The sequence below is a fragment of the Muntiacus reevesi genome, chromosome 8 (genome assembly GCF_963930625.1).
Source record: "Muntiacus reevesi chromosome 8, mMunRee1.1, whole genome shotgun sequence".
Lineage (NCBI taxonomy): Eukaryota > Metazoa > Chordata > Mammalia > Artiodactyla > Cervidae > Muntiacus > Muntiacus reevesi.
In genome coordinates this window covers 25,363,152-25,434,501 of record NC_089256.1, presented here as the reverse complement: position 1 = coordinate 25,434,501, position 71,350 = coordinate 25,363,152, and the positions used below count along the sequence as shown (strand labels likewise).

General features: G+C 48.8%; 1 protein-coding gene across 1 annotated transcript; it reads right to left on the bottom strand.

Moving 5' to 3' along the window:
• Positions 1 to 49,805: 49,805 nt before the first annotated feature.
• On the bottom strand, positions 49,806 to 70,972 carry COL6A1 (collagen type VI alpha 1 chain). The gene is made up of 35 exons (XM_065942315.1): positions 70,752 to 70,972; positions 70,166 to 70,295; positions 68,539 to 68,739; positions 67,484 to 67,643; positions 67,181 to 67,309; positions 67,059 to 67,079; positions 66,897 to 66,917; positions 66,772 to 66,816; positions 65,917 to 65,970; positions 65,338 to 65,382; positions 65,212 to 65,238; positions 65,016 to 65,042; positions 64,879 to 64,923; positions 64,528 to 64,581; positions 64,266 to 64,328; positions 63,438 to 63,500; positions 63,293 to 63,346; positions 63,174 to 63,209; positions 62,923 to 62,985; positions 62,249 to 62,311; positions 56,538 to 56,600; positions 55,770 to 55,832; positions 55,603 to 55,653; positions 55,447 to 55,482; positions 55,045 to 55,107; positions 54,782 to 54,847; positions 54,238 to 54,273; positions 53,685 to 53,721; positions 53,419 to 53,427; positions 53,062 to 53,195; positions 52,660 to 52,769; positions 52,335 to 52,518; positions 52,058 to 52,238; positions 51,313 to 51,342; positions 49,806 to 51,188 (listed from the first exon to the last, which is right to left on the bottom strand). Exons 1-35 carry the CDS (start codon positions 70,846 to 70,848, stop codon positions 50,566 to 50,568), a joined length of 3,084 nt encoding a protein of 1,027 aa, XP_065798387.1. The 5' UTR covers positions 70,849 to 70,972; the 3' UTR covers positions 49,806 to 50,565.
• Positions 70,973 to 71,350: the final 378 nt, after the last annotated feature.

Genomic DNA, 71,350 nt, shown 5'->3' with positions numbered 1-71,350 from the left:
TACTTGATTTGAACTTATTTTGCTCTTTTAAAATAGTTTCTTGGGGTGAAATTTTGGATTATTGTTTTGAGATCTTTCTTCTTTGCTAATATGTATGTTCAGTGTTATAAATTTCCCTCAAAGTGCTGCTTTAGCTGCACACCACAGATTATCATATATTTTCTTTCAATTAAATACAATATTTAATTTCCTTTGAGACTTTCTCTTTGTCCATAGATTATTTAGAAATGTGTTATTTAATTTTTGATAATTTGGAGATATTTCTTATCTTTCTGTTATTGATGTCTAATTTGATTCCTTTATTGCTAGAGGACATGCTTTGTATGATTCAATTATCTTAACTTTTAAAAGATTTTAATGACACTGGGTATCATTTATCTTGGTAAATATTTCATGTGCACTTGAAAAATATTTGTGTTTTGCTGTAGTTGCATGAAATATTTAATAAATGTCAGAGCCCACTGGTTACAGTGAAATTCAGTTCTTTACTTTTGCTGATTTTCTATCCTATTTGTTTTCAGAGAGAAGTGTTGAAATCTACAACTATAATTCTGCATTTATCTATTTCTCCTTCTACTTTTGTCTTCATAAACTTTGCTTCATGTATTTTGAAGCTGTTGTTAGGGATATATACATTTAGCACTGCTGCATCTTCTTGGTGAATTCACACTTTTATTATCAACTTCCCTTTTTATCTATGACTTTTTTTTTCTGAAGTTAATTTATGAATTTTTTCTCTGAAGTTCACTTCATTTGTTATCAATATAGGCACCCCATATTAAAATTTCTGTTTGTGTGGCTTGTCTTTTTCCTTCCCTTAACCACTAACCTATAAATATTATATGTGAAATGAGTTTCTTGTAATAGTATATAAGGGGGTGATTTTTAAAAATTCACCCTCAAAATCCCTAGCCCTTAATTTAGATCACTTACATTTAATGTAATCCTTGATCTGTTTGGGTTCAGTCCCATCACTTTATTATTTACTTTTTTCCCCCCTTTATAAATTTTTTCTGTTTCCCTGTCATTGACCTCATTTTGGCCCTTTGAGCATTCTTTAGTATTCTGTTTTATCTAGTGCATTGTTGATTATATATCTTTGTATATTTTTGGCATTTCCTGGCAATTACAGCATGCACACTTAAACTTTCATGGTCTACTTAGAATAAATAGTTTACCATTTTGAATATTTTGTTGAAATCCTACAGAGTATAGAATACAGATTCCTGTACTCTCCATCCTTTATGTTGCAGTTGCCTTATGTAATACATCAACATAGGCTGAAAATTCCATGAGATGATATTAACTTTTAATCATCAAACATATTTTAAAGAACTCAAATAGATAAGAAGAGTCTATTGCATTTCCCAAATATTTACCAATTTTTTTTTTTTGTTCTTCCTTCCTAGGTTTTCCCTTATGTCTGAAGAACTTATCTTTTTAGTTATTCTCTCAGTGTATATTTGCTGGTAGGGAATTATTTTAGTATTCCTTTATCTAAGAATGTCCTTATTTCAACTTCATTACTGAAGGTTATTTTTACTCCTCTCCTCTTGGGACCTGAGGGGTACCTTGTGGGGCAAGACTCAGCCCTGATGGAGCTCCCTCAGCCACAGGTGGCCTGTCTGGCCACAGTCTGTGGGCTCCTGTCCGTGGGCCACACTGCTGGGCTTCCCGACGGGCGGGGAGCACTAAGCCAGGTCCCTATCACCCTGCGAGGTCCGTGAACCGACCCTGGTCACGCCTTTCCCTGCTGTGTGCACTACTGTCCTGAGCTTGAAAAAGTGGAAGTGTTAGTTGCTCAGTCATGTCCGACTCTTTGTGACCCCATGGACTGTAGCCTACCAGGCTCCTCTGTCCATGGAATTCTCCAGGCAAGAATACTGGAGTGGGTTGCCCTTCCCTTCTCCAGGGGACCTTCCCAACCCAGGGACTGGACTGGGTCTCCCACATTGCAGGTGGATTCTTTACCATCTGAGCCACCAGGGAAACCCTCCTCAGCTGTACTGTCACTCTATTTTCTTTTAGCAAAATGCCTTTCATCCATACATCACATCCTGGGCAGAGTATCTTTGCAGACATTTTAAGTCAGGCCTCCTCGGCCTTGAGTCCCAGCTCCTCGCGACTGGCTAGAGTTTGGGTCCACTTTCAGCTCACCTGACGGTGGGTGGGGAGGATGCTCACCTGGAAGTTGTTGAAGGAGGGAATGTGTAACAAAGAAAGAAGTCTTTGCAGAGAAAATAATCATTGTACATTGACAACGGGAGTTGACTTCTTCACTCAAGGTCATCTTCCAGCTGGTGATTTTCTGGATGTCGTAGGTGTTCTGTTTGTGGGGAGTCGGGTCGCCTCTCTGGACCCTTTGGAGAACCCCCAAAACCTGTTTTTGGGGGCAGGGCAGGTACAGCCTCTGCACTCTCCCGGCCCATAAGAGGGAGGTGTCTGGGACTTGTTTAGCCGGCAGGAAGACCCTGTCCATCTCCCGTGGACAGAAGGCTGCTCTGCCCAGAGGCAGGGCTGCTGTCTGGGTTCGGGGTCCCGGTGCTGGCAGCGGGCTCTCCTCAGCTCTTCCCTGTGGATGGGCCCAGACTGGCTCTGGGCCTGACCCCTCATGGCCTTCCTGTGCTCTGTAAGGGCCTCCCCTCAGGGTGTGCGGCCCTCTCGGGACCGTGGGCTCCAGGGCCCGTGGCACCCCGCGGCCTCTCTCTGTACCCCGCACAACCCCCTCCTCTCTGGCTTCTTGCCCTGCTCTCTGCTCTTCATCCGAGTGACGCTCTTGTTTCCCTCTTCCTCTCCATCGGCCACCACAGTCCTCTCTACGGCCAGCCTCTTTCCTCCCAGGCAAACCACCGAAATCCTCAGAAAACCTCGGTCCCAGAGCTGAAACTTGGCTTCATTCCTTCGAGAAGCCACAGGCCAAGCGTGGGAGGACGGCCTGGGGCTCTTCGGGGCGAGATGGGAGCCATCTGGGGCCATGTCCAGGCCAAGAGCCTGTCTCCACCAAACCGCAGCTTTCCGCAGAAGTTGAAAGCTCGTAGGATGGTACCCGGGGTGGAGTGTGGTCTGGAAAACCAGAGGAGTGGGTGCCAGGACCTGGTTATCTGAGTTCCTTCCTTTAGGGGCCCTGGCCTTCCGTGCACGAGTACAGAGGCCAGAGCTGAGAGGCTACTGCAGAGCCAAGGAAAGCGCCCCTCTGCCCCACATTGGCTCATGGAGGGGGCTCTGCAGCTCGAAGAGGGAGGGCTGGTGGGGCTCTGGTGCTGGGGTCCCCAGTTCAGAGTGTTGGTGTCAGCAGTTCCAAGCAGGGGGCTTCCTAGGAGCTACCCCCAAGCATGTCCACCAGCTGCCCGCGTTCATCAGAACAAAACTCCAGCAGGCTCCTCTCCATCCCCGGGGTTCCCTTTGGGCATTATCCTCCACCCCTCCTGCTGCTGCTGCTGCTGCTGCTGCTGCTGCTAAGTCGCTTCAGTCGTGTCTGACTCTGTGTGACCCCATAGACGGCAGCCCTCCTACCTCGGCTCAAATCCTAGGTGTAGGATGACCACACCTGCTGAGTCCCTCCGGCACGCAGTGCTGCCGTCTGTCCTCGTGTGGTCTGGACCTTGCCTTTTCCTCTACCACTTCCGCTGCACAGGTCCTCCTGCCTCTGCATGCAGGAGGCCAGCTTCCTTCCACCAACAGACTTTCTCAAACCCACCTCCGCCACCTTGGAGCCCAGTCTCATCCAGCCCAGGGCAGAGCCATTGCCAGGCCACCTGCCCCTGGCTACGGTAGCAAAGCCCCCACAGGCCTCCTGTTCTGCCCCTGTATCACAGCGGGCGTTCCCACACTGCTGGGGTCCCCACTGTTTACAAACATGGACCACATGGTTGGTGCCTCGATCCGGGCCCTCACCTGGTGAGGCTGCACCCATCTGAGCGCTGGGGTCCTCACTGTCCCTCACAGGGACCGTTTCCTTGTGCTGAGAGGCTTCCTGTGATGTTGGATGTTTACATTGCCGCCAGAGTTTTAGTAAATATTTGTTTATTTATTTATTTATTTTTTTACCTTTCCCTCATACTTCTTTTTTTTTTCCATTTATTTTTATTAGTTGGAGGCTAATTACTTTACAATATTGTAGTGGTTTTTGCCATACATTGACGTGAATCAGCCATGGATTTACATGTGTTCCCCATCCTGATCCCTGCTCCTGCCTCCCTCCCCACCCCATCCCTCTGGGTCTTCCCAGTGCACCAGCCCTGAGCACTTGTCTCATGCATCCAACCTGGGCTGGTGATCTGTTTCACCCTTGATAATATACATGTTTCGATGCTGTTCTCTCAAAACATCCCACCCTCGCCTTCTCCCACAGAGTCCAAACGTTTTTTCTGTACATCTGTGCCTCTTTTTCTGTTTTGCATATAGGGTTATTGTTACCATCTTTTAAAATTCCATATATATGTGTTAGTATACTGTATTGGTCTTTACCTTTCTGACTTACTTCATTCTGTATAATGGGCTCCAGTTTCATCCATCTCATTAGAACTGATTCAAATGAATTCTTTTCAATGGCTGAGTAATATTCCACGGTGTATATGTACCACAGCTTCCTTATCCATTCGTCTGCTGATGGGCATCTAGGTTGCTTCCATGTCCTGGCTATTATAAACAGTGCTGCGATGAACATTGGGGTGCACGTGTTGAGTAAATGTTTACATTTCAGACAAATTCATGGGTAAATATTCCTAAAAAGAGTTATTGGCTTCCAGAGGAGTGGAATTTTGTAGATGTCTCTGCCTATTTTTAGATTGAGATCTAATTTCCAACAGGAAAAAGAGCACATTTGGAGCATACATCTCCATAAATATCCCATCATCACCCACACACCACTCCCCAGCTGAACCCCAGCTAACGCACCTCTTCTCAACACCTTTACCCCACCTCCAAGTAACCACTGTCTGATTTCCATCCTATACATTCATTTTGCCCAGAACTTGGTATAGCATGAGCTCTGGTGTCTGGTATCCATCACTCAGCACAGCATTTTGACTTTCACTCATTCTATGTGAGAACCAGCCGTTCACGCCTCTGTACTGCTCAGCATGCCCTGTGGAGTGTCTGTACCTGTTTATCTGCCCATCTGTCGACACCTTAATTTTAGGGAGACCTATTTAAGACCTCTGACCTCCCACAAAATAGACTTGTGTTCTTTTAAATTTTTGGTATTTTATGATTGCAACAATAAGAATCTAATATGGGGGTGTTGGGTTAACCAACAACTGTGTATTTGTCTGTTTCTCCTTCTAGTGTTTTGCTTTATGTGTTTTGCAGCTCTGCTGTTTGATACGTAAACACTTAGGATTGTGATGTCTTCTTGAGAGATGTACATTTCATCATAGAGTTCCTCTCCATTGGTTATTTTCTTTGGTCTGAAGTCTACTTTATCTGATATTCATGTTGTCACTCTTTCTTTTTGATTAATATTTGCATGATATATCTTAATCCATCTTTTTACTTTCAACCTGCCTATATCATCATATTTGTGGTTAATTTCTGTGGACATTATATGGAATAAGTAAAATTTCTCTATTTGCAATTGGTAGGATTTTGTTTGTAGAAAATTCTGAAGAAGCACAAGAAACTATTAGAATTAATAAATGAGTTTAGCAAGGTGACAAGATACAAAATTAATATAAAAATCAACTGCATTTCTATACATTAGAAATGCTCAATTTGAAATGAAGTTAAGAAAACAATTTCACTTGCAATAGCATCAAAAAGAATGAAATACTTGGAAGCAAATTTAACAAAAAAAGTGGACGGCTTATATACCAAAATTTACAAAATATTGGTGAAAGAAATGACACTATGCAAGTAAGTGGAAAGACCCCATGTACATGGACTGAAAGACATATATTGTTAAGAGGTCAACACTCCTGAAAGTGATTACACATTCATCAAAGTCCATATTAAAATCCCATCTGGTTTTTCTTTTAATGGAAATTGATGGGATGATCTTAAAGTTAATAGGGAAACTCAAATCATATGTATGATAAGGAACTCATATCCAGAGTGTATAAAGAACTCTTAAAACTCAGTAATGAAAAGACAAATAGCCCAACTAAAAAGTGGATTAAAGAACTTGAATAGACATTTCTCCAAAGAAGACATACAAATGGCTAATAGTACAGGAAAAAATCAACATTATCAGTCGAGGGAAATCTAAATCAAAACCTCCCAGAGATGCCATTTCACATCCACTAAGGGTAGAATAAAAGACATGGGTATTATTAAGTGTTGGAAGGATGTTGAGCAGCTGGAAGCTGCATAAACTGCTGGTGAAAGTGTTAAATGGTGTATCAGACCTTGGAAAACAGTTTTGCAGTTCTTCAAAAAGGTAAACACAGTGACCATATGACTTAGCAATTCTAGTCCTCGGATACACCTGAGAGAACTGAAAACAACATACACTCAAAAACTCGTGCACAAATATTCAGAACAGCATTACTCATAATAGCCCGCAAAGTGAAATAATCTATATGTCACTCAGTTGATGACTGGATAAACAAGAGGTGGTCCAGCCACCCAGTGGGATTTTACTCAGCCATAAGAAGGGATGAAGTACTGATTTATGCTACAACATGGATGAGTCATGAAAACATTAAACTAAGTCAATGACTCCATTCACATGACGTCACGTGCTATATGATTCCATGTACATGAAATGTCCGTAATAAGAAAATCCACACAGACGGAAAGTAGATTAATAGTTGCCAGGCCCTGGGGGTGGGGAGTGGGAATGACTGCTGATGGGTAGAGGGCTTCATTTTGGATGAAAATATCTGGGAATTAGATCATGGTAATGGCACCCCACTCCAGTACTCTTGCCTGAAAAATCCCATGGATAGAGGAGCCTGGCAGGCTGCAGTCCATGGGGTCGCTAAGAGTCAGACACAACTGAGCGACTTCACTTTCATTTTTCACTTTCATGCATTGGAGAAGGAAATGGCAACCCACTCCAGTATTCTTGCCTGGAGAATCTCAGGTACTGGGGAGCCTGGTGGGCTGCCATCTATGGGGTCGCACAGAGTCGGACACGACTGAAGTGACTTAGCAGTAGCAGTAGCAATGTGCCCATCTCTGTGAATATACCAAAAACCATTGAACTGTACACTTTAAAATGGTGAGTTTTATGGTATGTAAATTATATCTCAAAAAATTTTCTGTACTCTTAGTTTTAAAAACAAAAAGAAAGAAAAGTGAAAAAGAAATTGCACATGTCCCCTGAAATGTGAGTCTACAAAAAGTATAAAAAATAAATTATAAATTACCCATAAACCCACCCCATTGATAATCCTATCCACTTGTAATATTTTTCTGTGTAACTTTTCACAATATTTCCCATACATCTGCACATTCATGTATTGTTTTAAAAGTGGGATCCTCTGCAAGTACGTGTTTGTAACTTGCTTTTCCCCCATGTGTCAATGTAATACAAACCTTTTTCATCTCAATAAATATATATTGTTGTTTTAAAAAATAAAACAGTAGAGAGAGCACTGTCCAAAGACAAGGACTGCAGCTGGGAGAAGCCGTCCCTGCTGGCTTCTTACCATGACTGGCTTCAGTCTGCAGAGGGCAGGACAGACTTGTGAAGGACGTGGGGGCCACTGAGAGAGGTGGACCCTACTGGGGCCAAGCTGACAGCCCCTGGGGGTATCAACCAGGAGGGGAAGGGTATCCCTGGCCCCAGAGCAGGTTTGGGTGGGCTTCAAGATGTATGGAGGGCCTGGGGCTGAGCCCTGAGCTGCGGGTGGAATGGGAAGCTGCCTATTTACCTTTAGGAGTACTCTAGTGGGAGGGCAAAGTTCCGCATGCCTTCAATTTTCACTAATTGGGATGATTAAAATGTCATCAAAACAGAAAAAGAAACACTAGCTGTGGGACATGGCCCAACTGTGTTGTCGCTCTGCTTACATACAGGAGAAGGGCTTTGGAAGAATCATAGTTCAGGAGACTGAGAACCTAGATGTTTACAGGCTTCTGGGGCAGTTGCTGGCCAGTGGCTCCCACCTTGAACCCCACCTTGGATCCCATCTAGAGACCTGCCTCCTCCGAGCGGTCTGGGTTTTCCCCTAGGTGGACTTGCTAGCCCCACCGGGCACTTCATGCCCAGCTCAGTGAGGAGCTGGGGGCATGTCTCATGTAGGGGCTGGGCAGTCTTGGCCTATTGCTCACCTGTTTGTGGTCATGCACACGGTGCGGGTGTGTGTGCATGTGTGTGTGTATGTGTCCTTAAGACAGAGAGATGGGACAGAGAGAACCACTGAGGCAGAGTCGCTGGGGGAAGCGGTGATGCGCCTGCAGTGGGACCTGCTTGCCCTCAGGGTCACAGTGAGAGCAGGGACAGGCGGTCCCCACATGGGTCATCTGGGTCAACAATGAGCCATGGAACCCTTGCCCAGTCACACAACACAATAAATGCATCCTTGTTACTGGCCCGTTGGTGACCCTCAAGTCCTTGGAGGTATCTGAAGAATTGCAGCGATAGTGGCAGAAGAATTTGGGGTTTGGACTCGGAAGATGTTGGATCCAACTGCCCAGTCCTCTCCCCTGAAGTCCGTGGTCACCCAGCTGGTCATCCAGGGTCCCCACACCCGTGGGGTGGACATCTTGGTGAGGAAGAGCCTGCCACTGCCACTCTGTGCCTTGGCTTCTGTCCTCGGAGGGGGCAGTGCCAGCGCCCCCCTCCCCAGGGCTGTTGTCAGGCTGTGGATGGTTCAGACTGGCATTTGGAGGCTCTCATGCCCTTGTCTGCACGGTCATTGTTCTTCCGATGGCCCCTCCAGGCATCATCGAGTCCTGGAAATGCCCGGCTAGTGGGCCTCGGGCATCCACTCCTGTCTGTCCAGATTTGTCACTTTTTCCTGTCCCTGCCCTGTGTCCCTGATAGCTAGTGGTTTGGGGAAAGTCACAGCTTGCCCTGGAAGGACATCCTCTCCCCACCTGGGGATAGTGTGGGGGCCTGTTGCCTGCAGGGACAGAGACGGCACACTGCAGGCTCCTGAAGTCAGAGGCCCATGGGGAGGATGCTTTACTGCAGGAATGGATGCTGAGTCGTCTAGGAAAAGGATCTGCGCCCTCTGCTAAGGGCCCGTGTTTCCCAGCAAACCCTGGATCTGAGCCCACCAGCTGGGCCCGTGCTGCGGGTGACCCGCCAAGAGCCCGTGTTGGTCTGATCTGCGTCTGCACCTCTGAGGCCGATGGGGCGGCTTCCAGGAAGTCAGGAAGCCCTCATCGCCAGACACTCCATCTGGATGAGACTGTGAGGCCGGAGCAGGACACTCTGCTGGAATCTCGTGGGGGAGGCGTGGGGGTGGGGCACGCCTGGCTCCTGCTGGGAGCCCCCACCTTCCCTGCCCCGTGGGTCTCTGGTGGGTGATGAGGGACCCTGGATGGTGGCTGGTGGTGAGAAGGAGCTCCCCCATCCTGATGTCCCAAGTCCCCTCATTGCACCCCGGCTGGGACTTGGCAGCACTCTGCTTGGGGCCCCATTTCCTTTCTTCTAATTCAGAAGAAATGCTCCTGCAGATGTGTTCTTCTCAGCCTGTTTGTTTAGAGTCAGCTGACATGTTCCAGAGAAGCGATGATTCACAGAGGCCCAGGCTCCTCTCGAGGTGAGCAGGAGGAGGGGACCGGGGAGGCAGGCGGACACAGCCCTCAGCCCTGTAGAGCCCATCTCCCAGTGGGGGCCTCATGCAGGCAGGTGGGCGAGCATCTCCATCTCCCCTCCATGCCACGGGATGCCTTACATGGGCCCAACAGCCTGGAGCAGGGACACCTCTGCCCCCTGATGGGCATCAAGAGGCCAGTGCAGCAGCTCTGATGGTGGGTGGGCAAGCCCTGCTCCATCCTGCCCCTGGTTGACCTTGGTCATGTCCCTAGGTGTCCTCTGACACACAGCAGCAGGGCAAAGTCACAAAGTGACCCAAAGCCCTGCTCGAGTTATTATATCTTTCCCTCTGCAGCAGGAAACGCGACATGCTCAGGAGGACTTCCAAGTGAGCCTGACTTGGGCTGGGGCCCCAGACTTGCAATGAGCAAATGAGACATTAAAATGAAACCTCTGTTTCCAACTTCTAATGTTCTGTGGCTATTTGTATCCCAGCCTCTCTGACTGATGCAGACCCCAGACACCCCAGACTGCAAAGGATGACAGGGGCCTCTCTGTCATTGAAGCAGTTGCCAGAAAAGGCGCAAGGAACTGACTTTGGCTTGTGATTTTGTGCACCTTCCACTCTGTTTTCTGTTTCATGGGGTCAAAACGCATGGAGTGGTGCCCAGGCTGGCAGTTGCTTCTGCCTGAACCTCGCAGGCCATCTTCTCACTGCAGCTCCTGTGGCCACCTGCGTCATGAGCCCTACCGGCCTCAGCACAGCAGTGGACAGCGGCGCTGGGTCCTGCCGAGGCTGCAGCTCAACCTCCACATGACTCCATTTCCTCCTCCCTGAAACAGGGCTTAGAACAGTGGTGGCCGCCTCGGGTGCATGTGGGGTCATCTCAGCTGAGAAAACCCTGAGAACTGCAGTGCCCGGGAGCAAGCAGGCTCTCTGGAGGGTCAGTGTGCCTGCCGTTGTCACCGTGGCAGGCACCCAACAGGAACGTCGTGTGCCACTCACCTGAGCCACAGATGTCCATTCGGGAGCCAAATTCCAAATGTGTGTTTATTGCTCAGTCGTGTCGGACCCTTTGTGACCCCATGGACTGCAGCCCGCCAGGCTCCTCTACGCATGGGATTCTCCAGGCAAGGATACTGCAGTGGGTTGCCATTTCCTTCTGCAGATTCCAAAGGGTGTCTGTGAATTAGTTCACTGGGCCAGGGTGTGACCTTCAGCCACAGCCACTGGTTTTTTTTTTTTCACCAGTAATGAGTGTGGAGAGTGTCGTGTGGCACATATGGAAAAGTGCACTCATTGCGCACACCCAGCAGCCACTTCTGGGGAGGGGCACGCGTGCACTGCGTCCTGATGGGGAGCAGAGCACTGGGCCTCTGGCTGCCGTGTCCTGATTCCCAGCAGACCCGCGGGGCTATCTGGTCTTGAACTTTCTTTAAATAGAGTCTGGTTTCTGCTGTCAGCGTGGCATCTTTGAGACCCAGTCTCCATGCTTTGTGCTCTGTCACCCTACAGGTTTCCTGTGAATATGCCTCTATCTGGGCTTTCCAGCTGGCTCAGCGGTAAAGAATTCTCTTGCGAGCCAGAAGATGCAGGAGGCGCCACGGGTTTGAGCCCTGGGTCGGGAAGATTCCCCGAAGGAGGAAATGGCAACCCACTCCAGTATCCTTGCCTGGAGAATCCCATGGACAGAGGAGCTTGGCCCGGGCTACAGTCCCTAGGGTCACAAAGAGTCGGACACGACTGAAGTGACTGAACACACACATGTGCACCCACACCTCTGTCTGCTACCCTGTCTCAAACGGGCACCTGTGGCTCAGCTGAGTGGCATACTTGATGTTCCTGTTGGGTGTCTGCGAGAGTGGCTGGCTGGTCCTGGCAGACACAGGGCTGCTCTTCCCAAGAGCAGGCACTGGTCCCCACTGACTGTACTGCGTCCCTGCCGCCCACGCCCACAGGCAGGCAGCAGCTTTCCCCTGAGACCCTCCATGCAGCAGTGTGATTGCATTTAACAGTGACTTTGATGGAGCAGGGTGTGGGGTGAGAGGCGGGGACAGGCCCAGGACCAGCACGGCTTCTCTGGGCTGTTACCCTCCTCTGCCAGTAGGGCCCTTCTCCTTCCTTTCCGGAAGGAGAGCATTCCTGTGGCAGCAACCCTGAACTGGCCTTGAGGTTGATGCTTTGCCCAGGCAGATAGCCCCCCACAGAGCAAGAGCCTCCCCCCCGACCCGCCCCCACTGTGGGAGCCCTTAGGGAGAGTGGGCAGGCAGTTGCCCTTTCTCCATGTGGGGTGGTATCTGGCCAGGCGACCCCTGGTCCTTCCTCAACAGGGGCCTGTGAATTGGCTGGCTGGGCTGGAGCGTGACCTTCAACCCCACCCACCAGTTTTCCACCAGGAGGGAGCAGAGCCAGCCACTCCAGCACTCAGAAGGGGACCTGGGGTTCTGCCCTGGGATTTGCCTTCAGGTGCGCACGGCCCACTCTCTCACCTGCTCAGGTGATGCAGCTGCAGGTCTCCCAGGCTCCAGCTTCCCCGCCCCACACTCTCCCCAAACCAAGCTGGGTCCCTGCCGGGGCTGGAGCAGCCACATCTCCATGGGCAGAGGCTGGGTCCGCGCCTTCTTGTGAAAGAAGGGGTCGCTCTTCTCCTCAGGCAGAAGCTCTGAGCGGGAGAGGCCAGGGCACCTGGGGCAGTTCTGTTGGGCTGAGCAAAGTTCCCCCAGCCCACCCCACCCACCCCAAGCTGTGGAGAGGGTCTGCTATCCTGGCCAGGACCACATTCCCCATCTCCCACTCTCAAAGGAAGGCAAGGTGGGAGGTGGCATATGGTGGAGACAGGGGTGTGGCAGGGCATTGAAGGCACAGCCTGGAGCTAGGCACCTTGGCCGTCGGGTCTGCCACTGGGTCAGGTACTTTGAAATCGTTCTGGGCAGGAGCTGGAGTGAGCACAGGGCCTAAAGCTACTGGCTAAAGGGAGTGGACCGTGTTCCTCCCAGACTGAAGCCATGAGGAACAAGGACGGACCTCCTCCCGCCTCCTCTCCATCCTCCTTTCTCCGGAGACTCGGATCTTGGATGGGACCTCTGGCCACTGAGGGCTTCAGATTGTAGCCACGTCCCTCTTGGGCATCCAGCCTGCCTTCCTTTTCTGCAAACCTGCCCCACCTGTGTGCTGTCTGAGGTCATGGGATTTCTCATCCTCCACTTAAATAAGTTCCCTTTCCTCTGGCCACCTTCCTCCAAGGACTGTGCGCCCAGTCGAATCTCATCTCTCTAATGGTCCCACTCAGGAGACTGGTGCCCAGGCAATTGGTAGGATTCACTAGATGAAGATGTGCAGGGCCACAGGACTGGCCACCTCGAAGGTGCTCGGCCCTTAGAACCCAAGGATGTGATACGAGCAACTGCTGCTTTTCTTGGTATAACTAGGCCACTCCATGAGCAAATTCCAAATGGTAGTGGGAAAATGCCTAATAAATATAAAGAGGGCACAGAAAGGGACGCACAAATATTTTGAACTCAGGTGTGAAAAATAAGAAATCTAGAAATTACACCCATCTAGTTTTTGTTGAAATGATCTGAGATTTTACACGTAAATTTTAAAAACCAGTGATCCTAATAAATTTGAAGTTTAAACACATAACTTCTTTAAAAAATTTACTTAAATTAAATTTTATAACCAAGTAAACAGTGCATTATTAAATCCAACTCACCTCTTGCTAAATTTTTACTTCTCACCACTGTTTCTTTTTATGTCTTCCTTGTTCCTGAGTTTCTACTTTTTACTTATTTCTTTGTCAGATAAACCCAATCTCTAACTGTCCAACTGTGTATGTGTGTTTATTTTTATGTATGGTGTGAGTAAAGGATATTTTACATAAGATATTTCATATCTACTCTCCAAATATCTTAGTTTTTCTCTTGTACTTTTTCACTTCATGTTTTCTTCCATGTCCCAGGAAATTTTCTTGAGCCTTTCTTTGGAATGATCTGGTTTTCTGTAAAATCCAAACTGATATTCATTCTTTGCATTTAAAAAGTGGTGGAATATGTCAAACAGAATATAGAAGCAATGTTATCAACACCTATGGAGCTACCACTTAGGCTTATCCTAAGGTGGCATTTTGTCACATTTGCTTTCTTTAAAGAATAAAACATTGTGAATACAACCAAGCCTTCATGTACTCTTCCCTGATTCCAAAAGGCAATGACCTTTAAAGAAGAAATAATGGTCCTGTTTAACACTGTAAAACTCACTGATAGCACAACAGGAACTGATTAAAGAGGAATCCACACCATCCTGATAATAGGTACAAAAAGAGCACTTGATAGCATTTAAGAGTCACTCAGAATATCAGAGAGTAGGAAGAGAAGGAAATGTTCTTAACCTGAGGGAAGATATTTCCCCAAAATTCATAGCTAATATCGAACTCACTAGTGAAGCCAGAGCATTTCCATTGCAGTCAGGAGCAAGACAGGGGTGCCCAGCATGGAGGCTGTGTTCTCCAGGGGCCACAAGAAGGTCTCATCCCAGCTGCTTGCTAATGATAAGCAAACAGGTTAAGGACTCTGGTTACTCGGGAGCCGGAGAGGGCAGGGCTGCTCTGTCCTTCTTCATCCCTAGAAACAGCTTTTAAAATGGTGTTTTGTCTAATATTAATATAGACTTTTTGTTTAGTTAGTGTTAATCTAGTCTATATTTTTCTTTCTCTTTATTTTTATAGCCTGTCAGTGTGGTTCATTTCAGGTATGTCTCATGTAAGCAGCATTAATTGAGTATTATTTTATTTTCATTTAGTCCACTAATCTTTATCCTTTAAAATATGAGTTTAATCTATTTACAGTTACAGTAATTACTGACATATGTAAGCTTTTTTCCTACCGTCTTATTTTGGATTTTCTTTTTATTAGGACTTCTTTCCTCTTTCTTGACTTCTGACATTCCTCTGATAGTTCAGAAGCTAAAATTTATATTTCTATTCTTTCCAAGGCTACCTTAAATCTTTATTATACATTATATACTAGAAAATTTCTAAGAAACTAAAATTACTCAATATTTCTTTCCTTCTCCAGAACATGAAACCTTAGCATGCTTTAACTATTCATTGAACTCTTATTATTATTGTCTATTTTAGTTTTATCTTTTTTAAAAACTAAACTTTTCAAACAGTGGTTTACTATAGATGCCACTGCAAACCCTTTTTCTTATAACCTACGCCATTTCTTCAAATCCACTTTATCTTTGGATGAAGTATATTGTTTAACATTTCTTTTGGTGAGGACCTTTAGATAGAAGGTTTTTCATTTTTTGTTGTGGTTTCCTACGCTGATTAGCAAAACATGATGAAATGTGCTGTTGTATGTGCTCCCAGATTCTGCAGGTCAGTAATTCAGACAGAATTCAGCAGGAACAGCTTGTTCTGCTCCAGATGTCTGAGGCCTCTGTGACTTGAAATGCTGAGGGCAGGAATCAGCTGAAATCTTCACTCACACTCCTGGTCTTTGGGCTGGGGGGTCCCAAGGACAGGCCCAACTGGAAGTGTTGATGACAGCACCCAAGAACAGCCTCCTTACAAGACGGCCACTGCAAGGTGAAAGCCCATCTGGGGCTCAGAGCTCCGGGAGCCAGCATCCTGCTCCAGGGGACAGTGGCACCGCCTTTCATGAAGGTCCAGGCTCAGAGGTCCCGTCGTGTCCCTTCCACTGTGCTGTTAGTGGGTGGGGTCACAGGCTCACACAGATTCAGGAGAAAAGTCATAAACGGTCATCTCTGAAGGGAGAAGAGTAAAAGCTGCCACTATCTGTCTCCAGACAGAAGTTACTGTGTTCCTCCCCAGAGCAGACAGACACACTTCCTCCCCAAACTGCTTCATTCCCTCCTGCTCTCCGGCACACGTTCAAAGTTGAGGCTCTATTCCCTAATCAAGTCCAGGTGTGACCGAGACCCTCGGGTTCCTGGGGGAAAGCCCCAGGCTTATGGGAAAGGGACAAACTCTCTTCCCTGCACACTCAACACGCCAACGGGACCATCTCTGTTGATGCTCCTGGGCAAAAAGGAATAACACGGGGGCACACAGCAGTTCATGGTTCACAGGGGTCTCAAGTTCGGCTGGGCATCCATCTCATGCCAACTTGCTGATCCATGTCTCTTGAGAAATTCTCCTCCCTCTTCTCTGAGCCAGGATGGCCCCCAAGTCACCCTTGTCTTCCACAGGAAATGACCAGCATTTGCAGCTGGGTGTTCTTGGCCTGCTTCCTTTCTGTAGAAGTTCAGGAGCTTGAAGCCTTCTTTCAATTTTATACAACTCTGTTCCCTGTAGACTAGGCTGATACATTCTTTCATAAACAGTGTGGGAGTTCAACTTCTAAAGACCGTCTGATGGAAGCCACACCTAAACATAGGTCCTTCTGTGCCTTTGCAGGGATTCTACCCTCTTCTTTTATCCCGTCAATGGTGTGGTGCCAAGGAGCATGGGTCGCTCTTTGGGAGAGAACAAACTTTGGAGCTGGGCAGACTTGGGCAGGAATCCAGACTGCCACTGACAGCTGTGCTCTTGGGCAAACTGCTGCCATCTGAACCGTCTTCCTTAAAGGGCGTATGGATGTGTTTAGGGCCCAACAGCAGCTGGACAGGTAGCTGAGACCGGAGACGTGGGCGCTATAAACAACACTCCAAGTGCTACACCATCCAGAGCAGGAGATGGGATGAGGGGCGGGAGGAGAGAACCTTTCTTGTTCCTCATCCTCGGGGCATCCAAAGACCCGAGGGCACCCTGACTTCTCTGGGTATCACCAAGCAGATGGGGGTGCTGTTCTTGGCTACCAACTGGGAAGAAGATTTATGGAAGAAGGAGAGCCAGCTCCACTCCCTGGCTCACAAACTGAGTTTAATGAGGAACAAGTAATGTTCCTCAGAAGCCTCTGAGCAAGCTCTGGAGAAGGCAGAGCACGAGTGAGGTTTTGGCACTTGCTATGCTCTGGTCAGAGGCTGGTTCATTTTCTGCAACAATGGGGCCGTCTCCAGCTGGATTAAGGTCCCTGTGTGAATAAAGCGTGTTTACTTCATAATTGCTTAAAAGCAGGGTAATACACATGTGGATTTTAAAAACACTTTGAATTTATTTCACTGAAGGGCTCTGGGAAGACATAGTAATTGATGTAAAATACAACTCATTCTGTGATGCACATGTTTCAGGTGCCTGTTCTCCAGCATGCTGGTGTTGCAACCCACCTGAGGCTGCTGCCAACAGAGCTAAGAAAGCCGTGGGTCAGAGCAGAGGAAGAGACCCAATCTCTTCTTGTGAAAACCCCAGCAGGCCAGATAGTCTCCATCCAGCAGATTGCCCGGAAATGAAGATGTTTGTAAGAGATGCCAGATCTTGCCTCACGCTTTGAAAATGTTCCCTGAGCTCTGCGATAACCTCACTGGGGTCACATCTGGCTTGGAGGCCACGTGCCAAACACTCCATATTAAGGGCTGAATCTGCAAGTTCACAACAGGAAGGAAAAATACAAATACCCAATCTAGAGGGCGCTTCAGGACACGGGATTTGCTCATTGCAGCCTTGTTTATTGTATGGTATCATGACTGGTCTGTGCACGGCCAGCCCCTCACATCCACATGGGCATCGGGTGTTGTCAGCCTCACTTGGTCATGACGAATTACCCTTTCTTTGTGTATTGCTGTCTGGTTTACTAACATTTTGTTGATCTTTTTTCTTGTGCAGAAATGCGGATCTTTCCCAGTTGCATCTTTCCTTCCAGTTGACCCCTGGGAGTAGGAGGTAGGGGATGGAGCTCAACTTCCACAATCAAAGACCCATCAAATAATGTTCTCAGCATCTCTGGGAGTCATCACCTCTGCAAATTATGCCTCCAGTGTGTTAAAGCTGCTGAGTCAGATATATTTGTTATTGATTTCTAGCCAATTCCATATCCTATATTATCTCAATGCTATTACTTTTATTGACATTATTTTATATCTCAATTTTCATAGTCTATCTTGGAGTATATTCAATGTGAACTTGAAAATAACATGTAGTTTTCAAACATTAGGTATAGTTTTTAAATTTGTCAATTGTTATTTTTGCTCAGCTGCCCAGTTTTGTCTGACTCTTTGTGACCCCATGGACTGCAGTACGCCAGGACTCCCTGTCCCTCACCACCTCCTGGAGTTTGCCCAAGTTCATGTTCATTGCATCAGTGATGCCATCCAGTCATATCATCCTCTGATGCTCTCTTCTCTTTCTGCCCTCAGTCTTTCTCAGCATCAGGGGCTTTTCCAGTGAGTATTCCATTCACATCGGATGACCAAAATACTGGAGTTTCAGCTTCAGCATCAGTCCTTCCAGTGAATATTCAGGAAGATTGACTGTTTTGAACTTTTTGCTGTCCAAGGGACTTTCAGGAGTGTTATCCAGCACCACAGTTCAAAGGCACCAATTCTTTGGCATTCTTCCTTCTTTATGGTCCAGCTGTCACAACTGTACATGAACACTGGGAAGACCATAGCCTTGACTATGTGGACCTTTGTCGGCAGAGTAATATTTCTGCTTCTCAACACACTGTCTAGGTTTGTCATTGCTTTCCTGCCAAGAAGCAGTCATCTGATTTCTGATTTCATGGCTGCAGTCACCATCTGCAGTGATTTTGAAGAGGAAATCTGTCACTACTTCCACCTTTCACCCTTATACTTGCCATGCAGTAATGGGGACTGATACTATGCTCTTAGTTTTTTTTTTTTTTAGTCTTAAGCCAGCTCTTTCACTCTCCTCCTTTACCCTCAACAGCAAGCTCTTTAGTTCCTCTACGCTTTCTGCCATTAGAGAGGTATCATGAGATTATCTGAGGTTGTTGATGTTTCTCCTACCTATCTTGATTTAGCTTGTAACTCATCCAGTCCGGCGTATCTCATGATGTGCTCAGTGTATAGGTTAAACAAACAGGGTGACAGCAGACAGCCCTGTTGTACTCCTTTCTTGATCAACAACAACCAAGCAGTTGTTCCATACAGGGTTCTAACTGTTGCTTCTTGACCTGCATACAGGTGTCTCAGGAGACAGGTAAGATGGTCTGGTATTCCCATCTCTCTAAGAGCTTTCCACAGTTTGTCATGATCCACACAGTCAATGAAGTTAAGTTAACTGACAGTTGTTCAAGCTTTATATATCCTTACTAGTATTTTTTTGTCTAAGAGAAGAGAATTAAATCTCCAACAATAATAATGGGTTTATCTCCTCTTAGGTATAAATACATTTAGATTTGTTATATTTTCTTCATGAAATAATGCTTTTATCACTATAAAGTGCTTTTCTGTCACAACCAACACTTCCTGTCTTGAAATCTACTCTGGTTTTAATCAATACAGTCACTTCAGTTTTCTTTTTTTTTTTTTTTTTTAATATTATTTTATTAGTTGGAGGCCAATCACTTTACAACATTTCAGTGGGTTTTGTCATACATTGACATGAATCAGCCATATAGTTACATGTATTCCCCATCCCGATCCCCCCTCCCACCTCCCTCCCCACCCGACTCCTCAGGGTCCTCCCAGTGCACCAGGCCCGAGCACCTGACTCATGTATCCCACCTGGGCTGGTGGTCCGTTTCACCATAGATAATATACATGCTGTTCTTTCAAAACATCCCACCCTCACGTTCTCCCCCAGAGTTCAAAAGTCTGTTCTGTATTTCTGTGTCTCTTTTTCTGTTTTGCATATAGGGTTATCGCCACCATCTATCTAAATTCCGTATATATGTGTTAGTATACTGTAATGTTCTTTATCTTTCTGACTTACTTCACTCTGTATAATGGGCTCCAGTTTCATCCATCTCATTAGAACTGATTCAAATGAATTCTTTTTAACGGCTGAGTAATATTCCATGGTGTATATGTACCACAGCTTCCTTATCCATTCATCTGCTGATGGGCATCTAGGTTGCTTCCATGTCCTGGCTATTATAAACAGCAGTCACTTCAGTTTTCTTACATTTCATATTTTCATGGCATAACTTTGTCATTGCTTAAATTTGAACCTATTTATATCTCTATGACATCTTTGACAAACAACATATAATTAATTGGCTTTTACTTTTAAAAAATCTGGTTTACTAATCTCAACTTTCTAATTGGAGGATTTAGGCCATTTTCATTATTCTAATTATTGATAAGGTCCTGGTGGCTCAGACAGTAAAGAATCCACCTGCAATGCTAGAGACCTGGATTCGATCCTTGGGTTGGGAAGCTATCCTGGAGGAAGGCATGGCAACCCACTCCAGTGTTTTACCCGGGGAATCCCCATGGACAGAGGAGTCTGGCGGGCTCCATGGGGTTGCAAAGAGTCAGACACAACACACAAATGCGTTACACAATGTTGTGGAAAGCACAGCATTACTGCCTGGCTATTATTATTTATTTTTGTTCTCCTTTCCTACTTTTTTCTAAAGTAACTATTCTGATAAATTTTTCTATTCCACTCTTTCTCTTCTATTAGATTTTAACTATATATTATAAGTGGTTGTTTTATAAATTTCACATACACTTATCAGTCTGCCTTAAGTTAATATGTATCATTTCACTGTAATATAAAAACATAGCACAGACATTTCTCCAAAGAAGACATACAGATGGCTAACAAACACATGAAAAGATGCTCAACATCACTCATCATCAGAGAAATGCAAATCAAAACCACAATGAGGTACCATTACACGCCAGTCAGGATGGCTGCTATCCAAAAGTCTACAAGCAATAAATGCTGGAGAGGGTGTGGAGAAAAGGGAACCCTTTTACACTGTTGGTGGGAATGCAAACTAGTACAGCCACTATGGAAAACAGTGTGGAGATTTCTTAAAAAACTGGAAATAGAACTGCCATATGACCCAGCAATACCACTTCTGGGCATACACACTGAGGAATCCAGATCTGAAAGAGACACGTGCACCCCAATGTTCATCGCAGCACAGTTTATAATAGCCAGGACATGGAAGCAACCTAGATGCCCATCAGCAGATGAATGGATAAGGAAGCTGTGGTACATATACACCATGGAATATTACTCAGCCGTTAAAAAGAATTCATTTGAATCAGTTCTAATGAGATGGATGAAACTGGAGCCCATTATACAGAGTGAAGTAAGCCAGAAAGATAAAGAACATTACAGTATACTAACACATATATATGGAATTTAGATAGATGGTAACGATAACCCTATATGCAAAACAGAAAATGAGACACAGAAGTACAGAACAGACTTTTGAACTCTGGGGGAGAACGTGAGGGTGGGATGTTTTGAAAGAACAGCATGTATATTATCTATGGTGAAACAGAGCACCAGCCCAGGTGGGAGGCATGAGTCAAGTGCTCGGGCCTGGTGCACTGGGAGGACCCTGAGGAGTCGGGTGGAGAGGGAGGTGGGAGGGGGGATCGGGATGGGGAATATGTGTAACTCTATGGCTGATTCATGTCAATGTGTGACAAAACCCACTGAAATGTTGTGAAGTAATTAGCCTCCAACTAATAAAATAATATTTAAAAATAAATAAATAAATAAATGAATCTAGGATGAAAAAAAAATTTTTTTTAATTAAAAAAAAATAAAATAAAAACATAGCAACAATATATTTCTATTTATCCTCTTCTGATCTTGTACTATTTTTGTCTTATATTTTACTTCTAACTGAACTACAAAATTCACTATTGTTATCATTGTTTTTAACTAAATTTACTTTCAAAAAGTAAAAATTCAGAAAAATATTCTTTTATATATTTGCTTACATAGTTACTGTCAGTCAGTTTGGGCTGCTACAACAAAGTACCATGGATTAGGTGGCTTATAAACAATAGAAATATATTTCTCACAGTTCTGGAGGTTGGAAGTCCAAGATTAGGGTACCAGCAGGGCCATGTACTGCGGGGGTGGGGCGGCCCTTTCTGGGGCAAATGGCTGACCTCTCACCGTGTCCTCATGTCACAGAAGGGGCAGGCAGCTCTCTGCCAAGAGGACCCTAAACGCATTTATGAGGGCTCCACCCAAAGGTCTCACCTCTTCATATGGTCATATTAGGAGTTAGAACTTCAACATATGAATTTGCAGGGGGGACACATTCAGTGCATCAGTTACTCTTTGTGGTGTTCTTCATTTCTTCTGCAAACTTCATTCCCATGGTAGACATTCTTGGTTGTCACAACTGGGGTGTGGTGTTCTGCGTCACAGCAGAGAATTATTTGGCCCCAAATGTCAGCAGTGTTACAGTTGAGCACTTGCTGTAGATTCATGTTTATATTCAGTATCATTTCCCTTCAGTCCCCAAACCTACCTTTAGCATCTCTTGTAGTGGAGGTTCAATCACTATAGAGGTTTGTTTGTTGAGTTGTTTCAGGTTTTTTTTTTTGTTTGTTTGTTTATCTGAAAAATCTCTATCTTGCCTTCCTTTTTTGAAGGATAATTTTGCTAGTTAAAGAATTCTAGCTGAAGTTTTTTTTCTCAGCACTGTAAGCATGTTGCCCCATTGCCTTCTGCCTCCAAAAGTTTCCAATGAAACCAGCCATTTAAAAAAGTCATTGTTCTATGTAACGCATATTCTTTCTCTGCCAGATTTTTAGATGTTTTTCTTTATATTTGGCCTTCAGCAGTTTGTTAGATTTTTTCATAAGATTGGAATATTTTAGCCAAGAATTCTTCAAATATTTTTCTTCTATGATCTCTCTTTCCCTTTGTACTTGGATTCCAAAATGCTTATATCTCAGACTACTTGATATGGATCTTGCACTTCACAGATGTTTTATAAAACTTTTTTCTCTCTCTTGTCCAATTTGGATACTTTCCATTGATCTTTTTTCCCACATTTACTGATTCTGTCTTCTACATTATCCAGTCCATCCATTGATTGTTTTCTCTTCCAGTCTGTTTTTCAGCCCTCTTTTTTTTTTTTTTAATTTAGTTTTCCATTCACTTCCTAAAATATACCATCTGTTAGCTTAGATTGAAATAATTGTTTTGGTTTATTCTTATTCTAGTAGCTGAACCATCAATGATCTTTCCTAAAGAGTGCAATTTTTCTTAAATACAGGGCACATTTCCCTGCTTTTTGCATGTTTTACAGTTATTTTTAATCTGTACGTTGTGTAAAGAAGAAGAATAAAGGGTTAAGTACTTTTGTTTTGTTCTATTTGTTTACAATCCATTTCCTCTGAGTGCTGTAAAAGTGAGGTGCTAGTCTCTCAGCTTTCTCCAAGTGCCTAGCTGAGCTAGAGAAGTTGTGTCTTTCTTCAGATTGAGTTAACCTGTGAATTAGCCCAACCTCTAAATCTGAGCTACAGTCTTCTGAATCTTGTCAGAGTTTCTCCTGGGAAGGGTTGCTTGTAGTTTCAACGCCATTAAACAAAAGAAAGCATGGGACGTTTTGATTTCTCTGTGCTTAGCGACCCTTCCTCCAATGCCATCTTCATGGCAAAACTTGGAGTGGGGAAGAATTGTTCAGGTTGAGTCCTCTATCCTCGCCTTGTGACTCTTCTAGACTCCAGTTTGTGCCATCAGTCCGTATTGCCTTCCAAAGTCCAGCTCATAGCCCTCTGTTACCATGAAGAGTCTTCATCCATGGAGACCAGCTTCGTCCAGACCTCTGCATGGGAGCAGGGAGCTATCATGTCTCTGCTTACTCAGGATAGTTTCTTTCCAGAATCCAGTTCTCAAGGCTTCCCTTTACCCTCCTCTCTTCTTACTCTTATATTAAAGTATAATTTTGTTTTTGTCTTGGTTTTTCTTCTTGTCCCCATGGGAATGAAAGTCCTTCCCATCTGGATTTGAATAAAAAATCTCCTGTACTTGGTATTTTGCTACATGCGTTTTCCAGTTAACAGTATGTCATGGACATCTTACCTTGTGAACACAAACAGGATTACCTCATAATTACAGAGTTTTAAACACTTTTACTTTCTTCCCGAAAGTAATGACTTACATGCAACTTGGCACACACATACAAACACACACACACACATACACATTCAATAAAAACAATCTCTAAGGTAATCGCTGTTAACTTCTCTTGTCTTCCTTTTTATTGAGGAATAATTTTCTTAATGCAAAGTACCCAAATCTTAAGGTTATAACCCAGTGAATTTTATATACATTTATGCTTTGTGACCACCACTCAGATCAAGATACAGGACATTTCCATTATGATTCTTCTCAGTCAATTCTCCCTCTCAGAGATAACCATTATTTCGATTTCTAGTATGATAGATTTGTTTTGTCAGTTCTTGTTTAACATAATTGAAAGCATATAGTATGCCTCCAACGCAAGATACCATCTTCAATGCAGGAGACCTGGGTTTGATCCCTGGGTTGGGAAGATCCCCTGTAGAAGGAAATGGCAAACCACTCCAGTATTCCTGACTGGGAAATCCTATGGACAGAGGAGCCTGGTGGACTACGGTCCATGGGGTCACAAGAGATGATCATAATTTAGTGACTAAACCATACAGTATGCATTGTGTTGTGTCTGGCCTATCTTGCTCAAATAATGTCTGTGAGGTTCATTATACTGTCATGTGTGTGTGTGGTGTTTTTTTTTTTTTTACAGCTGTATGACATTTCATCAATGAATTATACCACAATTTATTTATCCATTATCCAGTTGATGAACTATTGCTTCCAGGTTTTGACTTGTTATGAACAAAGACAACATGACTGTTCTTGTAGGGTTATTTTGGTGGGCATATATACTACTTTTTCTAATTTTACCTTGGGTGGACTTGTATTATAAGAAGGTACACATATAGTTTTAGCAGAAACTGCCAGTTCTCCCAAGTAGTGGAACAGTTTTACATTCCATCAGTGCATGAGAATTCTAGTTGTTTTAAATCCTGACCAACATTTGATATTTTCAGTCTTTTTAGATTTCTGCCATTTAGTCAGGGATACAGTAGAGCTTTATTAATTTTAAGTTGTACTTCTATGATGGCCTCCAATTCTTTTTAATGACTGAGTGATATCCTTCAGTATGAATGTTCCAGAGCTTATTTTGCCATTGCCTTACTGGTTGACATTATCTTAAAAGTTTTAATTTTTGAAAACACTGTGGCATTATATACCGTTGACCCACACCTTAGCACCTACATGCAGTTATTCCTGGTCTTAGGGCACTCACACTGCAGCATAAAGCTCAAGGGAGCAAGCCTTTCATGCAAAGCTCTTACAGCTTGTTCACAACCACCAGTGCAGCATTATGATGCCTTGTCTCATGAAACACAGTCACCCTGAACCAAAACATCAGGGAAACATGATGCCTTTCCCATGCTGAGCCCAGACTTCTCAAGCTGTGTTTTCATTCATTCTTTTTTTTTTTTTTAATTTTAGTTTATTGAAGTATAGTTGATTTACAATGTTGTGTTAATTTCTACTGTACAACAAAGCAATTCATTTATATATACATATACATTCTTTTTCATATTTTTCCCATTATCGTTTATCACAGGATATTGAATACAGTGCTTTGTGCCATACAGTAGGACCTCATTGTTTAGCCATTCTGTATATAATAGTTTGCGTCTGCTAATCCCAAACTCCCAGTCCATCCCTCTCACTCTCCCCTCTCCCTTGGCAACCACAAGTCTGTTCTCCACATCTGAGAATCTGTTTCTATTTTGTAGATAAGCCCATTTGTATTGTATTTCAGATTCCACATATATCATTTTCTCTTTCTTGAGATGCTTTTCCTGGGATCCCCATTTCCTCTGATATCAGCATGAGTGGGATACATTTTCCTGGTGCTCTTTTAAGCAAAGAATTTTAAAGAAAGCAGTTTTGTTGCCTGTCAATGCAGCAAAGCAGACCGGCAACAGCAGAAGCCAATCAGAAAAGGCTATATGGCTAAGATGTTTTCTGGTAGAATTTAGGTCTTGCAGTCCCAGTTGTCTGTTCACACCACCTGATTCATGTCACCAAGATGGAAATTAGAAACATCTGTCATGGAGATTCCTTTTCTCTGCTCCAGTCAGGAACACCTCCTACATTTAGACTTGAAGGAACTCTTTCCTAAGTTCCTGGTATAGAGAGTGCTTTGAGTCCATCCAAACACTGGAAGATTAGGAAAGACTTGATTTGACTACCAATAAATGACACACCCAGCCTAGAAACCATTCTGAAACCCACCCTAGATAATGGTGAAGTGCTCTGAATTCAGTCATTCTGGATTCAAATCTTGGATCCTCAACTGTTCAGCTATGTCAGTTTGGATAAGTACCTTTAACCTGTCCAGCACTCATGTTTTTTATCTGGTAAATATGGAAAGAATAAGAGTCATTTCATAAGGTGGCTGTATCAGAGCACTTAGAACAGTGTCCAGAAACAGCCCACAGAAAAACTGACACAATTATGCTTGTGGTTTTCATTCCCAAGTGAATCTCCAGGGAGGAACAAGGTGCAGACATGTGAGAGATGCTGACCACAGGGCACTATCAGTGGGGTCTGCAACAACACAGGTTTCAAATTAGGCAACCTGGACTTCAGATCTGGGCTCTGCCCTCAGTTTTCTCATCTGTCCAGTGAGCACGTTGAAGTTTTTCACTCAAGGTAGGTGCTTTGGCGGAGGGGGGTGGTCACACCACCTAATGGACACTGAACTGCTAGAACTGCGTCTGGCACATTGTGAAGCCTCAAATAAAGGTTATCACTGCTGGACAAACCACCAGGAAATGAGCCTGCTTCAAGCCCACAAGCTCGGGATCTGACACCGACAGTTTCCTGTTTCTTTGGGAGTCCCATCTTGTTCAGGTGGCCACCCCTGGGGCCAGGCTTAGAACCACGCAGCTTCAGAAACGTCTCTCAGACCTGGCAGAACCCAACAGCACCTACTTGGCTTCTGCATGTCAGCTGTGCCCCAGAGGCTGAGGCGCATCCTCTATGGAGCTGGAACTGATTGGCTTAGAGACACGCACGTGATGCGGCTCTGGCCAATGAGATATGAGGACGAGACTCCTGAGGGATTCTGGGAAGGGCTCTCCTCCTGAGAGGACTGGAGGCACTGGCTTCAGTGTTGCGCAGGCGTGTGTGTGCACAGTGGTGCAGCGAGGGGTCCCATGGGGACCCGTGAGGTGTGCTGGGAAGTTGGGATCTGGAGACACGGGCAGGGTCCTGGGGAAGTCATGCACTCCCAAACTACTCTCTGGCCTGAGACTCCCATCAGTGTCTACGAGGCATCCCACGCCTTCCTCCTGAAGCTCGTGTTTGACGCGCTCGTCTCTGCAATGTCCAATGGCTTTTCATGTGGGAAGCTGGTTTGTGAGGAAGAGTGAATATAGTAGCAGCGTTTCCAGCCCCAGTTCCCCAGAAAACTGGCAGGGAGCTCATCCCCCATGTCAGGAATGCTGGGAAAGGGAGCGGCTCTCTTCTTCCTCCAAGTGGTATTTGGACTAACTGTTTCATTTGGTTTCTGTAGCTTCCAGAGCATGTGAGGAATGCTAAGGCTGCTTTTCCTCCAAGTCAGAGGCTGTTCGTTAAAATCAACTAGGCTCCTTCCAGAGCTGGCTGGGCCTAGGCTCTAGTCCACGGACAGGGCGGGGCCTGGCATCACAGATTTTAAGAGCCCCCTCCCAACCTTGGCCGTTATGCATCTGGAAGCCAGCGGAGAACCTCAGCTCTGAAGGCCTGGAAGACAGGGAAGCCCATGGAGTCCACGTGCTGCTCCAGTTTTCTAAGAACCTATGCTTTGGATCTACATGGTTTCTGAGTCAGTGGGGTTTCTGACTCATGACACATGGAGTCAGTCATATGTCTTGCTGACATCACGCCCTCTGTCTCTTCAAGCAGTTTGAGGCTTGCCATCCTCAGCCCAGCCATTCCACATGTGCTCCTCCAGGGAGAGAATTCTGAACAACACTATCACAGCCACTCCTACGCCTCGCCTGTCACATTTGGGGACCATATGGAAGAAGTGGAGATCAAACACAGTCTTGAGAGGAAACCTGCTTAGAGCCAGCGGGCAAGAGATGAACACAGATGCAGGACACAAGGACAGAACCCACAGAAAAGCAACCCTAAAGCAAAAATAGTGGAAATCTGACCTAGGAATGACCTTGCAAAAGACAAGATGGTGTATGGTGGTGGCTTGTATGTGTTTAGCACTGCTGGAGTGTAAGGTGCAGTTATAATCCCCTTGTCCCTTCATCTCACAGCCATGGGATAGATATTTTTTAATCGAATTTGCAGATTTAAATGCTTTCTGTCACAATTACCATGCCCAAGTGCTGTCTAGGTGCTTTAAAAGGATCACTGTAATCTTAGGACAGCACTCTACTGTGGCTTTTATTACTGCTCCCACATCAGAGATGGGCAAGTGGAGGCACCAATGGCCAAGATCTGAGTCCAAGTGGTCAGTTCCTAATCCTGTGTTCTTAAGTGTCAAGCTTAGTGCCTCAGGCACAACAGTCAAAGGGATAAAGGCTGGATGCTAGCAAGTTTGAGTTTGAATTCTGCAAAGATCCAGATATAATTGACTTGACCTCCCTTAAGTGAAAATCCAAAGCTTCCTGCTGGGATTTCTGCTAATTCATGGGGACTCTCATTTCTTGATCTCCGTGCCTCAGGACATGGGTCAGTACACTGTCCCCAGACCTACTGTACAACCACCACATCCACCAGATGCAGGACTCTTTACATCTTGGCATATCAAGTTTTCACTGAGCTGTGTAGACCATACCAAGTGTTTCATAGATGATGGAGGAGGGAATTTATATAAAACACTGTGGTGTGCCTGACCTTCTGAAGTCCACTTTGCTCTCCCCTGATTTCCCCCCTTACATAACTCCAGCAGTTTTCCTTCCCTCCCACATTTCCCCTGGTGACTTTATAAACTCCTCTCTACTGTGGTGAACATCCACATCACCTGCTTTCTTTTCTGAAGCATTGTTGTCCTCCTTGGTCACAGTGAGAAGAGAGGGGGCCATCCCGTTTGCCCCACTACCCTAGTGCTTGTCAAGGAGTTCTTTCCAAGAAAGTGTTCTTTCTTCCAAGACATCTCCTATTGAATATAATATTCTCCATCTTTGATTAGAAAATGTTGGTTCTGTCCCTACTATATTGAAGAATTAAAAGCATGACATGAGTGAGAAGACTGTATGCATAATCTCTTCACTCACTGCCTGTGACTCTGGAAGAAGTCCCAGTTTCCTCATCCATAAGCTAGGGATCAAAGCAACTAACCCACACCTTTGAAGAGTTTTCAGCCTCATCTGGCTTGGTGACAGCAGTTTTCTTCATTGCTATCCTCAAGCACAGAGAATATTAAGAACAGGGGATTTTAAATGTGAAGCAAACAGCAAGAGCCTTCACTATTGGAAGGAGGAGAGATCAGCTGCCTTTGACAAAGCAGCACCTGCCTCCACCCTGACTGGAAGCTGTGGAGAGAGAAGACAGAAGTCAGAGTATTGGGGAACATGCCCACTGATCCTGCCAATGGTAGGGCCAAAGGAAATGGGAGTCAGTAGCCCTGGGAAAGGAGATGAGGATTCAAAGAGGGCAGAGCTTTTCTCACCCTTTTCCTCCTGCCCCAGTCTCAGTGATGGTAATGACCCCTGGGGCAAAAGAGGGTGGTCAGCAGAGGGCAAGACTGAAAGAGAGAACACCTAGAGTGGTTTATCACAAACAACAGATGGAAATGTGGTCAAAGAAAAAGAAAGGGGAAGACAAATGAGAGATCTGAGAGAGCAGGAGGGCAGAGCTGGCACATTTCATTACCCAGCAGTAATGAAGTATGCCTCCCCCTCCTCACTGGAATGATGTCATAGGAACCTGTTGGGAGTTAAGACTTACACATGGCTCAGTGGTAACGAGGCCACCTTCAGTGTGGTATCAGCCGGAACTCCTTCCATCACTGAGAAGTATCAAGGAACCCACCTCCCTTTGGGTGTCAGTGGAGGCTTCATGGGGAACCTGGACCCTCTATCTCCACATGGCAAGGTAGTGCCCCTTCCCCTTGTAAGAACAGTGTCAAAGAAGGCCACTAAAGCAAGATTTACATGACATTTATTGTTTTATAACACAAAAAAGTCCAGATTTCAATCAAACATTTCTAATTATACGAAGTACTAGGAAGATGTCAAGTTGAAAAAGACAAACAACGCATACTAATTCTGAGATGACAGAGATGTTAGAATTATCTGACAAAATCAGTCATGATGAAAATACTAGAAACAAATGAAAAATAGCCTCAACAAAGAAATTGAATATATTGCCTCACACAATAAATATAAGATGTAAAGAAGAAGCAAACGGAAATTTTAGAAGTGAAAACTACAATAATCAAAGTAAAAGCTCAGTGATGGTTTCAACAGTAGAATGGAAGAAACAGGGGAAAGGTAAAACAATACGAATAACATAACATGAGCAACAGAGTGATAATATGCCAAGACAAAAAAAGAAAGCCACACACACACACAAAGAAGCTTGGGGACCTATGGGACTGTGACAAAAGATTCGATACTCATGTCATCAGAGAGCAAGGAGCAAGAGAATAGGGCTGAAAAAGTGTTCAAAGACTTTTTTCAGAAAGGTGCAAAAGCAGTTCGATGGAGGGAAGTTTTCCATTTCAACAAATGGTCCTAGACCAATTGGACATTCATAAGTCAAGAGATACCTGGAGTAACAGGCAAGTTTGGCACTGGAGTACAAAATGAAGCAGGGCAAAGGCTAACAGAGTTTTGCCAGGAGAACACACTGATCATAGCAAACACCCTCTTCCAACAACACAAGAGACGACTCTACACATGGACATCACCAGATGGTCAATACTGAAATCAGATTGACTATATTCTTTGCAGCTGAAGATGGGGAAACTCTATACAGTCAGTAAAAACAAGACTTGGAGTTGACTGTGGCTCAGATCATCAGCTCCTTATTGCAAAATTCAGGCTCAAACTGAAGAAAGTAGGGGAAACCAATAGGCTATTCAGGTGTGACCTAAATCAAATCCCTTATGATTATTTAGTAGAAGTGATGAATAGATTCAAGGGATGAGATCTGGTAAACAGTATCTGAAGACATATGGACAGAGGTTCATAACACTTTGTAGGAGGTGGTGACCAGAACTATCCCCAAGAAAAAGAAATGCAAGAAGGCAAAGTAGTTGTCTGAGGAGGTTTTAAAAATAGCTGAGAAAAGAAGAGAAGTGAAAGGTAAAGGAGAAAAGGAAAGATATACCCAACTGAATGCAGTGTTCCAGAGAATAGGAAGGAGAGATGAGAAAGTCTTCTTATAGTCTTCTTTTCTCTATAGAGAAAAGTAATAGAATGGGAAAGACTAGAGATCTTTTTAAGAAAATTGGAGCTACCAAGGGAATATTTCATGCAAAAATAGGCACAATAAAGGTCAGAAATGGCAAGGACCCAACAGAAGCAGAAGAGATTAAGAAGAAGTGGCAAGAATACACAGAAGAGCTATACAAAAAAGGTCTTAATGACTGGGATATCCACAATAGTGTGGTCACTCACCTAGAGCCAGACATCCTAAAATATAAAGTGGACCTTAGGAAGCATTACTACAAACAATGATAGTGGAGGTGATGGAATTCCAGCTGAGCTATTTTAAATCCTAAACGATGATGCTGTGAAAGTGCTGTACTCAGTAGGCCAGCAAATTTGGAAAACTCAGCAGTTTTCCATGACTGAAAATGTCAGTTTTCATTCCAATCCCAAAGAAAGGCAATGCCAAAGAATGTTCAAACTAGCGCACAGTTGCACTCATTTCACATGCTAGCAAGATTATGCTCAAAATCCTTCAACCTAGGCTTCAGTGGTAAGTGAACTGAGAAATTCCAGATGTACAAGCTGGATTTAGAAAAGGCAGAGGAACCAGAGATCAAATTACCAACATCCATTGGCTCATAGAAAAAGTGAGGGAATTCCAAAGAAAGCATATACTTCTGCTTCATTGACTTCACTAAAGCCTTTGACATGTGGATCACAGCAAACTGTGGAATATTCTTCAAGAGATGGGAATACCAGACCATCTTACCTGCCTCCAGAGAAGCCTGTATGCAGGACAACAAGCAGCAGTTAGAACTGGACATGGAACAATGGACTCATTCAAAATTGGGAAAGGAGTACGTCAAGGCTGTATATTGTCATTCTACTTATTTAGCTTATATACGGAATACATCATATGGAATGCTGGGCTGGATGACTCACAAGCTAGAATCAAGATTGCCAGGAGAAATATCAACAACCTGAGATATGCAGATGATACCACTTTAATGGATAAAGAGAGGAGCTAAAGAGCCTCTTGATGAAAGTGAAAAAGGAGAGTGAAAAAGCTGACTTAAAACTCAACATTCCAAAAACAAAGATCATGGCATGTGGTCCCATCACTTTATGGCAAATAGATAGGGAAAAAGTGAAAACAGTGCCAGATTTCATATTCTTGGGCTCCAAAATCACTGCCGACAGTGACTGCAGCCATGAAATTAAAAAACTTTGCTCTTTGGAAGAAAAACTATGACCAACCTAGACAGCATAATAAAAAGCAGAGATATCACTTTGCTGACAAAGGTCCATATGGTCAAAGCTACGCTTTTGCTAGTAGTCATGTATGGATGTGAGAGTTGGACTGTAAAGAAGGCTGAGCACTGAAGAATTGCTGCTTTTGAACCATGTCACTGGAGAAGACTCTTTTTTTTTTTTTTCATTTATTTTTATTAGTTGGAGGCTAATTAGTATACAATATTGTAGTGATTTTTTGTCATACATTGACATGAATCAGTCATGGATTTACATGTATTCCCCATCGCGATCCCCCCTCCCACCTCCCTCTCTACCCGGTCTCTCCGGGTCTTCCCAGTGCACCAGGCCTGAGCACTTGTCTCATGCATCCAACCTGGGCTGGTGGTCTGTTTCACCCTAGATAATATATATGTTTCGATGCTGTTCTCTCAAGATATCCCACCCTCGCCTTCTCCCACAGAGTCCAAAAGTCTGTTCTGTACATCTGTGTCTCTTTCTGTTTTGCATATAGGGTTATTGTTACCATCTTTCTTCAACATAGGAGGCAAGGATGTACAATGGAAAAAAGACAACCTCTTTAACAAGTGGTGCTGGGGAAACTGGTCAACCACTTGTAAAAGAATGAAACTAGAACACTTTCTAACACCATACACAAAAATAAACTCAAAATGGATTAAAGATCTAAATGTAACACCAGAAACTATAAAACTTCTAGAGGAGAACATAGGCAAAACACTTTCTGATATAAATCACAGCAGAATCCTCTATGACCCACCTCCCAGAATATTGGAAATAAAAGCAAAAATAAACAAATGGGACCTAATTAAACTTAAAGTTTTTGCACAACAAAGGAAACTATAAGCAAGGTGAAAAGACAGCCCTCAGATTGAGAGAAAATAATAGCAAATGAGGAAATAGACAAAGGATTAATCTCAAAAATATACAAGCAACTCCTGAAGCTCAATTCCAGAAAAATAAATGACCCAATTAAAAAATGGGCCAAAGAACTAAACAGACATTTCTCCAAAGAAGACATACAGATGGCTAACAAACACATGAAAAGATGCTCAACATCACTCATTATCAGAGAAATGCAAATCAAAACCACAACGAGGTACCATTACACGCCAGTCAGGATGGCTGCTATCCAAAAGTCTACAAGCAATAAATGCTGGAGAGGGTGTGGAGAAAAGGGAATCCTCTTACACTGTTGGTGGGAATGCAAACTAGTACAGCCGCTATGGAGAACAGTGTGGAGATTCCTTAAAAAACTGGAAATAGAACTGCCAACGACCCAGCAATCCCACTTCTGGGCATACACATCGAGGAAAGCAGATCTGAAAGAGACACGTGCACCCCAATGTTCATCGCAGCACTGTTTATAATAGCCAGGACATGGAAGCAACCTAGATGCCCATCAGCAGATGAATGGATAAGGAAGCCGTGGTACATATACACCATGGAATATTACTCAGTCATTAAAAGGAATTCATTTGAATCAGTTCTAATGAGATGGATGTAACTGGAGCCCATTATACAAAGTGAAGTAAGCCAGAAAGATAAAGACCAATACAATATACTAACACATATATATGGAATTTAGAAAGATGGTAATGATAACCCTATATGGAGAAGACTCTTGTAAGCCCCTTGGACAGCCAGGAGATCCAACCAGTCAATCCTAAAGGAAATCAGTCCTGAATGTTCATTGGAAGGACTGATGCTGAAGCTGAAGCTCCAATACTTTGGCCCCCTGATACAAGGATCTGATTCATTGGAAAAGACCCTGATGGGGAAAGATTGAGGGCAGGAGGAAAAGGGGATGCCAGAGGATGAGATGGTTGGTTGACATCACTGACTCAATGGACATGAGTTTGAGCAAATTCCAGGAGATAGTGAAGGACAGGGAAGCCTGGTGGTGCTGTAGTCCATGGAGTCAGAATGAGTCAGACAGGACTGAGTGACTGAATGACAACAAAGTTAAAAAATGAACCTCCACCTAAGTTTCACCTTCCTTGGTGGCTCAGATGGTAACAAGTCTGCCTGCAATGCAGGAGATCTGGTTCAGTCCCTGGGTCAGGAAAATTCCCTGGTGTAGGAAATGGCAACCCACTCCAGTATTCTTGGAGGAATACTGGTGGGTTACAGTCCATGGGATTGCAAAGAGTCAGATGTGACTTAGCGACTAACACATACACAAACCTAAGTCTCACACCTTATACAAATAATAATTCAAGATGGGTAGTGGAAGTAAATTTAAAACGTGGAAATACAAAATATTTAGAGCAAAGAAAAGGTTTAGGGTGTAGTACTAGGCAAAGAGTTCTTTGAATTGATATCAAAAGCATAATATTTATTAATAGTAGGAAAAATTTGCAAATTGAACTTTGTCAAAATGGAAGATGTTTGCTCTGTGAAAGCTTCTGTTAAGAATATGAAAAGGTAAGCTATAAAGAAAATGTTTGCAAACCACATATCAAACAAAGGACTAGTGATCTAGAATATATGAAGAACTGTTAAAGAGAGGGGAGAGGTGGGGGAGAGAACAATCAAAAGAATCAAACAATCCCATTAGGAAATAAGGAAAAGATATGCAACAAAACTTCACTGAAGAGTATATTGATGGCAAAGTTTGTTGTTGTTGTTCAGAGGTCTGTGAGGGCTACTCGATTTCTTCTAAGGGATTCTTGCCCACAGTAGTGGTCATCTGAATTAAATTTGTCCATTCCCATCCATTTTAGTTCACTGATTCCTAAAGACGTTGATGTTCAATCTTGCTGTCTCCTGCTTGACCCTATCCAGTTTACCTTGATTCATGGACCTAACATTCCAGGTTCCTATGCAATATTGTTCTTTATAGCATTGGATTTTACTTTCATCACCAGGCACAGCCACAGCTGAGCATCATTTCTGCTTTAGCCCAGTTGCTTCATTCTTTCTGGTGCCATTAGTAATGCAGTCTCCTCTTCCCCAGTGGCATATTGGACACCTTCTGACCTGGGCAAAGGGGATCGCTCATCTTCTTGTGTCATATCTTTTACCTTTTCATACTGTCCATGGGGGTCTCCAGACAAGAATACTGAAGTGGGTTGCCCTTTCCTTCTCCAGTGAACCACGTTTTGTCAAAACTCTTCACTGTGACCCTTCATTTTGGATGGCTCTGCACACATTGCTTCACTGAGTTATGCAAGCCCCTTCATCACAAGACTCTGATCTATGAGAGGGAAATATGCAACTACTACTCAGTAATAGCACTCCTGGGCATTTTCCCCAGAGAAATTAAGACTAATGCTCACAAAAGAACCTGTATATAAATATATATAGCAGCTTTATTTGTAATAGCCCCAAACAGGAAATAATCTGGGTGTCCTTCAGTCAGTGAATGGTTAAACAAACTGTCGTTTATATCTACTACGTAATGTTACTCAGTGGTGAAAAAGAATGGGCTACTGTTATATACAACACCTAGATGAATCTCTTGAGAGTTATGCTGAGTGAAAAAAAAACTCTAATCCCAAAAGATCATATACTGGAAGTCCTAGCCACCATAATCAAACAAGAAAAAGAAAGAAAAGGAATCCAAATTGGAAAGGAAAATTAACTCTGCCACTGTTCGTGAATAACATCATACTATATACAGAAAAATCCTCAAGACACCACCAAAATCTACTTGAATTTGGTAAATTTGCAGGATACAAAATTAATATACAGAAATCTGTTGTACTTTCATACATTAACAATGGACTGTCAGAAAGACAAACTAAGAAAACAATCCCATTTATCTCATCAAATAGAATAAAATATCTAAGAATAAATATAACTAAAGAGGTAAAACACCTGTACTCAGAAAACTATAAGACACCAATGAAGGAAATCGAAGATGACACAAACAGATGGAAAAATAACTGTGTTTCTGAACTGGAAGAATTAATATTGTTAAAATGATCATAATACCCAAGGCAATCTACAGGGTCAGTGCAATCCCTATCAATACAGCAATAACATTTTTGAGAGAATAAAAGCATATTTAAAATTTGTATGGAAACACAAAAGACCTTGAATAGTCAAATAATCTTGAGAAAGAAGAACAAAGCTGGAGGTATCACACTTCCATATTTCAAACTGTGCAACAAAGTTACAGTCATCAACATTATGGTACTGGCACACACAGAAAGACACATAGTTCAGTGTAAAAGAATAGAGAGCCCAGAGATGAACCTATGCTTATATGAGCAATTAATCTACAACAAAGGAAGCAAGCGTATACGACGGAGAAAAGACAACCTCTTCAGTAAACGGTGTTGGGAAAACTGGACAACTACATGCAAAAGAATCAAACTGGACTACTGTCTCACACCTTGCATAGAAACAAGTTTAAAATAGATTAAAGACTTAAATGTAAGACCCGAAGCCATAAAACTTAAAAGAAAATGTAGACAGTAGTCTCTTTGCCATCATTCTCAGTTTTATATATAAATATGGCTACCAAATGCAAAGAGAAACAAATGGGATTATGTCAAACTAAAAAGGTTTTGCACAGTGAAAGAAGCTATCAACAAAATGAAAAGAAACACTTTATAAAATGGGAGAAGATATTTCCAAACTATATATCTGATGAGGGGTTAATATCTGCAGTATACAAAGAACTCATATAACACAATAGCTAATGAACAAGCACAAATAACCTGATAAAAAACTGGGCAGAAGATCAGGATAGATGGTTTTTTCCCAAAGAAGACATTCAGATGGCCAACAGGCCCATGAAAAAGTGCTCAGCACCACTAGCCATCATGAAGGGAATGCAAATGAAAATCACAGTGAGATATCATCTCACGTCTCTCAGAATGGCTATTAAAAAAGAAAACAAATAAGTGTTGGTGAAGATGCGCAGGAAAGTGAAATCTCCTACAGTGTTCATGGAAATGTAAACTGATACAGCCACTAAAGAAAACAGTGTGTAGATTCCTCAGAAAACTACAAATAGAACTACCATGTGATCCAGCAATTTAGCAAAAAAAAAAAAAAAATGCTAACTAGAAAACATATGTTCACTGCAGCATTATTTATAATAGCCAAAACATGGAAACAACTCTAAAAGATATATGTTAACAAATAAGCACATGAAAGATTCTCAGTATCATCAGTCATAAGGGAAATACAAAATGAGATACCGCTATACATTGAGATAGCTGTGATTTAAGAGATTGATTATAACAAATATTGTTGAGGATGTGAAGCAACTAGAACTCTCACACATTGTTGGTAATGGTGCAAGATGTTACAACCACTTTGGAAAGTGTGTCTGTTTCTTTAAAAGTTAACCAAATATATTTCCCAAGAGAAATGAAAGTGTATGTCCACAGAAAGACTTACATACAAATGTTCATAGCCAAGGAATGTGTGGAGAAGTGGTCTTGGCTGAGTACTATCAGTAGGACTCTCGTTTGTGCAAACATTGGGGCGGGGGGCAGTTTAGCAATATCTATCTTTTTTTCTCCCAAGAGAAACTTAGCCCTTACCTTGTGTGAGACTGGCTCTGTGGTCACATCCTTCATTTGGCACATCTTGGGTTACTTTGGATATTCTGAAAACAATAGAAATTGAACTGATTCAGAAATACACACTGAAATATGTTAGCTGTATGTTTGTTGGGATATTCCTTTACGTGTCCTCTTTGCCTTGAAAATTAAGTGGTATTAGTAAATTTATTTTAAATGGAAACTTTGCTGAAAATATTTGAATTGTGTGATCACCAGTACATTTGCAAAAGTTATTTATTACAATTTCTAAATAAAAGTTAATTCCATTACTGAGTATAGTTGGTATTATTTTTATCCTTAAATATTTCCATGTGTTTTCTTAAGAACAAAATACCCTCTTATATAACCAGAGTGCAATGATCAAAATTAGGAAATTTAATATTGATACAAAGCCATCATCTAATCTAGAGACCATAATCAAGTTTTGATGATTGTCCCAATAATATCTTCTATAGTATTTTTCCTGTAACAGGGTCCAACCCCGGATCACATGTTACATTTAGTTGTCATGTCTTTAGTCTATTTTAATGTGAGGCAGTTCCTTGGTCCTCAGTGTTTCATGACTATGACATCTTCGAATAATATAGGCCAGTTATTTTGTAGAATATCTCTCAACTTGGGGGTAGTTAGATGTTTCCCCTTGATTGGATTCTGGTTACTCTATCCTTTTTACTTTATCATATCAGGAAGTCCACGATGTCTATACCTTCTAGGAGGTTTGAAAAAAAAAAAAGAATGTTTTGTTTTTCCTGCATCATTAGTTGAAAAGAGTTTTCTTTGCTCACCAGTTTAAGTCTTTGCTCTCTTTTAGCTTCTGCTTTTCTTTGGATCTCTTGCCCTCTCTCCTAAACACATGCAGTTCAGAGGTCAGCCAAGGATCTGGAGTTGATATGCAGATTTGTGGGTCAACCTCTTTCCCTGTCTGAGCTCTCTCCTTTTACAGACCCTCTCCACACACACACACACACACACACACGCACAGAAAACACACAAAGATAATTTGAGGTAGATCTGAAGCCTGTAATTGTAAGTGATACAAGAGTATCTTTATGACTTGAGATTAGTCAAAGACTTTAGGACACAAAAAGCAATAACTATAAAATAAAATTGGGTATTAGATGTTATAAAAATTAAAATCTTCTGCTTATAAAAAGACGTATGCCAAGTTGCTACAGTTGTGTCCAACTCTTTGCGACCTACAGCCCACTAGGCTCCTCTGTCCATAAGATTAAAAGGCAGTATTGAGAAAATAATGACTAGGCAAGTCATAGAGTGGAAGACAATATCTGCAAAGTATGTCAATGTAGGACTTGTATTCTGACCATTAAAAGAACTAAATGCACAGCTACATGTACACAGAACTACAAAACTACAACCCAATAAAACTGGGCAAAAATTGCAGCAGGCACCCCACAATGGACTGATTAATCAATAATTACATGAAGAGTATTAAACTTCATTAGTCATCAGGGAAAATTAAAACCGCAATGATATAGCACTACACTCCTATCAGAATAGTGTTGGCAAAGATGCAGTAGCTGTATACATTTCTGATGGAAATAGGAAATGGTGCAAAGACTTTGGAGAACAGCTAGTTAAAAAGTTAAACAGATATTTCCCATACAATCCAGCATTTCCTCTCTGAGGTATTTACCCAAGAAAGATGAAAATACTGGCTTAAAGCAAGACCTGTACAGAAAAGTTTATAGCAGTTTCATTTACAGGGGTCCAAACCTGGAAACAATTACTATCAGGGTGTCAAGGGTAATCCGAACACCAAACACCGGAAACTGGCTCAGCTCAGCAATAGAAAGGAACAGACTCCCGAGGCACGTGACAACACAGATGGACCTCAAAAACACTGTGATGTGGAGTCAAAAATGTCAGACAAGAAGGATATGTACTGTACAATTCCACAATATGCACCTGTAAAGAGACAAACCTAATCTATACTGTCAGAAAGAAAGTGCTGCCTGGGGATCATAACATCTGATAAGGCGTCAGAGGATGACTGAGATTGGAGGTGTTGCAGATGTTCCTGACTCTGGCTCATTTCACTGTATGCAAATGTGTTTCAGTAAAGTTGATTTAAGTAAAAGAATACAGGGGTCATGATTTTGATTTGTACAGGATAGATTTGGGGCCAAGAAGCATTAAATGAGAAGAAGACATCAGAGTGTGTTCTACTCTTCCAGACAACTGTGTGATAGCCGTGACTACTTATACCACAAATGACAGCAACAATTGCCCCAAAGCAGAAACTGCAGGAGGTAATAGGAGGAACAGAAAGAAATCCTGCTATTAGGAGATTTAATGCTCTTCTCTCAGTTCAGTATAGACCAAAGTGTCAAAAACGAGGAAACAGGTGTAAGTCCTGACCAAGTGATATGGTGGGCCTCATGGGGCTGCTGAAACTTGTGCTTTGACCGGGCAGAAGCATCTTGTCTTTTCCAGGGCACATAGAATAGCCATAAAAATGGACCATAAATTAGGCCACAACAAAAAGCTCAATTCCAGATAGAAGTAATGCAGACAACATGATAAAGCTAGAGATCAAAACAGAAATGTTAACCTTTTTTTTTTCTGTACGTTTTAAAACTTTGTTTAAAAACTCTTATGTCAAAGGATAAATGTGAACCAATTCCAGAGATGGTAGGAAAACATACAGAATCTAGGGAAAGTAGCTCAAGTAGTGCTCATAGACAAACTTGTAGCCTTATAACACAAAAACAAAAGAAAAATAAATGAATTGTGTCCAACTCAAAAATTTAATTTAAGAACTACCCAATGAACTGAAAGTAGCCATTAATAAGGCAAAATCAGAAACTGAGTTGGAAAACAGAAAAACAAAATAAATAAGCAAAAACTCAGTTCTCTGAAAATTACCAACAAAATAGGTATATTGCTTGCTAATTTAATCTAGAAAAAATAAAACCATAAATATACATAACAAATATCCTAAAATGAGGAGGAATGATCATCAAGATAGAGAAAATTAAATAAACTTAAGGGATTGCTTATAATTCTAGGTCAGTCATCATGGATGTGAGAGTTAGATCATAAAGAAGGCTGAGCACTGAAGAACTGATGCCTTTGAACTGTGGTGCTGGAGAAGATTCTTGAGTGTCCCTTGGACAGCAAGGAGATCAAACCAATCAATCCTAAAGGAAATCAACTCTGAATAATCACTGGAAGGACTGATGCTGAAGTTGAAGCTTCAATAATTTGTCCATGTGATGTGAAGAGCTGACTCAGTGGGAAAGATTCTGATTCTGGGAATGATTGAAGGCAAAAGGAGAAGGGGGCGGCAGAAGATGAGATGGTTAGATAGCATCAATGACTCAATGGATAGAATTTGGGCAAACTCTGGGAAACAGTGAAGGACAGGGGAACCTGTTGTGCTGCAGTCTATGGGGTCACAGAGGTGGACACGACTTAGTGACTGAACAACAACTACAAAAGCCCTTGAAAACCTGGATAAAAGATGATTTTCTATTGCTTACCAAAGCTGAGTCAATACAGAATGTCTAAGCAGACAAATTCAAGTAGAAAAATGATCATTTATTAACTAACTACTCCTCTCCACCACCCATCCCTGCATCACCATGTTTCAAAGGGAGATAAACAGAAAATTATATGACCATCTCCATATATGCTAAAGAAGATTCATTTCATGATCTTTAATGGATAAATAGAAAAAGAACAGTATCTTAATGGGGTGCACTGAGGCATTGCCATCAAAGTCAGAAACATGACCAACCATCACCATCACCCTGGCTACTTAATCCTGTTGGAAGCATCATCAAATGCAATTGCATACAAACACACACAGTCACACACATGTAGACACACTCACATACAGACATACTCACACAGGCACACTCACACACAGACATAGGAACTGGAAAGGAAGAGGTAAAATGACTTCCATTCTCCAGTGCAGATTGTAGTTCTAATAAAATCAAGACTGAGAAGCTACTAAAACAGTAAGAGAATTCACTGACATAACAGGGTACAACCTTAATATAGAGAAATCAGTAGTCTTCATAGAAACAATGACCAAACAATAGTAAAAACAGATAACATTGCCAGGAATTAACAATAAATATGCAAAAATTATGGAGAAGGAAACGGCAACCCAGTCCAGTATTCTTGCCTGGAGAATCCCATGGACAGAGGAGCTGGGTTATAGTCCATAGCGTCCCAAAGAATCAGACATGACTGAGTGATTTAGCATACATGCACACACGAAAAACTTATATGAAGTAAGTTTTACTTTGCAACATACTGAATTAGACAAACAAATGAAAATACAGAGTATGTCTTTGGACAGGAACACTTGTTATCCAGATGATGTCTGATTGTCTTAATTTATAAATACCAAAAGGTTCTTCCCCTCCTACAGTCCTAGAAAAACTGACTGTAAAGTTCATATGAAAAAATACATGAGAAGAGTCAGGAAGATGCTGGAAATGATTAGCAATGGAGAGAGGAATGGGGATTTCCCTATAGATGTTAAAAACCCTATAGAGTGTCCATAATTACTACTATAGCATAGTACTGGTACATAAATAGACTAAGCAGTAAGACAGATTGGAAGATCCAGAAGTGGGCCTACATACACGTGTGGAATTTAAACATGATAAAGGCAGCACCTCAAATTGGGGGAAAGATAGACATTTTAATAAATGATATTGGGGAATCTTGATAGCCATCTTGGATTCTGTTATCCTATCCACTATAGAATAAACTCCAAGTGGATCAGAGATACAAATATAAAACATGAAACCCTAGACGTACTAGAAGAAAACATGTGAATTGCTTTATAACTTGGACATGGGGAAATCCTGCCTAAAAAACTTTCTAAATATCAACAGAGGAAATGATCAATAAATTCAATTATTTTAAATACAAAACATTCCTGACCACTCCCCCCAAATGGCAAAGACCAATGACGGTTGAGAACAAATACTTGCAAGCTGTTACTAAGGGCTAATGGGCTAATCTACTTAAAGGGAGAGATTTTCCAAAAACAGAGACGAAAAAATCAAAATCAATGGATCAGTGGGCAAGAGCCAGGAATACTCCTTTCTAAGAAAAAAAATGGATGTCAAGGGGCCTCAGCACAGTAAGTGCTCAGCATCATTTGCAGTGAGAGAAATGTGTACCCATTTTCTGAAGCACTGGTTTTCAGCCATCAGATTGACCAGAGCTTTGACAGCTAACTTAATGGTGGGGATACTGCACCAGGCGCAGTGCACACACAAAACAACACAGCTTATGGAAGGACTTGGCTGGATCTAACTAAGCGACAAATGTGCTTCCCTTGATCTGTCCTAAGGATGCACACACGTACATGAGCAGAAAATGACACGTGCGTGGGAGTTTTCTTTGCAGCCATGGGATTGGAAACCACCCAAATGTTTGAGATACTTCTTGGAACCATGGTGGATTCACAAGATGGAAAACCCAATTGCTGCAGAGGATGGACACCCATATAAAAGAACCTCCATTCCGTGTTGTTAAGGGAAAACTAGAGTTCAAGTCAGTGAATTCCATGTTCTCTCTTTTGTGTAGAAATTGTGTCACAAAGCAAAATACCAAAAGAACTAACTAGAAACTAATAAAAATAGGATCCTGCCAGGAGCTGATGGGAGTGAGGTAGGGGGAGCATGACCTCTCCAGGGTACTCTTTGCCCTTTGACTTTTGAAGCAGGTCAATATTTCAAATATCTGAACAACTAAATTGCAAAGTAAAAGTTCCTAATACTGAGAACAAGCTAAGATAAAGTAACCCTAACTGCATATCTTATTAAAAATATAAACTTAAGAAGGAAAAAAAATCATTTCAAGTAATTTAGAACACTGTAGCTTTACAACCATTCTCAGTGTGACACAGGGCAGAAAGGACTGGAAATGAGCCTTAAACTTTGTTCAGAGCTTAAGGGGCAAACAGCTTGTAAAAGACCATTTCAGAAAATTATAGAAATTTAAGTATGTCCTGGGTATAGGATGATGCTTACGAGCTATTTTTAGTGTGGTGTTCTATTTTGAGTTTGATTCTCTAATGGTTTTATGTCACGCAGAAAGCAATTCTTATTTTTTTAGAGATGAATATTGAAGTATTTGTGTGAAACATCATAATGTTTGTAACTTACTCTAAAATATTTCAACCATAAAGTCATTTAGGCAGGTCTGGAAGATGGTCATATGTGAACCTGGAAGTACAGGGTGGCCATTGTACTGTCCTTGCTGATCTAGGTTTGAAATGTTTCATGTGTGAAAATCATGATGATGATTTTGTTAAAAATTTCAGAAATGGAGAACTGACTGAAATAAAAAAAAAAGGTTATTTGGGGTTTGTTAGGACTGCATCCTGGGACACAGATTTAAGAAACACTTGAACTATGTTGCTCTGAATTAAAAAATGGGAGAGAAGAGGCAGAGGCAATACCACAGGGCCAGAGTGAGTCACATGAGTTGTTTATCAAGAATTATAATTGCAGCTGGCAAGAGGCGTTGCTTGCTAAGTGAGGATTGGTTGGGGTCTGAAACGATCGCTCAGTCTCAAGGGGTGACCTTGAGACGTCAAAGTTGCAGCTGCAGCTGCTGTCCTGAGTATGGCTGGGGGTGCTTTTGGTCTGGTGAGGTTCAGAGAAATTTGAAGGTGTCAGTGGGGCAGGGATGTGTCTGAGAACAGACCCTTGGTGGCTGCCTGACTCCATTTTTGTTCCCTGGAACTGGGATCAGTCCACTATAATTTCAACTTGTCATCAATTAAAAAAAGGACAAGGAGGCTCTGCTTTAGATCAGGGATGAGCAGGGCAGGCATTTAAGCTGGACCTTGAGAAGCAAGACGTGAGTGCTGGGAGTAAGGCTGGGGGTCTCAGGTGGTTGACAGTCTCTTGAAGACTCTTGACCCCATATTTTTAGCATCATTACTTATCTCAAATAAGCATTTTCTCAAAAAACTAAAAGCTATTGAGGGCTTATTCTCACAAGGATCTATTCTTCTTTGCTGGCCAAGTTTGTGCTCACCTCCTATGTAAACCAGATGGTCTCATCTTCAGCCAACAGCTTCTCCAGAAAGCAGGATGGATGCCTCAGGGATGACCCAGCAGCTTCTCTGGGCCAGAGAGACCCACTGGTGGGGTCAGGCAGGAGGAGGGGATGTGGGGTCAGGCAGGAGTGTAGGGTTGCAGGTGGGGGCAGACCAGAAGCCTATGGTGTTAGCCTAGACCCTAGCCAGGTGGATGTGGCCTGATACTGGGGCCTGTCCCCTCTGTCACACCTGTTCCCACCCTCCAGGGTTTCTCAGATGCAGACCATAAGGTTACTGGTGGATCCATAGGTAACTGGCAGCTCCTTCACACTTAGGTTCCCACGCAATGGGTCTGGGACTCCAGGACGCCTGAGTGTCAGTGAGACAATTCACTCCAGACGTGCATCTCTCTGGGGAAAGCTGGGAGCTTGGAGCTCTGTCTCAGCCCATCCCCAGGCCGAGAACCCTCATGCACTTTGTCCAAGTTGTTTTCCAAGAATCCCAAGAAGTTAGAAGCCAAAGTGAAGTAACCATCAGGATTTGAGGAGCAAAGTCAAGTTATAAACTTTATTCTTACAAGCACAGCTGTTTCTTATTTGTTGACCCTGGTGCCATTTTGGACCATCTGGGAGATCCTCTCAGGCTTGACTGAAGAAGAAAGTTCAGGGCATCTGATGGGGCCACAAGGTCAATCCTGAATGTGATTCTGCATCTCAGGGAGAAAGTGTGTTCCTTGGCCACTGCCGCATATCCCCACAAGCAGTGTGACCCTGTGATGACATCGGGCCCACCCAGATGACCCAGGATGAAACCCTGTTGGAGAGAACCTAAACTGCAGAGGGAGGTGGAGACGAGCAGGAGGGCACCAGAGACGGGAGGAAGCGCTTGTTGCTGGCGGCCCTTGGCAAAAATTGTCTCTGCTTGGGTCTGACAGCCAGGCTGCACCTGATGGGTGGGTTGTCTCAGGGGCCCTGACAAGAGACTTGCAGAAGGAAGATGGGGGAAAAAGGTGCCCCCTTCTCCTGCACCCACTGAGGTTGGTGGGAGGGGCCATCTGTTAAATTACAACAAAAATTTTGAAGGATCAGGGGTAAGAGGTGGAGATAGGGTGTACGGTTTTCTAACCAGTTCAGCCACATAACAAACTATTGTCAGCTCAGCAGATTAAAATAACGCAAATAGACCAACTCATGGGCCCCGTGGTCAGCGGTCTGGGCACAGCTCTGCTGGTCCTCCAGACTCACATTCTGGAATCAGAGTGCTGGCCCGTCTCGTCTGAGGTTGTGGCCCTCTTTCAGATGCGCTGGTTCTTGGTGGGGTTCAGATTCTAGCTGTTGCAGGCCAGAGTCCCCTCCTGTGGCTCCACGGGCAGTTAAGAAGACTCTCTGATGTCTCTTGGACCTGACCCGCCCAGGAGAATCTTCCACTCAGAGTTGACCGATTGGGACCTTGGTCACCCCGCAGAGATCCTGGCAGGCATCCCAGCCGACTCACACTCAGGGGAGGGGTTGGTACAAAAAAAAGATACCCTGTTCTGCCTGTAAGAATGGCCATGTGGCTGCCAAGGGGGGCGCTCCTTGGGGGATGGACACGTGCTGGGGGAGCGGAAGGAGGAGTCAAGAGCTGATGGAGACCGTGGAGATGGTGAGCCACTGGCAGAGATTCTGGCTTCTCTTTTTCTTAATCTCAAGCATCTGTACATGTACATTTCTGAAAATTGTGACAAATGCATATTCCTGTGACCCCCGCGCCATCCAGACAAACAACACTTCCATTATCCTTCCCGCTAGTCCCATCCGCAGAGGCTGAGACTGCCTGACTTATCATCAGTCATCAACTTTCCTGCCCTGGAGCTTCACATATGGAACCATGCATCACACACATGTGTGAGTCCGGAATCTTTCACGCAGCACGACGGGGCGTGAGGCTCACCCGGCCGCCTGCTCCCTGGTGTCGCATGTGGAGTTGGTGGTGTGGATGGGTTGCGGTTCTCTGTCCTTTCTCCTGGCAGTTGGACACAAGGCTCAGGATGGGGTGATGGGTTATGTGGGAGGCGCGAGTGACCCAGGGGCCTGTAGGGGTTCTAACATGGTGGTGCCACTTCCCACAGCCTCTCATGGTGCAGCTATGTGCCTCATGACTTCCTGACCCCAGGCGGTGTCTTGTCCTGGCTCACCTTGCTCCCCGAGCGGAGCGGCTGTCCAGGCTTCACTGGAGGAGGGCCTTTCAGTCTCTGGGAACCGTTAAGTGTAGTCATCCAGGAGCCGAAAGACAGAGGAGTCACTGAATTTTAAATACTACCCTGGGAGGGCATCACTTCCTTTAGACAGTGACCCCCAGAGAATTGGAAACGGGTGGAGGCTCCTGGGTCTGGTGTGAGGGTCTCCATCAGAGAGCTGCACAATAGCCATCTGACCCATGGGCACCGCCAGCCCCCTCTCCTGAAAAATCACAGATGGAAAAGTATTCCTTTTTGTGCATTCTTAGCAAAAAAAAAAGAAAAAAAACTCACTGCAAAGACCAGATCTTGGCCGTAGCAGAGAGCGTGGAGATGAGTGATTCCCCGTGAAGAACAAGAACCAACAGACAGGGCTAAATGCCACCCAAGGCCGTGTTTGAACACTCACTAAGATGACGGATGTGTCTGTAGTTTGAAAGTGAAAGGGGCTGTGACCTCGTGTGCAAACCAAGGCAGTCGAGGTTGCAGCCCCTCTGCCGACCGGCTGGGACATCTGGGCGGACCCCGTGGAGGCCACAGCCTCGAGGTCAATTTCACAAACATGCGTCCCTTTGACCAACCCCCTCCCCACACTTGGATGGACCGTGGGCTAGGTCAGAGTGAAGGTGTTATGCCCGATGTCCGAATCCCCAAGCGGGAAGAGAGAAGGCCTCAAGACAATGCAACTCGCAAAAAGGGAAGTTTTTTGCTGACTCGAGTCAGGGCTCCTGCCACATTCAATGCAGTGGTATGGGGTCAGAGGGCCCTGAGCCCAAGCTGTTACACAAATTTATAGGGTGAGCACACTCCGTTGGTAGTTGGTTTAAGCAGATTGCAAAGCAATTTCATTGGTCAAAACTTTCACGCACGCGGGACTTTCCTGGGGGTTTCCGCCCCGTTTCTAATTGGCAAACAGTGGTCAGTGCTAAGCGAAAGCTGATCCAGTTGGCCTGATAATCTTACCATCCAGAAGTAGGAAGGCCTACTCCTAATCTAAGCTGCCTGCCATGGCATTACTTCTGCTCGCCTCACAAAGGGACCTGGAGGCTGTGTATGCCCTGTCTGTCCATCCCCGTTGACTGATGAATCCTGGGCAGCTTCCAGGGGGAGCTGGCAAGTGGCCTCTGAGAACCTCCAGACCCCACTTCAAGGACCAGGCTTCCTGGGAGGAGGAGGAAGCTGAAGCCGAGGCTCAGAGGAGTAGACCGATGCGGCCCCCGGCAGCTGTGGGTCGGGACAAAGGGGGGTGGCCACAGCCCAGGGTGCCCTGTAGCTCCAACTGTGCATGGAGGGAGGGGAGCAGGCATTGGAGCCAACAGCCCAAGTCTGGGAGGAATGGGAGCCCGAACACAGACAGGAGCGGGAACGGGAACCTGTTTTGCCCTGGTTTGCGGGACTTCAAGTGAGGGCCTGGGACATTTGCTTTATACACATGGAGAGCATGCGGGTGTGCTGGGCCCCAGGTTCCTGAACCGTAGTTTTAAAGAATGAAGGAAGACCCTCGTCCTAATCTGGGGGTGTTGGGAGGAGGAGCCCGAAGCCTGGTCCCAGCCAGGAGTCCAGTTAGAGGTGATTCAGGGATTAAGGCTCATCCTTTCTTAAAGGCGAAGTTTCTGATTTCTCACAGTCCTTCAGGAGGAGGTCTCTGGGGTGACCACCCCCAGGTGGGTGGGGAGAGCCCCCAGGCCCGTGCCAAGGCCCCCTGATCCAGGTGCAGACCTGGGATCCCTAGGAGGCAGTCAAAGCAGTGGGGGCTGTAGAGATGGAAGGTGCCGATGCAGGGGTCCTGCAGAGACTCCTGGAGCCCTGGCACTGCTTACCCAACCCCTTACCCCCTAAAGCTGCCCTTTCCTGTCAGTCCTCTGGCCTCCCCACTGTGGCCACATGCAGAGACTCCAGCTGCCTGGACCCCGAACAGATATGCGCATGCTGTTTGCCCCCTGGGCAGATGCGTCCGAGTTATGAGCCCAACTATGGCTGAGTACACTGAGGTGAAGGAGACCTGCTCACGGTCACACCACTGGGGGGGCCAAGGAGGGGGTCACCCCTCAAATCAGGGCTCCTCCTGGTGACCGTGAGCTGTGGACACTTACGCCAGCAGTGGTCAGGCTCCCACGGAGCTGAGAGTGGCATTGGTTAGGGTCGAGGCCCCGGGAGATCCCTGACTCCCCGATCCACAGGGGTGCTGCTCTCCCAGAGTCGAGGACCCCCACCGCCTGGTGCTCTGCTCTCATGGCCCCATTTTGTGTGGTGTCGGGGGGGTGCCAATCCCCCCAGGGGCCATGCCCAAGGATACTCGCCAGGGTCCCTTCCCCACTCCCGCCATGCCCCTGTGGAGGCCCCTGGTCGACTCCTGCCCAAACTACTCCCTCTTTCTTCAGCTGTAGCCCATGCCACACCTCTCCCCTTTCCTCCTCCCACAACACTCTACCTGCCTTCCTCAGATGGGGGGCTTCTCCTGAAGACAGGGGTGGGGGTTGTGGGGTAGGGGGTGGGGCCTCTCTGTGGTCTGCTCTGAATCCAGGCTGGATTGCCCAGCCCCTGCAGACATCCTGGGGTGGTTTGGGGGTTGGAATGCTGGCCGTTTGGGAGACCTATCTCCCAGTGGCCCCCACTGCCTCTGAACCTGCTTCCGATTCTACAATCAGGGTGTCAGGCTCATCCTCCCAAGTCCTCCCCAAGTACCAGGGATGGCCTTCAAGTTCCCGATTTTCTCCCAGACCTGGAAGAGGGGTGTGAATGGACGGCGACTGGCCGTGGAGGCACCTTTCAGGCCCCCGGATGCCTCAGCCCCTCTGAGTCCTCCTGTCGCTGCAAAGGGCAAGCACAGTGGGGGTCAGAACAACGACCACGGAAAGGAGAGTGAAAACCTTTATTTGGAAAAGTCGCCCACATGAACACGGTTGAGAAAAGACATAGAAAGGAGTAAAAGTAAAACTAAAGAACCAAGAAAATCTTCAATAAAATGTAGAACCAATCACTTTCTTGAGGAAAAAGGGCTTCAGCTTGTTTCTGATAAAACGCCTCACTGTGCCCCAGGGGGTGTGGCCAGGCCTCCAGTCCTGGGGTGAGGTGGGGCAGGATAGCACCTTCGCTCTGGGGTTTGCGGTCTGGGCTTTGCCATCAAGGAGGAGTCGTGGTTTCTGCTGGCAGGCGTGAGTGACAAGAGCCTTGTGAGGGGGGTTAGCTCATCAGGGCTCACGCTCCTGTGCAAGTTCCCTGGGAGACCTGACTTTTGGCTGAGCGAGGGTTTCCGGAAGGACTCTAGGATCGGAGGGAAGTCAAGCTCTGGGTGGTGGTGGCGGGGGCTGGTGGAGAGGGAAGGCAGTGACAGCTGACCCCAGAAAGGAAAGAGAACCAGGTGCTAGGGTTCTGACTGAGATGAGGGGACGTGGACAGGCAGCAGGAGGAGGGCACTTGGGGTGCAGGGTTCAGGCAGGTGGCAGGAGGGGGCCGGCAGAACCCCAGCACCAACACTCTGTTCTGGGGGGTGGGCCAAGCATAGAGCATCGAATCACGGCTTTTCAAGCTTTCCCTTAAAAAAAATCCTAGCTAGTCGGGTCGGTCAGGAACGTTAGGTCCCCTCTTGCCTCTGTCTCGGTGGCAGGGGCCAGGCCACTAGTCCAGGGCCACCTTCCTGGACACCGTCTGGTAGAAGACGCCCCGCAGCAGCGCCTGGTAGCTGGGCACGCGGAACAGGTGGCGCTCGCCGAAGACCACATCATACTCCGCCGCCTTGCCCGTGACCAGGACACGCACGTGTGGCTCGTTCACCTGGCGGCCCACCACCACCGCAAAGATCTCCACACCCTCCCGCTGGGCCTCCTGCACCGCCTTCTCGATGGCGGCTGGCGTGGCGCCTTGCGAGTTGCCATCCGAGAAGAGCAGCAGCCTCTTCTTGGCGGCGCTGGACGAGGTCTCGCGGTAGAAGCGGGTCACGTAGCCCAGGGCGTCCATGACGTCGGTGGCGTCATTGAAGAAGTCCATGGAGTCCACGGTGTTGGCCAGCACTGTGTAGTTCTGCAGGAACTGCAGGGCTGTGCGCTCCGGCCGTTGCTGCCCCGTGCCACTGTACTGCACCACTGCCACGCGCACGTCCTGGCCCGGGTCTGTCCGGCTCGCTGTCAGGAAGCGCTCCGCCAGCCGCTTGGCAAAGCGTTTGGTGATGTCAAAGTTGTGGCTGCCCACGCTGGCTGAGCCGTCCAGGAGGATGGTGATGTCGGCCGGGGAGGAGAAGGTGACTGCGGGTGGAGCAGCTGTGAGCGTGCACCGCAGGCCCTGGGAGCCTGCCCCGCCCCCTATGGACTCCAGACCCTTCTTACCCAGCGCCCCCCACGAGGGTCCCATCCACCCCCCAGTACTCACTCGGGCAGGTGTAATCTGGACATTTCTTGTCTGTAAAAGAGAAAACCCCACAGCATGAACCAGTGATCATAGGGACCGCTGTTCCTCCTGTAACCCCCCAGCAAGAGGACCCCTGGCACTTCTGAGGCGGAAGGCACGGCCACCACTGTCTCCATCCAACAGGAGGGATGTCCCTTATTCCAGAGAGGGCTTTTGAGTGATGGAAGGGTCTTCCAGGCACCAGCCCTTCCAAGAACAGGGAGACCAAGCTCAGGGCTGAGGAAGGGTGTTCTACAGCACAGGCCCCATGCCACAAGCCCCAGGTAATGCTGGCTCCATTGTGCCAGTCGGGGCCCTGAGTCTGAGCCTGAAGCACTCTCTAGTTACTGTCCGGCAGCTGCAATGTGGACTCAGCTCTGATCCTGGGCCAAGCCCAGATGGACGTGGCAAGTGTGTCCCTTACGTGGGAACCTCTGCGGGGTCTCAGGCTCCAAGGCCCACCACTGCCCACACTTTTGGGTGCACCCAACCTCAGACCCCAGTGCACGTGTGTGCAGTGGGAGACCACGGTGCAGCCCACACTTGGGGAACACCTGTGTGGATGCCAAGCCACAAGGGAGTCAGGCCACAACCTCCAGAGTAAGAATGGGGAGCAGCTCAAGGGGAGTGGACACGCTGCTGGCCATGGGCATCTGCTGCCACAGCCGGAGGTCACAGCGAGTGGAGAGCGGACAGCCGAACCACGGGGCCTGCCTGCCACGCTCACCTATGCAGATCTGGGCGGTGATGTTCTTCAGGAAGCCGTCGTCCAGCAGCTCGGCGTAGTTTTCCTTGACTAGCGAGATGCCCGGCCGTCCCTGGGGTGCCAGGCCTTGGCAGGAGATGACGTTGAGCTGGTCAGAGCCCGCGGCCAAGCCAAAGACATCCTTGATGCCCACGGAGACCACCTGGGGGGAGGGGCAGTGTTGGTGTGGCCCTTGGTGCAGACAGTCCCCCGAGTCCCTGGGCGTGAGGGCGACAGTGTGGCGTGGGGGCCGCCCCACCTGGATGTCAGGGCCGCAGAGCACGCTGAGCGGGGTGGTGTCCCTCTGGGTGTCCGAGCGGCCGTCCGTGATGACCAGGGCGATGCGGTTGTTCTGGGTGGGCGGCAGCAGCCGGCTCCGGGTGTACTGCAGGGCCTCGCCCGTGAAGGTGCCCCCACCCATCCACTGCAGCTTCTTGATGGCTCTGCAGGGCCACGGTATCATTAGGGCGGGAACCAGGAGTCAGGGGGGCCGGGGGTCAAGGGCAGGGCCAGGGTCAGGGGTCAGGGGCCCAAGTGCGCCTTGGGCTACGATGCGCGTGCAGGCGCCAAGCAGACACACTCACTCCTTGAGGTCCTGGGCACTCCTGATGTTGGGGTCCCTCAGGTCCACGTGCTCCTGCATCTGGTTGTGGCTGTACTGTACCACGCCCGCATGCGACTGCCCAGGCTCAAACTGCTCGAGAGAGCCGCCGCCATGAGGAGCACCCCCAGGATCCCTGGGGTGCTGGTGCTTCTCCCTGCTCAGGTCACGCCTCCACCCACCCCCCCACCCCGTCCCGGGTTGGACTGGCCCCCAGGCCCCCAGGGGGATCTCATGCTCTGCTGGGCTGGGGGCCTTGGCTTTTGAGAAACAAGGCATCTCTCCCGCAGCCCCCAGCAACCGGCCCTTCCACTCTGGTGTCAGGACAGATCCCTGCCTCCCTGGGCAACTTCATCCCCGAGCGAGGCCAGGGCAGCCGCCTCACCTTGACCAGCTCGTCCCTGCTCAGCCGGTCAATGACCTTGACGATGAAGTCCTTGGCAATCTCAAAGTTCTGTAGGCCGATGCTCTCGGAGCTGTCCAGCACGAAGAGGATGTCGATGGGCCCGCACTTGCATTCTGCAGGCGGCAGGGGTGCGTTAAGCCTCGGAGCCCCTCCCAGGACCCCTCCAAAGCAGGGCAGCGAGGGGTGGGGGCTCAAGGACTGGGGGTCGTGGAGAGAACTCCGGTCCCCCCATCCCTGGCTGCGTTAATAACCAGGGGAGGATGGGCAGGCCAGCACCCAGGGCCAATCCAGGGGAGGGGAGATGAGTCCGCCTCCCAGGTGAAGAGTCAGACTCACCACAGCAGGCTGGGAAGAGAAGAAAGAGGCAGTCATATGGTGTCAAGACTAACTCCCCAACCAGCTACCCCTGCACCCCTCCAGACTTTCTCATGGGAGGGGCAGGCATTGAGATTAAAGCCCCCAGCCAGGGCCCCCTCACCCTTCCCCCCAGCTTCCTCTCAGGAGGGGCCCACGCCTGCCCTCCTGCCTGCCTGCAACCCCCAGGCGGCATATGGCAGGACGCTCTTTCTCATCAGGGTAGTGATCAAGGGGGAGACACTCACAGCACATTTTCATGATGATGTCCAAAATCTCGCATTCCTGGGGGTGAGGGAAGAGACACTCCCAGGAGAAGGAACTGGTTCTCCTGTGGTGGCCCCTGGTGTGGGGGGAGAGGCTTCCCAGGGCTCGGGGGTGAGGCCAGCCCTCCAGGTCCCCCTCCCCTGGGACTCCAGCTGGGACCGCAGAGGGGCTGGGCTGGGCTGGGCAGGGTGTCCCCCTTCCCAGGGCGTGCCCCGCTCTACCTGGGAGGTCCCTGCCTGCGGGGCATGGACATCTGAAATGGCCTCTGATATGTGGCCTCAGGTGTCTCACTGTGGCCATAATGTGTCCCCCCTCATGGCTCTGTATGTTCCCTTACGACCGGCACACATCCCCACTGTGACTGTCACGTGCCCCCACGGCCCTTGTGTGTCGGCTGTGACCTCCATGTGTCCCTGCTGGGGCCTCCACATGTCTCCCTGTGGCCTTCCTGTGATTCCTGCTGTCATCAGCCTCCCCACCCCACAGGAGCCTTGGCCAGAGTGGTCAGTCCCCAAGGATATTCACAATACTTACGTCTGGCCCTGGTGGTCCCACGTGTCCTGGGGGTCCCTGTCAGAGAAAGGTTAGGAGAAGGATTGTCAGGGTGGATGCTGGGGCCATGCTGATTCCTGAGCCGCAGATCTGACAGGAGCCCTTGGCTGACCCCCTTCATGCAGGGTCCTCCAACACTAGGAGCTGAGGCTTCTGCACATTCAAGGCTGGGGAACCTGCTACTGTCGTCCACCTGGTGACCATTGTCCGATTGCCCTTTCCTGGCGGTCAGTGGGAGCTCACCCCACCATGGGAGAGTGTCCCGGCAGGTCTAACGGTGCCACCTTGATGGGCAAGGTGCCCGGCCTCACCCAGGCACCACCTGAGGCCCTGCCATGCTTGTCATAGCTCACCTGGAGACTTGTCCTCCCCTTCTGCCCACCCCCTCATGCTCAGCCCCCCAGACCCTGAAACTGCGTGTCTCCTCAATCCTCCTGGAGCCCATCCCCAGAGCCTTGCTCCCAGGTTCCCACCACCCCAGACTCTACAGCCTCAAGGAGGGCACCCCCCCCGCCCATGAACCCACCTGGGGGCCTTCGGGACCTCGGTAGCCCTTTGCTCCTTTGGCGCCTCGTGGAGCAATGTCATTATTCTGGAAAGACACAGTGCAGTGTCATCGGCTTGCCACGCGTGGCCAGACCACATGCTATGAGCCTGGCCATCACCCCCTTCACCCCCAGAATGCTCAGCCACCCTCGGAGCCACGTTCCCCCATGATCCGTGGGCTCTGGGCCCTCGAGGCCGAGGTTGACCGGGGACGTCGCCAAACGCAGTGGGCTTTGCACTCACGTCCTCTCCAGGGTCCCCAGCTTCTCCCTCGTCCCCCTTGAGGCCGGGGTAGCCTTTGGTGCCCTGCAGGTGATGGAGAGCACATAGTTAGGGGGAGCTGGCCCAGGGTTGGGGTGGGTGCTGCGGCTCTGAGCTTCTAGGGGGCAGGCCTCTGGGGTGGGCCATGGAGTGAAGAGATCCCGAGGGGGGTGTCAGCCAGCAGGGGCGCCCAGGGCCAAGTGGGGCCTAAGGAGACAGAGACAGGGGCTGGGGGCGGAGGGCGGGGCTTGGTGATGAGCTGGACTGAGGCGGGGCTGTGTGTGTCTGCACGTGTTTGCTCAGGTGTGGGAGCAATGTGCGTGCACGAGCATGTGTGCCCAAGTACACCTCCCATGGCCAGCAGAGCAGATGGCGTGTACTCACGTTTATCCCAGGAGGACCTCTGCTGCCTGGATAGCCCTGGGGAAAGGCAGGACAGTCACATCAGTCACACCAGTCACACCAGAGGGGCAGCCCCAGTCAGAGAGCCATGTGTCCCACTGGCTTAAGGGGGCATCAGGCAGGATGCAGAGTACTCACAGGAAAGCCGGGGAAACCTTCGGTACCATTCCCGGGGGGGCCGTCTTCACCCTGGGAGAGCAGATGGAGTCCAGCCACTGCAGGACTCGCCCAGACCAGCTGCTTCCAGACTCTGGGCCCCAGGCAATATCCCGCCCAGGATGTACCCTTTGCCCTGTATCACTCACCCTCTCACCCATCAGCCCGGGGTCTCCGGGGGGGCCTGCAGGCCCTGGAGCTCCTTTGGGGCCCTAAGGAGGAGAAAATGAAGTGGACTCTGGGTAGCAAGCCACATATGCTCGGAGGCACGAGGCCTCCTGGATGAAAGAGGAGAATTAAGTAAGATAATATGTTTTCATGTGGCACATAAATTACTCATAAAAAGGTGTTTAAACCTGGAATCTTGGAGGCCATGCCACTTTTGGGCCTTAGAGGCTATACCTCCCCCATGTCCACCCAGGGAGTGACCCAAGAAGGAGGTGACCAGAACAGGGACAGGGACCCAGGGGGTCAACTGTGGGGGATTCACACCCAAGAGCTCAACCAGACGGGGTGGAGGTGCCAGCAGACACATTGCAGGCGTGGCCAACGCCAGCATGTCAGCAAAGTTGAACAATCGTTAAGGTCTGAGTTCATAATGAGAAAAACAACAGAAAACCTTCTCAAGTCAAATTCATAAGGCATAACATGCAAAGAAAGAAAAAAAAAAGGAATTTGGAAAAGAAATAAGCCAATCTGTCGATGCTGTTTCTCTCTAGGTGGGGTTTTCGATTTCAATTCTCTTTTTAATATTTTTCTGCATTTTCTAAATGTCGTCAGAGTCACACATTCCATGAAGTGAAGTGGAACATTTATGTGTAGGAGCCCAGGGGGTTCTCCCAAAGAAGTCTGGGTGGGGGGTGGGGATGGGGGTCAGGCTAGTCCCTCCTGGGATAGCGGCAGGGAGGGCTACTCACCTCGGTCCCTGGGGGCCCCTCATCACCTCGGTATCCTTTCGGCCCAATGGGGCCAGCCTCACCCTGCAGAGAGAGGACACACCCGAGATGGGCCCCTTATGACCCTCAGTGGCCCCCAGCCTCACACCCCACCCTTGCTGGCTGCTCCATTCTGCCGCTCCCTGGGGGCCATCGCCTGCCTTCCCATCCAGGCTCTTGGTCCCCCAAGGATTCCACAGACCCTTGACCTATCTTGGGACAGGAAAGGGATGGGAGTGGCCCTGTGTGGTGATGCTTCCTGGTCCCCAGTAGCACATCCTGGGAACTCAAGGAACTGCCTGAGACATGGAAACACCAAACTGGGTGGAGCTCCTGGGGCAACCACTGTGGGGGGAGGGGACGCCCACTTCGGAGGAATGCAGGGCGCCCACTGCGGGGGGATGGGGGCACCCACTGCAGGGGGATGGGGGTGCCCACTGCGGGGGGATGGGGGTGCCCACTGCAGGGGGATGGGGGTGCCCACTGCGGGAGGATGGGGGCGCCCACTGCAGGGGGATGGGGGTGCCCACTGTGGGGGGATGGGGGCGCCCACTGCAGGGGGATGGGGGTGCCCACTGCGGGAGGATGGGGGTGACCACTGTGGAAGGATGAGGACAGGCCAGGCCTGGTGGCCGGGTGCACACAGGAGAACGGGACCCTTCCTCAGTTTCTCAGTTGCCTTTTCCTGCGATTTGGGAAAACACATTTCCCAGGACCTTCTGCATGGACCCTGGTGTCAGAGCCGACCTCCTGTTGGGTCTGGAGTCGGGAGGGGCTTGTGGGACCCCTGACAGGGTCGGGAGGGTGGGGCTGAGTTCAGAAACAGAAGACCTGGGGGCCAGGAAGTTGAATGTGCAGGTGACCAAGTGCCACCTGGGTTGGGAGCCACAGGTCCAGGGGGGACCATCCCCAGTTGGTCACAGACTGGGGGGACACAGGGCACCCCCCAAAGGAGGCAGCCGTTCCCAGCAGTGTCCAGGGTTCCTGCGGCCTAAGAGGGGCCTCCCTTTGCCCCACACTCTCGGCAGCTTCCTTTTACTGCAGCGACCATTTACTCTGAAAACTAACGTGATTGGGACGTACCCAGGACCCCAGGCAGGGTCCCGCTTCCAGTGTTCTGTGCCTTTAGAGTTTGAATGACTTCCCGACAGTGCCACAGGAAGAATCTGGGCAGAATGTGTCAGCATCACTGGCCAGGAGTGATTACAGCTCCTCAGTTACTGTCCAGAAAAGGCCAGGGCCTGGGAGGTGGCCTGGCAACAGGGCCTGCTCAGCCTGAGGCCACAAGAGTCAGTTGTGGGAATGGGGTGGACACAGAAAGAGCAGGGGCGTGTGACAGTCGTTCCAGAAAGAGACACGTAGAGATGAGGCGCTTTAAACCTGATGGAACCGCATTTCAATCATTGAGACAGACTGCACTCATGTGCGTTGTGACAACGGGCTGGCTGTTCACTGAAAAAGCCAAGGAGGGCAAGCCCACCCCTCTTCCACCGCTGGAATCTATGCTCCCGACGAATCAGAGGTGAGCAAAACTACACTGAAAGGGGTGAGAGCATCTGTAAACCTTTGTGCACAAGCAAGACAACCTCAACTATAAGGCACCCCAGACAAGCTCAGGACAGATGAGAACAACGTCTGCACCGTGGATGTAGCCCCCCATCCCCCACCACCGTGGGGGACACAGACCCTGGTGGGAAGTGATCAACTGCATGAACAGCCCAGCAGAGACCACGCTCAGCCCACAAACACACCAACAGTCAATCCAGGAGATGACTAAACGTGCGGAGCCAGAGTCTGATCACAGCTCATGTTGGCAGAAGTGTGTGTGCAGCTTGTTTTACATTCTTGGGGGAATGTGAGTGGGGGCCAGATGGGCAGGTAGGTAGGATTATTTGGCAAATGTCAACTCATACATATAACACTGGGGCTAAGACATTTTACTGCTAAGAATTTACATGCTGGATATTGTCTTGGAAGCTCTTCAGGATGGATGGATGAGCAGGTGGGTGGGCGGATAGATGGATGGATGGATACATACATCCATGGATATATGACAGATGACTAGACAGATAAGTGGATGGATAGATGGATAGATACACATATATGTACATAGGTGATGGGTGCATGGGCAGATGGATAGATACACACATATGTACACATGGTAAAAAAATGCCAAAAGGCAAAATAGTTGTCTGAGGAGGCCTTACAAATAGCCGAGAAAAGAAGAGAAGTTCAAGGCAAAGGAGAAAAGGAAAGATATACTCATTTGAATGCAGAGTTCCAAAGAATAGCAAGGAGAGATAAGAAAGCCTCCCTCGGTGATCAATGCAAAGAAATAGAGGAAAACAATAAAATGGGAAAGACTAGAGATCTCTTCAAGAAAATTGGAGATACCGAGGGAGGATTTCATGCAAAGATGGGTACAATAAAGGACAGAAACGGTATGGACCTAACAGAAGCAGACGATATTAAGAAGAGGTGCCAAGATTACACAGCAGAACTGTACAAAAAAGATCTTAATGACCCAGATGACCACAATGGTGTGATCACTCACCTAGAGCCAGACATCCTGGAATGTGAAGTCAAGTGGGCCTTAGGAAGCATCACTACGAACAAAGCTAGTGGAGGTGATGGAATGCCAGCTGAGCTATTTCAAATCCTAAAAGATGATGCTGTGAAAGTGCTGCACTCAATATGCCAGCAAATTTGGAAAAGTCAGCAGTGGCCACAGGACTGGAAAAAGTCAGTTTTCATTCCAATCCCAAAGAAAGGCAATGCCAAAGAAGGTTTAAACTACTGCACAATTGTACCATCTCACATGCTAGCAAAGTAATGCTCAAAATTCTCTGAGCCAGGCTTCAACAGTACATGAACTGTGAACTTCCAGATGTTCAAGCTGGATTGAGAAAAGGCAGAAGAACCAGAGATCAAATTGCCAACATCCTTTGGATCATACAAAAAGCAAGAGGGTTCCAGAAAAACATATACTTCTGCTTTATTTACTATGCAATAAAGTCTTTGACTGTGTGGATTGCAATAAACTGTGGAAAATTATTCAAGAGATGAGAATATCAGACCACCTGACTGCCTCCTGAGAAATCTGTATGCAGGTCAAGAAGCAACAGTTAGAACTGGACATGGAGCAACAGACTGGTTCCAAAACATCAAGGCTGTATATTGTCACCCTGCTTATTTAAGTTCTATGCAGAGTACATCATGCAAAATGCCAGGCTGGATGAAGCACAAGCTGGAATCGAGATTGCTGGGAGAAATATCAATAACCTCAGATACACAGATGACATCACCCTATGGCAGAAAGCAAAGAAGAACTAAAGAGCTTCTCGGTGAAAGTGAAAGAGGAGAGTGAAAAAGTTGGCCTAAAGCTCAACATTCAGAAAACTAAGATCAGGGCAAATAGATGGGGAAACAATGGAAACAGTGACAGACTTTATTCTTTTGGGCTCCAAACTCACTGCAGATGGTGACTGCAGCCATGAAATTAAAAGAAGCTTGCTGTCTGGAAGAAAAGTTATGACCAACCTAGACAGCATATGCAAAAGTGGAAACATTAATTTGCCAACAAAGGTCCATCCAGTCAAAGATATGGTTTTCTAGTAGTCATGTATGGATGTCAGAGCTGGACTATAAAGAAAGCTGAGCTCCGAAGAACTGATGCTTTTGAACTGTGGTGTTGGAGAAGACTCTTGAGAGTCCCTTGGATTGCAAGGACATCAAACCAGTCAATCCTCAGGGAAATTAGCACTGAATATTCATTGGAAGGACCAATGCTGAAGATGGAGCTTCAATACTTTGGCCACCTGGCATGAAGAGTTGACTCACTGGAAAAGACCCAGATGCTGGGAAAGATTGAAGGCAGGAGGAGAAGGGGAACAATAGAGGATGAGATGGTTGGATGGCATCACTGACTTGATGGACATGGGTTTGAGCAACCTCAGGTGTTGGTGATGGATAGGGAAGCCTGTGTGCTACAGTCCATGCATGGTTGCAAACAGTCAGACACAACCGAGTGACTGAACTGAACTGACACATATGTCAGATGGACTGAATTGACACATGTACACAGGTGATGGGTGGATGGACAGATGGAGAGATACACACATGTGTACACAGGTGATGGGTGGACAGACAAAGATGGATAAACACATGGACAGATGGACAGATGATCTGACTGAACAACAGATGGATGTTGATACTTATGACAGTATTTTTCTGTAAAGCAAAACACTGCGGACAATCTACACACAGTCTGCGAGAATGATGAGGGGCAGGAAGCAGACCCTTCCAAGGACGCCAAGGAAGAGGTCCCATCGCAGGCCAAGGGTGCCCAGCCCAGACTGCACCCTGCATCTCAGGGGCCCTCAGGGGCTTGTGGGCCCTGGGTACAGCCCTCACCCCATGGGAGGGGGCGGGTGAAGTCCGGGGCCTCGCAGGATCCAGCTCCCTTGCCACGCATCCTCACCACACACACTGTCCATTTGCTATGTGTTCATGGATGTATGGTCTGTCTCCCCACTGAAGTGTCAGCCCCCCTGCCCCATGAGGGTGGCACCAGGCTGTGTGCCCCGCTTCCAGTGATTCCCCAGGGCTGGCTGGAGCTGGAGTGGGTTCTGTAGACCTCTTCCAGGACCCACTGGCCACCAGGAGTGCCAGGATGCCACCAGAGCTCCAGCACAGCCTGGCCAAGATCACCCATCAATGTGGTGTGGCAACTTGGACAAACCCGACGGCCAGACAGGCTCCTGCCTGTCCCTCTGGCCAAGGCCCAGTGGTGACAGCCCATCCTGACCTGTCTCATCTATGTGTGCATTCTGTCACCCCATATGCCCTCCACTTGTGAACCCTGCAGCAGGACCCAGTCAGGGTCTGGAGAAGATGGGCTGAGAGCACCAGTTGGCAGTGGGGGGGTAGGTGGTCAGGCATGATGCTCCCTGGGGGAGTGATCTCAGCTCTCCCATCCAGCTGCTCATAGCTTCCAGCCTATTCCCAGGCTGCTCCTCTCGCCCAGCCCACTGCTTCTTCAGGCCTCCACTGTCTTCCCCTCCCCTAGCATGGCCTCTAGAAGGTCACGCCCAGGAATTTTGGAATGTTCCTTGGACTGACACTCCCAAGTCAACTTCCTGCCAGCATCTCACCGCTGGGCTCCAAACCCTGAGGGAAGTTTACACAGTTCATCTCTGGTGTGGTACCTGTCTGGGCTCAGTCCTCCAGGACCTTGCCCCCCTTCCCAGACTGGAGGGGTCCCCAAGGGCCCAGGCTCTAGCACACCTATGCTGCTGCCAGCCCCGCCCCCATTCCCCACCCCCACTGGTCTTGATGGCTCACTGCCTCGCTTCCATCCTCACTGACCTCTTCCAGCACTAGCCGCACCAAGGCATCCTCCCCACTCTGAGGGCAACGTGGGGGGCAGCGTGGGGGTCTTTGCTCAGGGCTGCGTCCTGGCGGTGCCCACCCAGGGACAGGGCTCCCCCTGTGAGCACTGGTCCACCTTGCCAATTCGTACCAGCCCCCTGGCCGCCATCCCCCCAACCCCAGACACCCCAGGTCTCCAGGCCACACCCCCACAAGGAAGCACCTGGGTTGGCAGTGAAGAGACCTCCCCCTGCACCTGTGAGTTGCTCCCATCTGGCAGCACCACGCCCCCACCCCCCACCCCTGCCAGCCAGGCTTCCTACCGGGTCACCGGGGACACCGACGGGGCCTTCTCGTCCCTGGTCACCTTGGGGTCCAGCTTCACCCTGGGAGGAAAAGCCACTGAGGAGGAGACGGAGGAGGACGGCCGCCCTGGGGGCCACCGGCTGAGGTCCGGCAGCTCCTGTCATCCGCTGTGGTGGCCTTGCTTCTTTCTCTCCCCTGTCCTCCAACGGGGCATGTGCTTGGCCATCAGGGGACTCGTGTTTCCAAGGGGCCATGATGAGGGGCCGATACCCCTGCCGAGGCCTGGAGGCAGCTCATTGTCCCCCCCCCCCCCCCCCGCAGGAGTGGGGGGAGGGTGCTGGCTACACTCCCCTCTGTGAAATGTAAACTGAAGAACAAGCAGGGCATGCTGACACCATGGTGGGCGGAGCAGGGAGGCCTAAGGATTTGCATTCTGCCTCTAATCCGAATCTGGAATCTGTTGCTGACCTTTCTCTGCAGCTCGGGGCCTGGGGGGGCGAGGTCCCACACAGGAAGTAGGTGGGAGAGGGGGATCTTTGGGACATGGGAGTCCAGGGTGCGGGTCACCCACACCTCAGGGCCAGAGGGTCACGGTGACCTGTCCTTGATTCTGATGGCCTGACCCCAGTCTGGCTGGGTCTCTGCCTCCCTCTGAGGGGATGGGGGTCCCAGCTTGGGGACAGTAACTCACCGGGTCTCCTCTTGGGCCCCGCGCACCTGGGGTCCCTCGAGGTCCTCTTTCCCCAGGGCCTCCCTGTGTGGAGGGAGCAGAGGCGGTGAGGTGTGGGGTGGGAGCCTGGGTCCTGGGCTCAGGGCTGTCTCCCCAGCAGATGCCAGGATGCATGGTCTCTCCACCTCATGCCCCGCCCCGTCCACTGGGGCCTTGTGGGTCACACCAGTCACACCGGCTGCTGACTGGTGAGGCTCAGAGCACCCACTCACCTTCTCTCCGGGGGCTCCGTCTGGTCCTGCATTTCCCTGGAGTAAGAGGAATCGACATGAGTTTGTCAGCAGGAAGATCGCTGCTGAGTCTGGGGTGTCGCGGGCAGGAGGGCTCTTACCTCATCGCCGGCTTCTCCCTTCTCTCCCGGGGGACCGGGCTCTCCGGGCTCACCCTGAGAACAACAGTGCAGACCGTCTCCTCTGACCTTGCGGCCCTCCCAGGCGCGGTCACCCCCACTGCATCAGGGAAACGTGCACGCTCACCTCATCTCCGGGGGGCCCTGTGCTCCCTGGCCTCCCAGGCTCCCCGTCTGCTCCGGGCTCACCCTGGAAAGACCCAAGGGTCAGCCTTCAGGAGGTCATGCCCAGCTGTCCTGGGGGCCCGTGGCCCCATGCTGACCCTCCTCACCCAGGCTTCAGGCCGCAGTCCCTGATGACCCTAGCCACTCACATCTCTGCATCAAACCCACTTCCCAGGTTCAAACACTGCCCATGGCAGGGGCCAGCCGGGCCCTTGAGAGTGAAAGCCTGGGATTGCCAGGCTGGGGGCTGGCACCCTCAGACCTCAACCAAACTCCAGGACATCCATATTGCTAGGATGCGTTTGAGATAGAATCCATGTTACTCCTCCAACTTTTCCAGCATTTGCTGTTGCTGAAAACCCAGAGAAATATCAGCAACAGATTTGAATTAGAGGCAGAATGCGAATCCTCAGGCCTCACTGTTCTGCCCGCCGCAGTGTGAGTATTTCGCAGAGTTTATTCCTGAGGTTACATTTCACATGAGCAGGTCGATCCTGGGCTGACCAGAGGGCTGCAGGCTGTGTGGACCGTCCTGAGGTGTCCAGAGAGGCCTCGGATGAACAGGCAGGTGCCAGAAGTGCGATGGGGGCAGGACACGCCCAAGGCTGGGGACCCTGTGCTCTCCCGGGCAGAGGTTCCCACGCCCATCCCTGCCAGCCCGGGAAGAGCAGTGGGGCCTGGCCCCTACACTGAAGCCAAGAACCTGCTTCCAGAAGGAAGTTCTCCTCAATGCCGGGTGGGTCGTTAAAGCCCCAGCCGGGCCCACCCTCTGCGGGCTCGAGTCACTGACCTTCTCTCCTTTCAGTCCGAAGGCACCTGCGTCGCCCTTGGGCCCGGGGGGTCCTTGGACACCCTGGGGAGAGGACACAGAGTCAGACCACAGTCTGAAATGGCAGCCACTGGCAGCCACTTGCCGGCAAGCGACAAGGCAGCAGGACAGGTCACCAGGCCGTATGGCGTGCGTGACTTCGCACGGTTGGCAGCAGGACTGAGGGAATTTTCACTCCTGAGAGCTTACAGCCTTAAGACGCGGGTGAGAGAAAGTGACTTACGTCGAATCCGGGCGAGCCCTTGCAGCCTGGCAGGCCGGGGTACCCTGTCTCCCCCTGCAAGGAGGAAGGTGGGTTTGGGGGTCATGCCTCTCAGCTCTGGCTCATCCACCATTTCCTAAGAAAGTTCCCCCCAGTGGAAGACACTCTGAGCTTGGCTGGGTAGTGTAGGGTCCACTGGGACCTGAGGCTTGGCAAGAAACGTTTCCTGCCTTCCATGCTACCTCAGAGTTGCCCAGGGTGACCACACACGAGACCCCTATCCACCCACCTCCTCGAGGATAGACAGCCTGGCCCACCATCCCTTCCCCGAAAAATATGCCCCGCCTCCACCCTCCCCGAGCTGAGGGTGACCTTCATGCCATCCACGCCGTCCATGCCTCGCTTTCCCTTCTCGCCCTGGGAAGTGCAAAAACCAAAGGTCAGACAAAGGTCAGTCTGCACCCCCACAGGGCAGTGTCCCCACCCACCGTGCCCCTCGGGCATCTCACCTTGTAGCCTTTGGGTCCCCTGGAGCCCTGTGGAGATAGAAAGGGAGGGTGAGGGGCTTGGTCTCCCCATCGTGGGGTGAGGCACCCCCAGCTCATTGCAGCCTCGCCACGCAGGGAATGGGCAGCACTGTCCTTGTCCAGAGTGGGGGGCCACTCCATGCCCCAGGGACACGTCCCAAAGCCGCAGGTCACTCACCTTCTCCCCTCGGCTCCCTTTTTCTCCCTACACAGCAAACAGAGGAGAGGAAGTGGGTGTGAGGGGTGCTGGAGGCCTGATGCCCTGAGGCCCAGGGCAAGGCCGCGTCGGGGAGGAGAGACCCACCTTCATGCCCTGGTAGCCGACAGGTCCGAGGTCCCCAGGTCTTCCCTGCAGCAGAGGAAGGGGGCGTGTTAGACAGCCCTGGGAGCAGGGAACCCCCACCCAGCCCCCTCACTCCCCACCCAACTCAGGCCTGGTCAGCTGGAGAGACCCGGCAGGCTGACCACTGACCTGTGTCCAAGAAGCGCCCTGCTGTGGAGGCCCAACCCCACTCCTGGGGGCTCTCAGTGGAGCTCCAGGGAGGAAGAGACACAGGGTCCCCCCACCCCGGGGCGGAGACCACCACGGCTGAAGCAAAGGCCACCTGCTGGCCGACTGCTGCCCCCTGCCCTCTGTGAGCAGGTGGGCCTGTGGGCGGGGGGCTGAGGGGCGTGGGGGTCTGCCCAGGTGGGAGTGCTGGAGGGCCAGCTGGGCCGTGTGCCCCCCAGTCCTCATCACCCACAGGAGCCATGTCCTCCGAGAATCAGGCCACACGACCATGGTGCTCAGAAACCAGTCATCCTTCCGGAAGATTCTGAGGTCTGGTTCCCAGCCTCTGGCTTCTCAGCGTCCCCACCCCTCAGTCAGGTACCCGGCACTCACAGGTTCTCCAGCTTCTCCTTTCTCTCCTGGGAGCCCCGGCTTCCCTCTTTCTCCCTAGAACAGAGAGCAGATCATGGTCAGAGGACAAATTCCATTTACTTCTAAAAAGCTGGTAAAAGGAAGCCCTTACTTGCTAACAAAAAAAGGTCTATGAAGTTATGCCATCCCATCTCCAGTGTCTACATGGTTTCCAGGCACCTTTCCCGAGGCCCAGGGTATGAGGGCAGGCCCAGGGTCTCTCCCACACACTCCACCAAGCCCTGGGGCTGCCCGGCGCCAGCCCAATAAACCCTGACTCTTTTCTCTTTGCCTGTTCTTGCTGCCATGCTGGGCCCCCAGGGGCAGGTGGGAGTGCAAGGTGGATGCAGCCTGGAAGCCCCCTGTGGAAGGTGGCCACATGGCTCCATGGCCACTGGACTTGACACTTTCCAGGAAAAGCCAGAAATCGAGAATTTCATGAGTGAGCTCCCAGGTTGTGAATACTAGCAATGAATTTTGTTTTCCAGTCTGGCCTTGGGCCCATGTTTGCATCCATCCCACGGCAGGCCCACCTCCAGGAGCAGAGCCACAGGGACACTCACTCCAGGAAGGCCATGCCCTCTACCACAGGAAGAACGATGGGGCAGCAGACCCCACCCCACAGCAGCCATGGCTACCAAATCAGCTGTGGGGTCACCACGCCCAGACCCTCTCCCATAGCTGGGACACCTGCTCAGCAGAGCATCTGGGCAGTGGGTGCTGAGGGCAGCTGCCTGGGGCCCACCTGCACCCCTAGACCTGGCGGCAGCCTGCAGGATATCTCTCCCAGGCCTCCCCCTCCATCAAGGTAAGCACCGGCAGGATGTGGCCACTTACCTCGTACCCGGGGTCGCCTCGAGGCCCGGGGGGTCCTCTGGCAGGCTGCAAGACACAAAAAGAACAGTTAGTGGGGGCACCATTGGGGTGGCCCAGGGGTGGGGGCAGGCAAGGGCCACACTCACCTGGCACTCGAAGGAGCAGCACTGCGGGATGGGAAGAGGACAGAGGGACATGTCAGGAAGTGTGGGCGTGGCCACGCCGGCCGCCCACGCTCAGACTGCTGGTGGAGGAACGGGCGATGGTGATGCCAGGGTGGGGGACACAGGGGACGGGGAGGGGCTTACCACTTGCTCCACATTATTTTTCTGAAAAGTGAGAGAGAAAAGTCAAATTAGCTTTCATTCCTGGGCACAGGGTTTCCGGCACCTGGACTTGGTGGGGTGCTGGGCCTGCAGGCGGCGCTCACAATCATGTCCGTGATGGTGTCGATGGTCTGGCTAATGACTTCCTCGGCGTCGCGGCTCTGCCCCCAGTCGGCCGCCGTGAAGTTGCGCCGGTACGTGTGGTCTGTGGCGATGATGCTCAGACGTGGCTCCTGCCATGGATGCAACCAGAGCGAGGGTGAACGTCAGCGACAGTGGGAGTGCCAGGCCCTCCCCTCCTCTACTCCCCTGGAGCCCCAGTCCTTCAGGCTACGTCTGTACCCCTCTCCCACTGGAGTCCCTGGGTACCCACTCCCTCCACTTCAGGCCCCGGGGGAGTGCCCCACCAGGTGGTCAGGCGTGATGGCCACGGAGAAGACTTTGATGCCCAGATGCTTGGCCTCATTCACAGCATCCTCCAGGCCCCCGCAGGGCTCCTTGTAGCCCTCCAGGGGGTGCCCATCAGTCACCACGATCAGGTATTTGTTCTCCTTCAGGTGGGAGCCCCTGCAGGGTGTGGAGGAGGTGAGACCACCTGGCCCAGCCTCCTCAGGCCACCGCTGACCCCGACAGCTCAGGGCCCCGTTGGGACCACATCGCTGAGACCCCTAGACTGGAGGTGAGGGGCAGGGGGCTAGAGACCCCAGAGGGAGATGCAGACCCAAGGGTGGATCTCAGAGCAGTGTTTCCAGTTTCCCTGTGTTGATCCGGCCATAAGGTGGGCTTACAGAAAAGGATAAGAGTTGGATCATAAAAAAGGTGAGCACGGAAGCACTGATACTTTTGAACTGTAGGGTTGGAGAAGACTCTCAAGAGTCCCTTGGACTGCAAGATCAAACCAGTCTATCCTAAAGGAAATCAGTCCTGAATATTTATTGGAAGGACTGATGTTGAAGCTGAAGCTCCCATATTTTAGCCAACTAATGTGAAGAGCTGACTCACTGGGAAAGACCCTGATCCTGGGAAAGGTTGAGGGCAGGAGTAGAAGGGGTTGACAGAGGATGAGATGGTTGGATGGCATCACTGACTCAAAGTTTGAGCAAGCTCCAGGAGATGGTGAAGGACAGAGGAGACTGGCAGTGCTGCAGTCCATGGGGTCGTAGAGTGGGACACTACTGAGCAACTGAACAACAACATAGACAAGGATATTAAAACAAAATAAAGTTCTGTGGGATCACTTTTCAGGTCCCCTCTGCCTTCAGTGGTTGAGGAGACAGTGGATAGCTGGAGGGAGGGGGCAGGCTGGGCGGTGGTCACCAGCACGACCCCCTCGGGCACTGGGTCTGCTCTGGGGACCTCAGGCACCAAAGTCCAGCCGGCCAGCGGGCAGCAACCAGGCGGCGCTGGGCCTCCCCAGGCAGAGCTAAGCCGGGGAGGGTGCCACAGGGCGGCAGGCACTCACCCCACGAGCAGCTCCTCCAGACCCTTCTTGATGGCGCAGTCGGTGTAGGTGCCCTTCCCGAAGTACTTGACGGCGTCCACACTGCTCTTGAGCTCGTCGCGGCCGCTGGGCATGCGCGTGAGCCCGCGGATGATCTCCACTTCGTCGCTATAGTGCAGCGCGCCCGCATTCCACACCAGGTTGCGGTCACAGCGGTAGTACCTGCGGGCCCGGGGTGGTGAGCGGGTCTCCCCACACCCCGGCCCGCTCCCCTCCCCTGCTCAGCGGGGTCACAGGTGGATAGACAGCCGGTCCCCTCTCACGCCGAGAGGGAGGAGCACGTGGTCCCGTAAGCAGCCCTGAGACACTGGTCCCCGTGCCGGGGGGCACGTGGCAGGGAGACGGGGGTGGCCAGGAGGGCGGGCCCAGCCAGCTAGTGACCACCATGTCCCCTGATCTCCAGGGCCTCAGATGAGGAGCCGTGAGCCGAGACCCTATCCCAGGGCCACGGAGTGGGGGACAGACCCTGCATAGATAGCAGTGGAGCCGGTGACAGGGGACAAGGGACAGGGGGAGGGAGGGGATAGGACCCCTGGATCTGAGTGGCTTCTTCTCTTTGCCCCGGTCACTTTGGCCGAGGATCTCAGGGGGTAGCCAGGCCCCTCCAACCCATCAGCCGACAGGTGACAGAGGCAGGAAGAGCCCCCAGTTCACAATTGGAGTGAATGAGGTACGAGGTCAAAGCCCCCCAGAGTGGGATGCTGGGTCACCTGGCTGCCCCGTGCACGCTCCACGAAGCTTGTCCACACCTGGGCCCTCCCTGGCCTTCATAAACCCGGGCATTTCAGGAGGTCTGGGGGTTCGGTCCCACAGTACCCTGCACTGGGCAGACGGTCCTCCTTCCCTGCAGCCTTTCTGGTGGGTGGGAGGCTGGGGGCCTGTCAGCCCCCAGCCCGTCAGTGGGTCAGAGCGGGAGGAGGGGTGGGGCCTGTGAAGGTGAGGGAGATGGGTGGAGCCTGGTTCTGAGCTTAGCCCTCCCCCTGGCCCGGCCCCGCCTCCTTGCAGGCGGGTCCCGTCCTCGGCCACACCCGCCGCCAGGGGCTCCCCCATGTGTGAGTGAGCAAGTGGAGGGATGGATGGATGGATGGAGCATGTTGCCCCCAAAGCCAACAGCAGGCTGGGGCCGCTCTGACTAGGACACTGGACACGGGGGACACTGAGACCTCGGGTCTGGGACTTGGGCTGTGACCGTCTACTTGGGCAGTGGTCATTGTCCAGGTGGCTGGTGAGGGGCGCCCCCTCTAGGTACCAGGCAGACCCATAGGGCCTCAGGCCAGCGTTCCTAGCCTGCTCAGGGTGGGGGAGGGGAGCTGTTCAACACTGCCTTTGGGGAGCCCAAGCTATAGCACTGTCCCCCTTGGCCCTCCTGGCTAAACAGCCAGCTCCATCTCAACTCAGTCCTTTTCTAGCCCATCTGAATCACACAGCCCCAGGGGAAGGGACTCAAGTAGCCTGGCCAGTACCGCCCTTCTCAGAATGGGGACACTGAGGCCCAGCTCTGCCTGCTGGCTGAGGTAGGGGAGACACCAGCCAGTCTCCCCCGCCCTCCAAGAGTATGGTGGACGGGGGGAGGAAGACAAGGTCCTACCTGTCCTTCAGGTTGTCAATGAAGCGCTTGGTGAAGGACTTAACCTTGTCCACCAGGGCCCCATAGGGCTTCAGCCTCAAGGCCACGCTCTCGGAGGTATCCAGCACAAAGAACAGGTCCACAGGGCAGTCTGGATCACGGACAGGAGGAGAGGCTCAGCCCTGTGCTCCCCCTTCCCCAGGTGAGCCCCCACCAGCCCCACTGGCCACTTCCCCAGCCAGTCACCCCCTTATACCCAGTCAGGCCCCAACACTCCCAAAAGAGCAAGGAGAAGTTGAATTTAAAACTGCCAGGGAGGGGCTTGACCTTCAGGAGAGGGTGTGTAGGAGCAGGTGACCGCGTTTCCTGACTGACCACCAGAAAGGAATCAGAAGGAGCCGATGATGGAGGCAGAGGGGGTGTAGACACTCAGGGGGCACAGGGGCTGAGACCCGGTGAGGCCCATCCTCCTTCCCAGGGTCCCCCGCCAGCTGGGCCGCATCTAAGCGCTTGAGCATCAAGGCAGGGGCCGGGGTCCCCTGGACCTCACGCCGGATGCGTCTGGTCCAGGCCGGCCTCGCCCAACAGACGCGGCAAGTCCACTCACCTTGGAAGGCGATGGCCCTCGAGGCCACGGTGTCGTCCTGTGCGGAGGCCCAGCAGACCTGCAGCAGCAGGGGGAGCAGAGCAAGGGGCAGCCTCATGTCACTGGTGGTCGTGTCACCATGGAGCAGGGACCGGGGGCAGGGTGGGCTGTAGTGACCGTGATGCTGGCCGAGCAGAGAGAAGTCCTGTCTGCTCTCCTTCTGGAGTTTCAGCCCAGGAGGGAGGGAGGGGTGGAGGGAGGAGAGGGTGGAGGAGGAGCCTTGTGGGGGGCGTCTCTCCCAGCTCTGGGTGAGTCACTCCCTCTCCCCTCCCCCTGGAGCTGCTCGGCTGGAGGATTTACCTCCCTGGTTTGTGAGGACTTTTATTTGCTTAGAGTTCTCAGGTCGAGTTTAAGAAGTCTGAAAAAGAGTGCATAACCCAAGACGAATTTCCCTGAAACATGTTTTGGGCGTTTCCAGTCTTCGCATGGGATTCACCGGCCTCTTCACCTCCCCCTCACTAACCACTTTCTACAAAGCGGTGCTGTTTGTTTAAATGTTTCAAATCCATTGATCTGTCTGACTTGCAAGCTGTCATATAATTCCCTCTTCACGATTTAGT

Excerpts from the sequence above, each read along its gene's own strand:
- COL6A1 (XM_065942315.1), bottom strand. The coding sequence starts at position 70,848 with ATGAGGCTGCCCCTTGCTCTGCTCCCCCTGCTGCTGCAGGTCTGCTGG. Across the intron at positions 70,296-70,751 it reads GAGGGCCATCGCCTTCCAAG|ACTGCCCTGTGGACCTGTTC; the intron begins GTGAGTGGACTT and ends TCCGTGATCCAG. Across the intron at positions 63,501-64,265 it reads TCGGACTGAAAGGAGAGAAG|GGTGAGCCCGGAGCAGACGG; the intron begins GTCAGTGACTCG and ends GGGTCTTTCCAG.